At 46.7% G+C, this 69,346-nt stretch overlaps 1 protein-coding gene across 1 annotated transcript; it reads right to left on the bottom strand.

The window, feature by feature from the left end:
• Positions 1-33,484: 33,484 nt before the first annotated feature.
• LOC120042127 (forkhead box protein K1-like) lies at positions 33,485-64,048 on the bottom strand. The gene is made up of 9 exons (XM_038986984.1): positions 63,518-64,048; positions 60,529-60,741; positions 50,541-50,718; positions 50,216-50,362; positions 41,933-42,126; positions 39,758-39,936; positions 35,959-36,243; positions 34,218-34,400; positions 33,485-34,069 (listed from the first exon to the last, which is right to left on the bottom strand). Exons 1-9 carry the CDS (start codon positions 63,946-63,948, stop codon positions 33,852-33,854), a joined length of 2,028 nt encoding a protein of 675 aa, XP_038842912.1. The 5' UTR covers positions 63,949-64,048; the 3' UTR covers positions 33,485-33,851.
• Between the last annotated feature and the right edge of the window lie 5,298 nt (positions 64,049-69,346).

Raw genomic sequence — 69,346 nt, 5'->3', positions numbered from 1 at the left:
CATATATATATATATAACATCAACAACGGACTAGAGGGTAAAGACTCCTCTACTGACATATATATATATATATATGGGTAATATAACATCAACAACGGACTAGAGGGTAAAGACTCCTCTACTGACATATATATATATATATATATATATGGATAATATAACATCAACAACGGACTAGAGGGTAAAGACTCCTCTACTGACATATATATATATATATGGATAATATAACATCAACAACGGACTAGAGGGTAAAGACTCCTCTACTGACATATATATATATAGATAATATAACATCAACAACAGACTAGAGGGTAAAGACTCCTCTACTGACACATATATATATATATTTATATATCGGTAATATACACAATACAATATAGAAGTATAATATGGAATCATCAAAGGCGGGTAAAGACATACATTCAGGTACAGAATTATTGGCACCCTTGATAAAGTTGAGCAGAAAATACTTTTGTTTACTGTATAAACTGAGTATAGCAAACAATAGCAACACTCCCCCCATAGCTTTCACCTGGTCAGTCTATGTCATGGAAATAGAAGGTGTCCTTAATGTTTTGTAATCTCAGTGTATATTTTGTTTTAATATCTGCACAAAAATATAAACGCAACAGGCAACAATTTCAACGATTTTACTGAGTCACAGTTCATAGAAGGAAAGCAGTCAATTTAAATAAATTCATTAGGCGCTAATCTATGGATTTCACCTGCCTGGCCAGGTGTGCAGCCATAGGTGGGCTTGGGAGGGCATAGGCCCACCCACTTGGGAGCCAGGCCCTACCCACTGAGGAGATAGGCCCTACCCACTGAGGAGACAGGCCCTACCCACTGAGGAGACAGGCCCTACCCACTGAGGAGCCAGGCCCACCCACTGAGGAGACAGGCCCTACCCACTGAGGAGACAGGCCCACCCACTGAGGAGACAGGCCCTACCCACTGAGGAGACAGGCCCTACCCACTGAGGAGACAGGCCCTACCCACTGAGGAGACAGGCCCTACCCACTGAGGAGACAGGCCCACCCACTGAGGAGACAGGCCCTACCCACTGAGGAGACAGGCCCTACCCACTGAGGAGACAGGCCCACCCACTGAGGAGACAGGCCCTACCCACTGAGGAGACAGGCCCTACCCACTGAGGAGACAGGCCCTACCCACTGAGGAGACAGGCCCTACCCACTGAGGAGACAGGCCCACCCACTGAGGAGACAGGCCCTACCCACTGAGGAGCCAGGCCCTACCCACTGAGGAGACAGGCCCACCCAATTGGGAGCTAGGCCCTACCCACTTGGGAGACAGGCCCACCCACTTGGGAGACAGGCCCACCCACTTGGGAGCTAGGCCCTACCCACTGAGGAGACAGGCCCTACCCACTGAGGAGACAGGCCCACCCACTTGGGAGACAGGCCCACCCACTTGGGAGCCAGGCCCTACCCACTTGGGAGACAGGCCCACCCACTTGGGAGCCAGGCCCTACCCACTGAGGAGACAGGCCCACCCACTTGGGAGACAGGCCCACCCACTGAGGAGACAGGCCCACCCACTTGGGAGCTAGGCCCTACCCACTGAGGAGACAGGCCCACCCACTGAGGAGACAGGCCCACCCACTTGGGAGCTAGGCCCTACCCACTGAGGAGACAGGCCCACCCACTTGGGAGACAGGCCCACCCACTTGGGAGACAGGCCCACCCACTTGGGAGCTAGGCCCTACCCACTGAGGAGACAGGCCCTACCCACTTGGGAGACAGGCCCTACCCACTTGGGAGACAGGCCCACCCACTTGGGAGACAGGCCTACCCACTGAGGAGCCAGGCCCAGCCAAACAGAATGAGTTTTTCCCCACAAAAGGGCTTTATTACAGACAAAAATATTCCTCAGTTTCATCAGCTGTCTGGCTGGCTGGTTTAAGATGATACTGCAGGTTTCGAAGCCTGATGTGGAGGTCCTGGGCTGGCCTGGTTACACGTGGTCTGCGGTTGTGAGGCCGGTTGGACTTACTGCCAAAATCTCTGAAACTACGCTGAAGGCGGCTTATGGTAGAGAAATGAACATTAAATTATCTGGCAACAGATCTGGTGAACATTCCTTCAGTCAGCATGCCAATTGCACGCTCCCTCAAAACTTGAGACATCTGTGGCATTGTGTGACAAAACGGCACATTTTAGAGGGGCCATTTATTGTCCCCAGCGCAAGGTGCACCTGTGTAATGATCATGCTGTTTAACCAGCTTCTTGATATGCCACACCTGTCAGGTGGAAGGATTATCTTGGCAAATGAGAAATGCTCATTAACAGGGATGTAAACAAATTTGTGGACAAAATGTGAGAGAAATAAGCTTTTTTTGTGCGTATGGAACATGAATGGGATCTTTTATTTCAGCTTGTGAAAAAGAGTCTAAGTCTCCTGACTTGAACCCCATTGAGAAACTGAGGTTTGAATTGAAGACTGAAAGATATCAAACATCTGGTAGGAGTCTGTATGGAGGAATGGTCTAAGATCCCTCCCAGTGTGTTCTAGAACTCATCAAACATCTGGTAGGATTCTGTATGGAGGAATGGTCTAAGATCCCTCCCAGTGTGTTCTAGAACTCATCAAACATCTGGTAGGAGTCTGTGTGGAGGAATGGTCTAAGATCCCTCCCAGTGTGTTCTAGAACTCATCAAACATCTGGTAGGATTCTGTATGGAGGAATGGTCTAAGATCCCTCCCAGTGTGTTCTAGAACTCATCAAACATCTGGTAGGAGTCTGTATGGAGGAATGGTCTAAGATCCCTCCCAGTGTGTTCTAGAACTCATAAAACATCTGGTAGGATTCTGTATGGAGGCATGGTCTAAGATCCCTATGTGTTCTAGAACTCATCAAACATCTGGTAGGATTCTGTATGGAGGAATGGTCTAAGATCCCTATGTGTTCTAGAACTCATCAAACATCTGGTAGGACTCTGTATGGAGGAATGGTCTAAGATCCCTCCCAGTGTGTTCTAGAACTCATTAAACATCTGGAAGGATTCTGTATGGAGGAATGGTCTAAGATCCCTCCCAGTGTGTTCTAGAACTCATCAAACATCTGGTAGGATTCTGTATGGAGGAATGGTCTAAGATCCCAGTGTGTTCTAGAACTCATCAAACATCTGGTAGGAGTCTGTATGGAGGAATGGTCTAAGATCCCTCCCAGTGTGTTCTAGAACTCATAAAACATCTGGTAGGATTCTGTATGGAGGAATGGTCTAAGATCCCTCCCAGTGTGTTCTAGAACTCATCAAACACTTCAGAAAAAGGCTGTGTCATTATCCTGGCAAGCAGAGGGTGCTAGAGTATTGAAAACAGGGGTGCCAATATTTTTTTATAGATTTTAATTTTTTATTACTTGTTAAACAAAATCTCTTTCTGTAATTCTAAAATAATCTAATGGTCCCATTATTTGGAGCATGCAATATAGCTCAGTGTTTGTATTATATTAATCCTCATCAGGGGTGCCGATAATATTTCCCCTATCTTTGTATTATACTCATCTTTATCAAGGGTGCCAATAATTATGGACCTGACTGACATATATATTCAGCGATATAGTTTTTTACAGTACGTAATATATACATATATAAATAAAGCAATAACATTGAGGATATAAACATATAAGTAAATATAATACTTTTTGACATAAGCTATATGAAATACACCATAACATGAGAACTGACTGGCGACATAACTGAGAGGACTGATGTTGTTCCCTGATAAACTCTGCATGTCTCCCCCTGGTGACAGTCTTCAGTACTGCATATCTCCCCCCTGGTGACAGTGTTCAGTACTGCATGTCTCCCCCTGGTGACAGTGTTCAGTACTGCATGTCTCCCCCTGGTGACAGTGTTCAGTACTGCATGTCTCCCCCTGGTGACAGTGTTCAGTACTGCATGTCTCCCCCTGGTGACAGTGTTCAGTACTGCATGTCTCCCCCCTGGTGTTAGTGTTCAGTACTGCATGTCTCCCCCTGGTGTTAGTGTTCAGTACTGCATGTCTCCCCCTGGTGACAGTGTTCAGTACTGCATGTCTCCCCCTGGTGACAGTGTTCAGTACTGCATGTCTCCCCCCAGTGTTCAGTACTGCATGTCTCCCCCTGGTGACAGTGTTCAGTACTGCATGTCTCCCCCCAGTGTTCAGTACTGCATGTCTCCCCCCAGTGTTCAGTACTGCATGTCTCCCCTGGTGACAGTGTTCAGTACTGCATGTCTCCCCCCAGTGTTCAGTACTGCATGTCTCCCCCCCAGTGTTCAGTACTGCATGTCTCCCCCCAGTGTTCAGTACTGCATATCTCCCCCCAGTGTTCAGTACTGCATGTCTCCCCCCAGTGTTCAGTACTGCATGTCTCCCCCTGGTGACAGTGTTCAGTACTGCATATCTCCCCCCAGTGTTCAGTACTGCATGTCTCCCCCTGGTGACAGTGTTCAGTACTGCATGTCTCCCCCTGGTGACAGTGTTCAGTACTGCATATCTCCCCCCAGTGTTCAGTACTGCATGTCTCCCCCTGGTGACAGTGTTCAGTACTGCATATCTCCCCCCAGTGTTCAGTACTGCATGTCTCCCCCTGGTGACAGTGTTCAGTACTGCATATCTCCCCCCAGTGTTCAGTACTGTATGTCTCCTCCTGATGACAGTGTTCAGTACTGCATATCTCCCCCCAGTGTTCAGTACTGTATGTCTCCCCCTGGTGACAGTCTTCAGTACTGCATATCTCCCCCCAGTGTTCAGTACTGCATGTCTCCCCCTGGTGACAGTGTTCAGTACTGCATGTCTCCCCCTGGTGACAGTGTTCAGTACTGCATGTCTCCCCCCCCAGTGTTCAGTACTGCATGTCTCCCCCCAGTGTTCAGTACTGTATGTCTCCCCCTGGTGTTAGTGTTCAGTACTGCATGTCTCCCCCCAGTGTTCAGTACTGCATGTCTCCCCCCAGTGTTCAGTACTGTATGTCTCCCCCTGGTGTTAGTGTTCAGTACTGCATGTCTCCCCCCAGTGTTCAGTACTGCATGTCTCCCCCCTGGTGACAGTCTTCAGTACTGCATATCTCCCCCCAGTGTTCAGTACTGCATGTCTCCCCCTGGTGACAGTGTTCAGTACTACATGTCTTCCCCCCAGTGTTCAGTACTGCATGTCTCCCCCCTGGTGACAGTCTTCAGTACTGCATGTCTCCCCCCAGTGTTCAGTACTGTATGTCTCCCCCTGGTGACAGTGTTCAGTACTGCATGTCTCCCCCTGGTGACAGTCTTCAGTACTGCATATCTCCCCCCAGTGTTCAGTACTGCATGTCTCCCCCTGGTGACAGTGTTCAGTACTGCATATCTCCCCCCAGTGTTCAGTACTGCATGTCTCCCCCTGGTGACAGTGTTCAGTACTGCATGTCTCCCCCTGGTGACAGTGTTCAGTACTGCATGTCTCCCCCCCAGTGTTCAGTACTGCATGTCTCCCCCCAGTGTTCAGTACTCTATGTCTCCCCCTGGTGTTAGTGTTCAGTACTGCATGTCTCCCCCCAGTGTTCAGTACTGCATGTCTCCCCCCAGTGTTCAGTACTGTATGTCTCCCCCTGGTGTTAGTGTTCAGTACTGCATGTCTCCCCCCAGTGTTCAGTACTGCATGTCTCCCCCCTGGTGACAGTCTTCAGTACTGCATGTCTCCCCCCTGGTGACAGTGTTCAGTACTGCATATCTCCCCCCAGTGTTCAGTACTGCATGTCTCCCCCTGGTGACAGTGTTCAGTACTGCATTCTTCCCCCCAGTGTTCAGTACTGCATGTCTCCCCCCTGGTGACAGTGTTCAGTACTGTATGTCTCCTCCTGGTGACAGTGTTCAGTACTGCATATCTCCCCCCAGTGTTCAGTACTGTATGTCTCCCCCTGGTGACAGTGTTCAGTACTGCATGTCTCCCCCTGGTGACAGTGTTCAGTACTGCATGTCTCCCCCCAGTGTTCAGTACTGTATGTCTCCCCCTGGTGACAGTGTTCAGTACTGCATGTCTCCCCCTGGTGACAGTCTTCAGTACTGCATATCTCCCCCCAGTGTTCAGTACTGTATGTCTCCCCCTGGTGACAGTGTTCAGTACTGCATGTCTCCCCCTGGTGACAGTGTTCAGTACTGCATGTCTCCCCCCCAGTGTTCAGTACTGCATGTCTCCCCCCAGTGTTCAGTACTGCATGTCTCCCCCTGGTGTTAGTGTTCAGTACTGCATGTCTCCCCCCAGTGTTCAGTACTGCATGTCTCCCCCTGGTGACAGTGTTCAGTACTGCATGTCTCCCCCTGGTGACAGTGTTCAGTACTGCATGTCTCCCCCCAGTGTTCAGTACTGCATGTCTCCCCCTGGTGTTAGTGTTCAGTACTGCATGTCTCCCCCTGGTGACAGTGTTCAGTACTGCATGTCTCCCCCCTGGTGACAGTGTTCAGTACTGCATGTCTCCCCCCTGGTGACAGTCTTTAGTACTGCATATCTCCCCCCAGTGTTCAGTACTGCATGTCTCCCCCTGGTGACAGTGTTCAGTACTGCATGTCTTCCCCCCAGTGTTCAGTACTGCATGTCTCCCCCCTGGTGACAGTCTTCAGTACTGCATGTCTCCCCCCCCAGTGTTCAGTACTGCATGTCTCCCCCCAGTGTTCAGTACTGTATGTCTCCCCCTGGTATTAGTGTTCAGTACTGCATGTCTCCCCCCAGTGTTCAGTACTGCATGTCTCCCCCCAGTGTTCAGTACTGTATGTCTCCCCCTGGTGTTAGTGTTCAGTACTGCATGTCTCCCCCCAGTGTTCAGTACTGCATGTCTCCCCCCTGGTGACAGTCTTCAGTACTGCATGTCTCCCCCCTGGTGACAGTCTTCAGTACTGCATATCTCCCCCCAGTGTTCAGTACTGCATGTCTCCCCCTGGTGACAGTGTTCAGTACTGCATGTCTCCCCCCTGGTGACAGTCTTCAGTACTGCATGTCTCCCCCCAGTGTTCAGTACTGTATGTCTCCCCCTGGTGACAGTGTTCAGTACTGCATGTCTCCCCCTGGTGACAGTCTTCAGTACTGCATATCTCCCCCCAGTGTTCAGTACTGCATGTCTCCCCCTGGTGACAGTGTTCAGTACTGCATGTCTCCCCCTGGTGACAGTGTTCAGTACTGCATGTCTCCCCCTGGTGACAGTGTTCAGTACTGCATGTCTCCCCCCAGTGTTCAGTACTGCATGTCTCCCCCCAGTGTTCAGTACTCTGTCTCCCCCTGGTGTTAGTGTTCAGTACTGCATGTCTCCCCCCAGTGTTCAGTACTGCATGTCTCCCCCCAGTGTTCAGTACTGTATGTCTCCCCCTGGTGTTAGTGTTCAGTACTGCATGTCTCCCCCCAGTGTTCAGTACTGCATGTCTCCCCCCTGGTGACAGTCTTCAGTACTGCATGTCCCCCCCCTGGTGACAGTGTTCAGTACTGCATATCTCCCCCCAGTGTTCAGTACTGCATGTCTCCCCCTGGTGACAGTGTTCAGTACTGCATTCTTTCCCCCAGTGTTCAGTACTGCATGTCTCCCCCCTGGTGACAGTCTTCAGTACTGCATGTCTCCCCCCAGTGTTCAGTACTGTATGTCTCCCCCTGGTGACAGTGTTCAGTACTGCATGTCTCCCCCTGGTGACAGTCTTCAGTACTGCATATCTCCCCCCAGTGTTCAGTACTGTATGTCTCCCCCTGGTGACAGTGTTCAGTACTGCATGTCTCCCCCTGGTGACAGTGTTCAGTACTGCATGTCTCCCCCCAGTGTTCAGTACTGCATGTCTCCCCCCAGTGTTCAGTACTGCATGTCTCCCCCTGGTGACAGTGTTCAGTACTGCATGTCTCCCCCTGGTGACAGTGTTCAGTACTGCATATCTCCCCCCCAGTGTTCAGTACTGCATGTCTCCCCCTGGTGACAGTGTTCAGTACTGCATGTCTCCCCCTGGTGACAGTGTTCAGTACTGCATGTCTCCCCCCCCAGTGTTCAGTACTGCATGTCTCCCCCTGGTGTTAGTGTTCAGTACTGCATGTCTCCCCCTGGTGACAGTGTTCAGTACTGCATGTCTCCCCCTGGTGACAGTGTTCAGTACTGCATGTCTCCCCCTGGTGACAGTGTTCAGTACTGCATATCTCCCCCCAGTGTTCAGTACTGCATGTCTCCCCCCAGTGTTCAGTACTGCATGTCTCCCCCTGGTGACAGTGTTCAGTACTGCATGTCTCCCCCTGGTGACAGTGTTCAGTACTGCATGTCTCCCCCCAGTGTTCAGTACTGCATGTCTCCCCCTGGTGACAGTGTTCAGTATTTCATGTCTTTACGACAGTTTTGTAATTTAGCAGACACTAATCCAGAGGAAATTTACAGGAGCAATTAGGGTTAAGTGCCTTGCTCAAGATTTTGCACCAGGTCGGTTCGGGGATTAGAACCAGCGACCTTTCAGTTACCGGGCCAACGCTCTAACCGCTAGGCTACCTGCCGCCCCGTAGTCTAAGCTGTCTGTTTAGTTGTTTAGTCGTTCACTGTGTGTGTTAGTTGTTCTGTGTTTGTGGGACTGCCTTGTAACTGTGTGTCTAGCTGTAGTGTGTGTGTCTAGCTGTAGTGTGTGTGTCTAGCTGTAGTGTGTGTCTAGCTGTAGTGTGTGTGTCTAGCTGTAGTGTGTGTGTCTAGCTGTAGTGTGTGTGTCTAGCTGTAGTGTGTGTGTCTAGCTGTAGTGTGTGTCTAGCTGTAGTGTGTGTGTCTAGCTGTAGTGTGTGTGTCTAGCTGTAGTGTGTGTCTAGCTGTGATGTGTGTGTCTAGCTGTAGTGTGTGTGTCTAGCTGTAGTGTGTGTGTCTAGCTGTAGTGTGTGTGTCTAGCTGTAGTGTGTGTCTAGCTGTAGTGTGTGTCTAGCTGTAGTGTGTGTTGTCTAGCTGTAGTGTGTGTGTCTAGCTGTAGTGTGTGTCTAGCTGTAGTGTGTGTGTCTAGCTGTAGTGTGTGTGTCTAGCTGTAGTGTGTGTGTCTAGCTGTAGTGTGTGTGTCTAGCTGTAGTGTGTGTCTAGCTGTAGTGTGTGTGTCTAGCTGTAGTGTGTGTGTCTAGCTGTAGTGTGTGTCTAGCTGTGATGTGTGTGTCTAGCTGTAGTGTGTGTCCTCTCTACAGGTAGTTTATGTGAGTTCCCCTTCCCCGTGCCTCCCGGGGCCCTGCTACCTGATGATGAGTGTTGTCTGGTGTTTGTAGTGGAGCTGAACAAGGGACCCTACGGACTGGGCATGGGACTCATAGATGGACTGGTGAGTAAATCAATTCAAATGGGATTTTGACCACATGCTTTGGAAACAACAGGTGTAGACTAACAGTGAAATGTTTACTGATGGATTATTTTCCAACAATGCAGAGTTAAATATAAAATATATAAAATAAAAATATAAATAGTGACAAGGAATAAATACACAGTGAAGAATGAATAACAATAATGAGTAAAAAATAACATTGCTATATACAGGGAGTGCCAGGTAATAACATGGCTATATACAGGGAGTACCAGGTAATACCATGGCTATATACAGGAAGTACCAGGTAATAACATGGCTATATACAGGGAGTGCCAGGTAATAACATGGCTATATACAGGGAGTACCAGGTAATACCATGGCTATATACAGGGAGTACCAGGTAATAACATTATGTCGTGTCTTTGGCTATGCCGGATTAAGTGATATGACATGCTATTCTATAAAATCCTTTCTCTGTAATTAATATTACCTGATTGAGCTAATCATGTAAATGTAATTAACGAGAAAGTCGGGGCACCACGAAAGAGTGTTTATAGAGCTGTTATCTTCTGAATAAACTCTTAAAGACCTAGTAATATTTTACATCAATAGCAGTCAATATTAATCGTCACCTTATTTCAGTCTCATCTGAACATCGTGGAATTCTTGGTTATCTTCACGAACCCTGGCTAACAAGTTGAATCAGCAATACAAAATTGGGTTTAATTATTTATTTACTAAATACCTAACTAATCACACAGAATTACATCTACACAGAATGAATCATACCTTGATTACAAATTATGTCATAAAGGAAAACGTCCCTAGCGGACGGAATAGATATGACAGCTGGTTACCCAAAGAAAGGGGGTTGGGTTTGAGTGAAAGAGCGGGAAGACTGAAGAACAAAGGGATAAGCTCTGCTATCATAAATACAGTATCTTATGCATTCTAAATTACCACCCATTTGGAAAAGGAAATGCAATAAATATTTACTCTAAGCTGCGCTTCGGTAGGTTGATCGTGTTGCCCAACAGAGATCTTCCTAGTCCTTTGAAGGGTCTCTGGTGGTAAACTGGATACTTTGTAGTAACATCGTTGTGTGGTAGACGGGATAGGTCGTCCGTCCTTTCCTAGCCCACGTTTACAGCTGCTGTTGCTAACTCAACGGCTAGGATGTCTCACTTCTTAGTGAGTAAGAGTTCAAAGTTTATACCATTCACATCCAAAGCTCACGCTGAGGTTGGCTTAGTTCTGTAGTTGACATGTTAGTCCTTTTCAACGTATGGACCGTCGTCCTATCATCCTCGGAACAGATTGTTATATTTTCGTAAAGGGCTTATATAGTGGAGGGAGAGAAGGGTGTGTTTCATAGTTTATAACCCATGTCTCTTCACAGGGGCGGGCCACTGATTGAGCAGAGCTCTAACTTTATGAAAACCCAAATCTCTCATTTGGAAGCTAAAATTACATTTAATCTTTTTACAAATAGTGTCATATTTAAACATTTAAATTGCACAACAATTCCATGTGAATCTGATAACTAGAATGTGTAGACTTTCCCAGATACAGTTTATGTCGTCCTGTCATCAGTCATAATGTCTCAGATGACAACCGAACTGACATCATATTCATTAAGTACCAACGCATATTTTCAACTGGTTGGATTACCGAAATAAGGTTCCTTTCCACCCACTGTTTGATGTTCCCCGACTCACTATGTTTAACAAAGGCTATTCAAGAGTCCCTCTGTAGAGTCAGAGAGAGAGGGAAGGGAGAAAGGTATTTATGGGGGGGGGTCATAAACCTTCCCCACAGGCCAACGTCATGACAGTGGCTATATTCAGGGATTACCACTGCCGAGTTGATGTGCAGGGATACCGGGTAATTGAGGTAGCTATGTACATATAGGTAGGGGTAAAGTGATTAGGCAACAGGATAGATGATCGACAGTAGCAGCACCATATGTGGTGTGTGTGTGGGCGTATGTGGTGACTGTGTGTGTGTCGTGTGTGTGTGTGTGTGTATGATGGGGTGTCAGTAGGAGTCAGTGCAACAAAGGGTCAATGCAGGTAGTCCAGGTAGCCATTCTGGTTAGCTATTTAGCAGTCTTATGGCTTGGGGGCAGAAGCTGTTCAGGGTCCTGTTGGTCCCAGACTTGGTGCAGTGGTACCGCTTCCCGTGTGGTAGCAGAGAGAACAGTCTATGGCTTGGGGGCAGAAGCAGTTCAGAGTCCTGTTGGTTCCAGACTTGGTGCAGTGGTACTGCTTGCCGTGCGGTAGCAGTCTTATGGCTTGGGGGCAGAAGCTGTTCAGGGTCCTGTTGGTGTCAGACTTGGTGCAGTGGTACTGCTTGCCGTGCGGTAGCAGAGATAACAGTCTTATGGCTTGGGGGCAGAAGCTGTTCAGTGTAGAGAAGCCGCCTGGTGTAGAGGTCCTGGATGGCATGGAGCTCAGCCCCAGTGATGTACTGGGCCGCCTGGTGTAGAGGTCCTGGATGGCATGGAGCTCAGCCCCAGTGATGTACTGGGCCGCCTGGTGTAGAGGTCCTGGATGGCATGGAGCTCAGCCCCAGTGATGTACTGGGCCGCCTGGTGTAGAGGTCCTGGATGGCATGGAGCTCAGCCCCAGTGATGTACTGGGCCGTACTCACCACCCTCTGTAGCGCTTTGCGCTCAGGCGCCTTGCCAGTTGCTGTATGAAGTGGTGATGCAGCCAGTCAAGATCAAATCAAATCAAGTTTAATCAAATCAAGTTTATTTTATATAGCCCTTCGTACATCAGCTAATATCTCGAAGTGCTGTACAGAAACCCAGCCTAAAACCCCAAACAGCAAGCAATGCAGGTGTAGAAGCACGGTGGCTAGGAAAAACTCCCTAGAAAGGCCAAAACCTAGGAAGAAACCTAGAGAGGAACCAGACTATGAGGGGTGGCCAGTCCTCTTCTGGCTGTGCTGGGTGGAGATTATAACAGAACATGGCCAAGATGTTCAAATGTTCATAAATGACCAGCATGGTCAAATAATAATCAGGAGTAAATGTCAGTTGGCTTTTCATAGCCGATCATTAAGAGAATCTCTACCGCTCCAGCGGTCTCTAGAGAGTTGAAAACAGCAGGTCTGGGACAGGTAGCACTTCCGGTGGACAGGTCAGGGTCCATAGCCGCAGGCAGAACAGTTGAAACTGGACCAGCAGCAAGGCCAGGTGGACTGGGGACAGCAAGGAGTCATCATGCCCGGTAGACCTGACGCATGGTCCTAGGGCTCAGGTCCACCGAGAGAGAGAGAGAAAGAAAGAGAGAAGGAGAGAATTAGAGAGAGCATACTTAAATTCACACAGGACACCGGATAAGACAGGAGAAGTACTCCAGATATAACCAACTGACCCCAGCCCCCCGACACATAAACTACTGCAGCATAAATACTGGAGGCTGAGACAGGAGGGGTCAGGAGACACTGTGGTCCTATCCGATGATACCTCCGGACAGGGCCAAACAGGAAGGATATAACCCCACCCAAGATGTTCTCAATGGTGCAGCTGTAGAACTTTTTGAGGATCTGAGGGCCCATGCTGAATCTTTTCAGCCTCCTGAGGTTGAAGAGGCGCTGCTGTGCAACTCTTTACAACTGTGTGGGTGTGTGTTGACCATTTGAAGACACAGAGGAACTTGAAGCTCTCGACCCACTCCACTACAGCCCCATCGATTTGGATGGGGACGTGCTCGCCCCAACGTTTCCTGTAGTCCACGATCAGTTCCTGTTTCTTGCTGACATTGAGGGAGAGTTTGTTGTCCTGACACCCCACTGCCAAGTCACTGACCTCCTCCCTAAAGGCTGCCTCATCGTCATCGGTGATCAGTCCTACCACCATTTTGTTATCAACAAACTTGATGATGGTGTTGTAGTCGTGCGGTGGCCATGCAGTCATGGGTAAACAAGGAATACAGGAGGGGACTAAGCACACATCTCTGAGGGGTCCCCATATTGATGGTCAGTGTGGTGGATACCCTCACCGCCTGGTGGGGGGGCGACCCATCAGGAAGTCCAGGATCCAGTTGCAGAGGGAGGTGTTCAGTCCCAGGGTCCTGAACTTGGTGATGAGTTTGGAGGGGACTATGGTGTTGAATGCTGAGCTGTAGTCAATGAACAGCATTCTTATATAGGTATGCCTTTTGTGTGGGCAGTGTGGACTGCAACCGAGATTGCGTCATCTGTGGATCTTTCGGGGCAGAATGGGATGATGGTATTAATATGAGCCATGACCAGCCTTTCGAAGTCTTTCATGGCTACAGATGTGAGTGCTACGGGGCGACAGTAATTTAGTTGCCTTGGCGTCCTTGGGCACGGGGACTGTGGTCTGCTTGAAACAAGTTGGTATTACAGACTGGGTCAGGGATAGGTTGAAAATGTCAATGAAAAAACTTTCCAGGTTGTCAACGCATGCTCTGAGCACGTGCCCTGGTATTCTGTCTGGCGGCCTTGAGAATGTTAACCTGTTTAAAGGTCTTGCTCACATCGGCTACGGAGAGCGAGATCACACAGTCATCCGGAACAACTGGTGCTCTCATGCATGGTTCAGTGTTGCTTGTCCTGAAGCGAGCATAAAAGGCATTTAGCTCGTTTGGTAGGCTCGCGTTGCTGGGCAGCTCGCGTCTGGGTTTCCCTTTGCTATCTGTGATAGTTTGCAAGCCCTGCCACATCCGTCGAGCGTCAGAGCCTGCATAGTAGGATTCAACCCTGTATTGATGCTTTGTCTGTCACCTTGGGGATGACATCATCAATGCACTTATTAATGAAACCGGTGACTGATGTGGTAAAACTCTTCAATGTTATCGGATGAATCCCTGAACATATTCCGATCCGTGGTAGAGAAACAGTCCTGTAGCTTAGCATCCGCTTCATCGGAACACTTCCGTACATCCTGTTTTGTGTTTTTGCTTGGAAGCAGGGGGATATAGTTATGGTCTGATTGGCCAACGGCAGGACAAGGGTGGGCCTTGCATGCGTTTCTGTGTGTGGAATATGTCACCTCTAGTTGCACAGGTGACATGCTGGTAAAAAATGAGGTAAAACAGTTTTAAAGTTTCGCTGCATTAAAATCACCAGCCACGAGAAACGCTGCCTCTGTCTGTGCATTTTCTTGTTTGTTTATGGCCATAAATAGCTCATTGAGTGTGGTCTTAGTGATAGTGATCGGTTTGTGGTGGTAAATAGACAGCTCAGAAAAAATATAGATAAACTCTCTTGGTAAATAGTGTGGTCTGCAGCTTATCATGAGGTATTCTATCTCAGGCGATCAAAAACTCGAGACTTCCTTAACATTAGAGATCGTGCATAACGTTTCTTAACATTAGAGATCGTGCATAACGTTCCTTAACATTAGAGATCGCGCACAACGTTTCTTAACATTAGAGATCGCGCACAAGGTTTCTTAACATTAGAGATCGCGCACAACGTTCCTTAACATTAGAGATCGCGCACAACGTTCCTTAACATTAGAGATCGCGCACAACGTTCCTTAACATTAGAGATCGCGCACAAGGTTTCTTAACATTAGAGATCGTGCACAACGTTTCTTAACATTAGAGATCGCGCACAACGTTCCTTAACATTAGAGATCGCGCACAACGTTCCTTAACATTAGAGATCGCGCACAACGTTCCTTAACATTAGAGATCTCGCACAAGGTTTCTTAACATTAGAGATCGCGCACAACGTTCCTTAACATTAGAGATCGCGCACAACGTTCCTTAACATTAGAGATCGCGCACAACGTTTCTTAACATTAGAGATCGCGCACAACGTTCCTTAACATTAGAGATCGTGCATAAGGTTTCTTAACATTACAGATCGTGCATAAGGTTTCTTAACATTAGAGATCGCGCACAACGTTCCTTAACATTAGAGATCGTGCATAACGTTCCTTAACATTAGAGATCGCGCACAACGTTCCTTAACATTAGAGATCGCGCACAACGTTCCTTAACATTAGAGATCGCGCACAACGTTCCTTAACATTAGAGACCGCGCACAACGTTCCTTAACATTAGAGATCGCGCATAACGTTCCTTAACATTAGAGATCGTGCATAACGTTCCTTAACATTAGAGATCGCGCACAACGTTCCTTAACATTAGAGATCGTGCATAACGTTTCTTAACATTAGAGATCGTGCACAACGTTTCTTAACATTAGAGATCGCGCACAACGTTTCTTAACATTAGAGATCGCGCACAACGTTCCTTAACATTAGAGATCGCGCACAACGTTCCTTAACATTAGAGATCGCGCACAACGTTCCTTAACATTAGAGATCGCGAACAAGGTTCCTTAACATTAGAGATCGTGCACAGGGTTTCTTAACATTAGAGACCGCGCACAACGTTCCTTAACATTAGAGATCGTGCATAACGTTCCTTAACATTAGAGATCGCGCACAACGTTTCTTAACATTAGAGATCGTGCACAACGTTCCTTAACATTAGAGATCGTGCACAAGGTTTCTTAACATTAGAGATCGCGCACAACGTTCCTTAACATTAGAGATCGTGCACAACGTTCCTTAACATTAGAGATTGTGCACAACGTTCCTTAACATTAGAGATCGCGCACAAGGTTCCTTAACATTAGAGATCGCGCACAACGTTCCTTAACATTAGAGATTGTGCACAACGTTCCTTAACATTAGAGATCGCGCACAAGGTTCCTTAACATTAGAGATCGCGCACAACGTTCCTTAACATTAGAGATCGCGCACAAGGTTTCTTAACATTAGAGATCGCGCACAACGTTCCTTAACATTAGAGATCGCGCATAACGTTTCTTAACATTAGAGATCGCGCACAAGGTTTCTTAACATTAGAGATCGCGCATAACGTTCCTTAAGATTAGAGATCGCGCACAAGGTTTCTTAACATTAGAGATCGCGCACAAGGTTCCTTAACATTAGAGATTGCGCACAAGGTTTCTTAACATTAGAGATCGCGCATAACGTTCCTTAACATTAGAGATCGCGCATAACGTTTCTTAACATTAGAGATCGCGCACAAGGTTCCTTAACATTAGAGATCGCGCATAACGTTTCTTAACATTAGAGATCGCGCACAAGGTTCCTTAACATTAGAGATCGCGCACAACGTTCCTTAACATTAGAGATCGTGCACAACGTTCCTTAACATTAGAGATCGCGCACAACGTTCCTTAACATTAGAGATCGCGCACAAGGTTCCTTAACATTAGAGATCGCGAACAAGGTTCCTTAACATTAGAGATCGCGAACAAGGTTTCTTAACATTAGAGATCGCGCACAACGTTCCTTAACATTAGAGATCGTGCATAACGTTCCTTAACATTAGAGATCGCGCATAACGTTTCTTAACATTAGAGATCGCGCACAACGTTCCTTAACATTAGAGATCGCGCATAACGTTCCTTAACATTAGAGATCGCGCACAACGTTCCTTAACATTAGAGATCGCGCACAACGTTTCTTAACATTAGAGATCGCGCACAAGGTTCCTTAACATTAGAGATCGCGCACAACGTTCCTTAACATTAGAGATCGCGCACAACGTTCCTTAACATTAGAGATCGTGCATAACGTTTCTTAACATTAGAGATCGCGCACAACGTTTCTTAACATTAGAGATCGCGCACAAGGTTCCTTAACATTAGAGATCGCGCACAACGTTCCTTAACATTAGAGATCGCGCACAACGTTCCTTAACATTAGAGATCGCGCACAACGTTTCTTAACATTAGAGATCGCGCACAACGTTCCTTAACATTAGAGATCGCGCACAAGGTTCCTTAACATTAGAGATCGCGCACAAGGTTCCTTAACATTAGAGATCGCGCACAAGGTTTCTTAAAGAGATACACATGGAGGTATACACACATTGAGGTCAGGATTCAAACCGATCTCACATTGTCTGTAAATAAAGGGTAAATAAAATGTAAAAGTCTGCAACGCACTTTTTAAAGGTAATGTTCGGAGTTTGCGGCGACCATGTTCAAGGTCAATTCTGTGTATGTCGACACAATGGGAAATTACCTTTAAATGCTGCATATGTCGACACAATGGGAAATTACCTTTAAATGCTGCGTATGTCGACACAATGGGAAATTACCTTTAAATGCTGCGTATGTCGACACAATGGGAAATTACCTTTAAAAATGCTGCATTGTCTCAATCCACCATCCCATTGAATCCCGGCCTTTCACACTCATTTACACACACACACACACACTTATTCAAAGACCAAATGTACACCCAGCGATAGTGTTTGGCTGAACGTAGCTGGCGGTGACATTTAAACAGCTGAACTTCTCTCCGCCCTCCTCCTCCAGCACACGCCTCTGAATGCTCCAGGGATCTATATCAGAACTCTGATTCCAGACGGTCCGGCGGCGTCTGACGGGAGGCTGAGGATTGGAGACCGGATACTAGCGGTTAACGGGACCAGTCTGATAGGAGCAGACTACCAAAGGTGAGAATACTAGAGGTTACCAGCCTGATAGGAGCAGACTACCAGAGGTGAGGATACTAGAGGGACCAGCCTGATAGGAGCAGACTACCAGAGGTGAGGATACTAGAGGAACCAGCCTGATAGACGTAGACTACCAGAGGTGAGGATACTAGAGGTTACCAGCCTGATAGGAGGAGACTACCAGAGGTGAGGATACTAGAGGGACCAGCCTGATAGACGTAGACTACCAGAGGTGAGGATACTAGAGGGACCAGCCTGATGGGAGCAGACTACCTCTCTCCTATCTATCATTAATATTGAATCTCTGGTGATCACTATGTAATACAACTCTCCTTCTCTCTTTCCTCCTCCTCTCTTCTCCCCTTCTCTCATTCCTCCTCCACTCTTTCCTCCTTCTCTCTTTCCTCCTCCTCTCTTCTCCCCTTCTCTCTTTCCTCCTTCTCTCTTTTTTCCTCCTCTCTTTCCTCCTCTCTTTCCTCCTTCTCTCTTTCCTCCTCCTCTCTTTCCTCCTCTCTTTCCTCCTCCTCTCTTTCCTCCTCCTCTCTTTCCTCCTTCTCTCCATCCTCCTTCTCTCTTTCCTCCTCCTCTCTTTCCTCCTCCTCTCTTTCCTCCTTCTCTCTTTCCTCCTTCTCTCTTTCCTCCTCCTCTCTTTCCTCCTTCTCTCCATCCTCCTTCTCTCTTTCCTCCTCCTCTCTTTCCTCCGCTCCTCTCCAGTGCTGTGGATCTGATCCGGCTAGGCGGAGGGCGTCTGCGTTTCCTGGTGGCCAAGTCAGACCTGGAGGTCTCCGAGAAGATCAGCGCTTCGTCCTGCTGACTGGTGGGAACGGCGGGAATCTCCACGGTAACGCTGCGCTCCACCAGGGACAGAGGAGGAAGAGAGGAGATGGATTCTAGGAAGATGGACAGATCCTGGAATGAGGAGATACTCCTGGGAGAGAGAAAGAGCTTTCCTTCGATCCCTAGTATAACATGCACAGACACATCAGCCTCGTCCTCAGAACTCAGACGATGACGGTTGGAAAAAAAACTGAAATCCCAAATGAATCGATCAAAAGCACCAAACACTGGGAAGACTCAGGAATCGATCAGGAGTTTGTGACACGAGGAGTCAACAGACACTTATAAAACCAGACAGACATTCTAATGTTCTTTACTGCACTGTTACTACGGTAACACACGCCCTGCCTGGATTGGCGGAGGTACCGAGTCACCTACCCCGACTCCCATTGTCTCTGAGTAAGACTGCCAAGGCAGTCCCGACCAATCACCTGCGAATAGTCAGTGATTTGAAGCTAAGTCTAACCAATCAGTCTGGAGCGTTAACCCCTTTCAGCTGGGGTTCTTTTAAAGCACAGTGGAGTCAGTTAGGGGCTGCGGTCCGATTCTCCACCCTTCTCCCCTGAAGTCAACAATACAATGCTTTCAATCAAACACGTTGTGGGGAATAGACTCAGAAGCAGGTTCATGTGTGTGTGAACACGTCTTTATTAATATTATAACCAAGAGATGGAGCTTTCTGATCTGTTCTTAAACTGGGGCCACTGTTAATCTGTATTATTATTATAACCAAGAGATGGAGCTTTCTGATCTGTTCTTAAACTGGGGCCACTGTTAATCAATCTGCTGACCAAACCATTGAGATTCAATGGAAAATGTCCAAAATGATGATGTTGGCCTCTCATTGACTATATTTACATGGTATGTACTAACTGCATGGTTATATGTACATACCAAACTACACTCTGTATGGAGGACTGTTGGAGTGACACGCTCTATTGAAGAATGTTCTGATGAAGAATGTTGTGTTGTTTTATTGAAGAATGTTGTGATGTTCTATTGAAGAATGTTGTGACGTTCTATTGAAGAATGTGATGTTCTATTGAAGAATGTTGTGACGTTCTATTGAAGAATGTTGTGACGTTCTATTGAAGAATGTTGTGACGTTCTATTGAAGAATGTTGTGACGTTCTATTGAAGAATGTGATGTTCTATTGAAGAATGTTGTGACGTTCTATTGAAGAATGTTGTGACGTTCTATTGAAGAATGTTGTGACGTTCTATTGAAGAATGTGATGTTCTATTGAAGAATGTTGTGACGTTCTATTGAAGAATGTGATGTTCTATTGAAGAATGTTGTGACGTTCTATTGAAGAATATTGTGACGTTCTATTGTTCTGGAAGAATGTCACGATGAACCCTGTTTATAGCTGATGCTAACCTGTGTCCTGTTCTCCTCCTCATTTCTAGACCATTAGAAGAACTTATAGTGATCACAACTTCCTGACCGCCTCCGCAGGTTGTTCTGAGGGCAGCTCCGCCTCCAGGGAACTGGCAGAACAAAGCCATTGGTCGGATGAAAACTCAGTGACATGTCAGTGGGCGGGGTTTACAGGCGAGAGTCAAATAAGAAAAGGCCCTGGGTGGTAGGTTGCCAGTTCGAATCCCAGTTGAGACTTTTGTTTTCCCAACATCTTTAACTATACTGAACAAAAATATAAATGCAACGTGTGAGGTGTTGGTCCCATGTTTCATGAGCTGAAATAAAAGATCCCAGAAATGTTCCATACGCACAAAAAACTTCTCAAATTTGGTGCACAAATTTGTTTACATCCCTGTTGGTGAGCATTTTTCCTTTGCCAAGATAATCCATCCACCTGACAGGTGTATTATTATATTAGGAATACTAATATTAGGCATATTAGGAAGCTGATTAAACAGCATGATCTTTACACAGGTGCACCTTGTGCTGGGAACAATAAAAGGCCACTCTAAAATGTGCCATTTTGTTACACAACACAATGCCATAGAAGTCTCAAGTTGAGGGAGAGTGCAATTGGCATGCTGACTGCAGGAATGTCCGCCAGAGAATTGAATGTTAATTTCTCTACCATAAGCCGCCTCCAACGTCATTTTAGAGAGTTTGGCAGTACATCCAACCGGCCTCATACCAAATGTAACCAGACCAGCCCAACACTATTGCCCCACATAGAGATACACTACATGACCAAAAGTATGTGAACACCTGCTCGTTCGAACATCTCATTCCAAAATCATGGGCATTAATATGGAGTTGGTCCCCCCTTTGCTGCTATAACAGCCTCCACTCTTCTGGGAAGGATTTCCACTAGATGTTGGGGACTTGCTTCCATTCAGCCACAAGAGCATTAGTGAGGCCGGTCACTGATGTTGGGCGATTAGGCCTGGCTCGCAGTCGGCGTTCCAATTCATCACACACTACAAGGCCCTCCCCCCTTTTTTTCACCTTTATTTAACCAGGTAGGCTAGTTGAGAACAAGTTCTCATTTACAATTGCGACCTGGCCAAGATAAAGCAAAGCAGTGCGACACAAACAACAGAGTTACACATGGAATAAACAAACATGCAGTCAATAATGAGGGATGAGGTAGTTGGATTGGCGATTACAGATGGGCTATGTACAGGTGCAGTGATCTGTGAGCTGCTCTGACAGCTGGTGCTTAAAGTTAGTGAGGGAGATGTGATTTTTGCAGTTCGTTCCAGTCATTGGCAGCAGAGAACTGGAAGGAAAGGCGATCAAAGTAGGAATTTGCTTTGGGGATGACCAGTGAAATATGCCTGCTGGAGCGCGTGCTACGGGTGGGTGCTGCTATGGTGACCAGTGAGCTGAGATAAGGCGGGACTTTACCTAGCAAAGACTTAGATGACCTGGAGCCAGTGGGTTTGGCAACGAATATGAACCAAGTGCCAGCCAACGAGAGCATACAGGTCGCAGTGGTGGGTAGTATATGGGGCTTTGGTGACAAAACAGATGGCACTGTGATAGACTGCATCCAATTTGCTGAGTAGAGTGTTGGAGGCTTTTTTGTAAATGACATCGCCAAAGTCAAGGATCGGTAGGATAGTCAGTTTTACGAGGGTATGTTTAGCAGCATGATTGAAGGAGGCTTTGTTGCGAAATAGGAAGCCGATTCTAGATTTAATTTTGGATTGGAGATGCTTAGTGTGAGTCTGGAAGGAGAGTTTACCAAACACCTAAGTATTTGTAGTTGTCCACATATTCTAAGTCAGAACCATCCAGAGTAGTGATGCTGGACGGGCGGGCAGGTATGGGCAGTGCTGGCCCAGTGGACAAGGCCCCCCCCTCTGCTGGCCCAATGTACAAGGCCCTCCCCTCTGCTGGCCCAGTGGACAAGGCCCTCCCCTCTGCTGGCCCAGTGGACAAGGCCCTCCCCTCTGCTGGCCCAGTGGACAAGGCCCTCCCCTCTGCTGGCCCAGTGGACAAGGCCCTCCCCTCTGCTGGCCCAGTGGACAAGGCCTTCCCCTCTGCTGGCCCAGTGGACAAGGCCTTCCCCTCTGCTGGCCCAGTGGACAAGGCCCCCACCTCTGCTGGCCCAGTGGACAAGGCCCTCCCCTCTGCTGGCCCAGTGGACAAGGCCCTCCCCTCTGCTGGCCCAGTGGACAAGGCCATCCCCTCTGCTGGCCCAGTGGACAAGGCCCTCCCCTCTGCTGGCCCAGTGGACAAGACCCTCCCCTCTGCTGGCCCAGTGGACAAGACCCTCCCCTCTGCTGGCCCAGTGGACAAGACCCTCCCCTCTGCTGGCCCAGTGGACAAGGGACCAGAAGGTCACAGGTTCTAATCTTACCGATGGCCTTTGTTTATTTCAGCGTAAAGCGATACCTAGAGTCAATGGTGCCACCTGCCAATGATTTTAAAGTTTGATAATCCAGATCTGTTTACACTCTTAACGTAAAGATACGTCTCCCTGACTACCTCGGCAGCTGGTCAGAGATCGGATCACAATCACGTGTCCACACGTGTCCACACCTGGGAGAAAAGAAAGAAAGAATGTAGGCACAATCAGAATGTGAAAAAGATCAGGACACATGTTAGCACCAGGTATAAGACGGGTCCTGAAGGAGATTCAGTGTTCATCAGGACACATGTTAGCACCAGGTATAAGACGGGTCCTGAAGGAGATTCAGTGTTCATCAGGACACATGTTAGCACCAGGTATAAAACGGGTCCTGGAGGAGATTCAGTGTTCATCAGGACACATGTTAGCACCAGGTATAAAACAGGTCCTGAAGGAGATTCAGTGTTCATCAGGACACATGTTAGCACCAGGTATAAAACAGGTCCTGAAGGAGATTCAGTGTTCATCAGGACACATGTTAGCACCAGGTATAAGACGGGTCCTGAAGGAGATTCAGTGTTCATCAGGACACATGTTAGCACCAGGTATAAAACGGGTCTTGAAGGAGATTCAGTGTTCATCAGGACACATGTTAGCACCAGGTATAAAACGGGTCTTGAAGGAGATTCAGTGTTCTGGAAGCCAATATCCTCATGTACATCTGTCTCCACATCAATGACATGATTTAACCTTGTATGTGTACTTCATAGTGTAAACAGTTTGTACCAGTCTGTGTTTCATACCTGCAGCATGTCCCCGATCTAGTGTCTGATAAACTTTTCAATATTTATACTTCGGCAACCACAGGATTATTGAATATTAATAAACTGTTGACAGGAAGTGACAACGTCTCTTTGTCCGCATTCTTTTCGAAAACAAACGTCAACGAGAGGGTTTCGTGATTCAATGCAAGCTACGTTCTAGTCCCACGGCTCACGGCACTTTGAAGGGTCACATGTACAGCGTTTAACAGGAACGCCATCTCCGCAGACATCTAGGAAAATGCCTTTAAAAGTCATGTGTTCGGCTGTATAGTGATTTGAGCTATAGTTAATTTAAATAAAAAATAAATAAAAAAAAGACTGCTGGACACAGCAGATCAATGAGAGAATTTTATTTGTGCTACAAATTTAAACAAACAGATCAAACATTTTAAAATACATACTTTTTCTTCTTCTCAAAAAAAAAAAAGTAGGATTTAATAGAATAGCAAAATACTTTCAGCAAAACACATAACATGGTCTCAACCCACCTTTAAAACACCATAGTCTCAACCCACCTTGAAATAGCTTTCGTTTAGCAGTGTTTTTTATTTTTTTTATGTTGGTTTTAATGCAACAATCATAGATTTTATATAAAGACTTGTGATCAGCAGATGAGAAAACACCAAACAAAGAAAAAGAAAACATTGTGAAGTGTTACAAAAATGGTGTCCTGATTAGTTATAACAGTCAGGCTGAGGAATAGAACCCCACAGAACCTAGTACATTCTAATTCCATCAGTAGAACCACCTCTCTATTGCTGAGACTAGAGCACTAGGGAGGGACAAGGGGACAACTACTAGGCTACAGCAGACACTATAGACTGAAGAGTCAGAGAGAAGGTCAGAGTCAGAGAGAAGGTCAGAGGGTGAGGAGTAATACAGGACAGAGTCAGAGAGAAGGTTAGAGACAGAAGGGTGAGGAGTAATACAGGACAGAGTCAGAGAGAAGGTTAGAGACAGAGGGTGAGGAGTAACACAGGACAGAGTCAGAGAGAAGGTCAGAGGGTGAGGAGTAACACAGGACAGAGTCAGAGAGAAGGTTAGAGACAGAGAGAAGGTTAGAGTCAGAGGGGTGAGGAGTAATACAGGACAGAGTCAGAGAGAAGGTTAGAGACAGAGAGAAGGTTAGAGTCAGAGGGGTGAGGAGTAATACAGGACAGAGTCAGAGAGAAGGTTAGAGACAGAGGGGTGAGGAGTAACACAGGACAGAGTCAGAGAGAAGGTTAGAGACAGAGAGAAGGTTAGAGTCAGAGGGGTGAGGAGTAATACAGGACAGAGTCAGAGAGAAGGTTAGAGACAGAGGGGTGAGGAGTAACACAGGACAGAGTCAGAGAGAAGGTTAGAGACAGAGGGGTGAGGAGTAATACAGGACAGAGTCAGAGAGAAGGTTAGAGACAGAGGGGTGAGGAGTAATACAGGACAGAGTCAGAGAGAAGGTTAGAGACAGAGGGGTGAGGAGTAATACAGGACAGAGTCAGAGAGAAGGTTAGAGACAGAGGGGTGAGGAGTAATACAGGACAGAGTCAGAGAGAAGGTTAGAGACAGAGGGGTGAGGAGTAACACAGGACAGAGTCAGAGAGAAGGTTAGAGACAGAGGGTGAGGAGTAACACAGGACAGAGTCAGAGAGAAGGTCAGAGGGTGAGGAGTAACACAGGACAGAGTCAGAGAGAAGGTTAGAGACAGAGGGGTGAGGAGTAATACAGGACAGAGTCAGAGAGAAGGACAAGGGGACAACTACTAGGCTACAGCAGACACTATAGACTGAAGAGTCAGAGAGAAGGTCAGAGTCAGAGAGAAGGTTAGAGGCAGAGAGAAGGTTAGAGGCAGAGGGGTGAGGAGTAATACAGGACAGAGTCAGAGAGAAGGTTAGAGACAGAGAGAAGGTTAGAGACAGAGGGGTGAGGAGTAACACAGGACAGAGTCAGAGAGAAGGTTAGAGACAGAGGGGTGAGGAGTAACACAGGACAGAGTCAGAGAGAAGGTTAGAGACAGAGGGTGAGGAGTAACACAGGACAGAGTCAGAGAGAAGGTCAGAGGGTGAGGAGTAACACAGGACAGAGTCAGAGAGAAGGTTAGAGACAGAGGGGTGAGGAGTAATACAGGACAGAGTCAGAGAGAAGGTTAGAGACAGAGGGGTGAGGAGTAATACAGGACAGAGTCAGAGAGAAGGTCAGAGACAGAGGGGTGAGGAGTAATACAGGACAGAGTCAGAGAGAAGGTCAGAGTCAGAGAGAAGGTTAGAGACAGAGGGTGAGGAGTAACACAGGACAGAGTCAGAGAGAAGGTCAGAGGGTGAGGAGTAATACAGGACAGAGTCAGAGAGAAGGTCAGAGACAGAGGGGTGAGGAGTAACACAGGACAGAGTCAGAGAGAAGGTTAGAGACAGAGGGTGAGGAGTAACACAGGACAGAGTCAGAGAGAAGGTCAGAGGGTGAGGAGTAACACAGGACAGAGTCAGAGAGAAGGTTAGAGACAGAGGGGTGAGGAGTAATACAGGACAGAGTCAGAGAGAAGGACAAGGGGACAACTACTAGGCTACAGCAGACACTATAGACTGAAGAGTCAGAGAGAAGGTCAGAGTCAGAGAGAAGGTTAGAGGCAGAGAGAAGGTTAGAGACAGAGGGGTGAGGAGTAATACAGGACAGAGTCAGAGAGAAGGTTAGAGACAGAGAGAAGGTTAGAGACAGAGGGGTGAGGAGTAACACAGGACAGAGTCAGAGAGAAGGTTAGAGACAGAGGGGTGAGGAGTAACACAGGACAGAGTCAGAGAGAAGGTTAGAGACAGAGGGGTGAGGAGTAACACAGGACAGAGTCAGAGAGAAGGTTAGAGACAGAGGGTGAGGAGTAACACAGGACAGAGTCAGAGAGAAGGTCAGAGGGTGAGGAGTAACACAGGACAGAGTCAGAGAGAAGGTTAGAGACAGAGGGGTGAGGAGTAATACAGGACAGAGTCAGAGAGAAGGTTAGAGACAGAGGGGTGAGGAGTAATACAGGACAGAGTCAGAGAGAAGGTTAGAGACAGAGGGGTGAGGAGTAACACAGGACAGAGTCAGAGAGAAGGTCAGAGACAGAGGGGTGAGGAGTAATACAGGACAGAGTCAGAGAGAAGCTAGAGACAGAGGGTGAGGAGTAATACAGGACAGAGTCAGAGAGAAGGTTAGAGACAGAGGGGTGAGGAGTAATACAGGACAGAGTCAGAGAGAAGGTCAGAGTCAGAGAGAAGGTTAGAGACAGAGGGTGAGGAGTAACACAGGACAGAGTCAGAGAGAAGGTCAGAGGGTGAGGAGTAATACAGGACAGAGTCAGAGAGAAGGTCAGAGACAGAGGGTGAGGAGTAAAACAGGACAGAGTCAGAGAGAAGGTCAGAGACAGAGAGAAGGTTAGAGACAGAGGGGTGAGGAGTAATACAGGACAGAGTCAGAGAGAAGGTTAGAGACAGAGGGGTGAGGAGTAACACAGGACAGAGTCAGAGAGAAGGTCAGAGACAGAGGGGTGAGGAGTAATACAGGACAGAGTCAGAGAGAAGGTTAGAGACAGAGGGTGAGGAGTAATACAGGACAGAGTCAGAGAGAAGGTTAGAGACAGAGGGGTGAGGAGTAACACAGGACAGAGTCAGAGAGAAGGTTAGAGACAGAGGGGTGAGGAGTAACACAGGACAGAGTCAGAGAGAAGGTTAGAGACAGAGGGGTGAGGAGTAACACAGGACAGAGTCAGAGAGAAGGTCAGAGGGTGAGGAGTAACACAGGACAGAGTCAGAGAGAAGGTTAGAGACAGAGGGGTGAGGAGTAATACAGGACAGAGTCAGAGAGAAGGTCAGAGTCAGAGAGAAGGTTAGAGACAGAGGGTGAGGAGTAACACAGGACAGAGTCAGAGAGAAGGTTAGAGACAGAGGGTGAGGAGTAACACAGGACAGAGTCAGAGAGAAGGTTAGAGACAGAGGGTGAGGAGTAACACAGGACAGAGTCAGAGAGAAGGTTAGAGACAGAGGGTGAGGAGTAACACAGGACAGAGTCAGAGAGAAGGTCAGAGACAGAGGGGTGAGGAGTAATACAGGACAGATTCAGAGAGAAGGTCAGAGTCAGAGAGAAGGTTAGAGACAGAGGGGTGAGGAGTAACACAGGACAGAGTCAGAGAGAAGGTTAGAGACAGAGGGGTGAGGAGTAACACAGGACAGAGTCAGAGAGAAGGTCAGAGACAGAGGGGTGAGGAGTAATACAGGACAGAGTCAGAGAGAAGGTTAGAGACAGAGGGGTGAGGAGTAATACAGGACAGAGTCAGAGAGAAGGTCAGAGACAGAGGGGTGAGGAGTAATACAGGACAGAGTCAGAGAGAAGGTCAGAGTCAGAGGGTGAGGAGTAATACAGGACAGAGTCAGAGAGAAGGTTAGAGACAGAGGGGTGAGGAGTAATACAGGACAGAGTCAGAGAGAAGGTCAGAGGGTGAGGAGTAATACAGGACAGAGTCAGAGAGAAGGTCAGAGGGTGAGGAGTAACACAGGACAGAGTCAGAGAGAAGGTTAGAGACAGAGGGGTGAGGAGTAATACAGGACAGAGTCAGAGAGAAGGTCAGAGACAGAGGGGTGAGGAGTAATACAGGACAGAGTCAGAGAGAAGGTTAGAGACAGAGGGGTGAGGAGTAATACAGGACAGAGTCAGAGAGAAGGTTAGAGACAGAGGGGTGAGGAGTAATACAGGACAGAGTCAGAGAGAAGGTTAGAGACAGAGAGAAGGTTAGAGTCAGAGGGGTGAGGAGTAATACAGGACAGAGTCAGAGAGAAGGTTAGAGACAGAGGGGTGAGGAGTAATACAGGACAGAGTCAGAGAGAAGGTTAGAGACAGAGGGGTGAGGAGTAATACAGGACAGAGTCAGAGAGAAGGTTAGAGACAGAGAGAAGGTTAGAGACAGAGGGGTGAGGAGTAATACAGGACAGAGTCAGAGAGAAGGTTAGAGACAGAGGGGTGAGGAGTAATACAGGACAGAGTCAGAGAGAAGGTTAGAGACAGAGGGGTGAGGAGTAATACAGGACAGAGTCAGAGAGAAGGTTAGAGACAGAGGGGTGAGGAGTAATACAGGACAGAGTCAGAGAGAAGGTTAGAGTCAGAGGGTGAGGAGTAACACAGGACAGAGTCAGAGAGAAGGTTAGAGACAGAGGGTGAGGAGTAACACAGGACAGAGTCAGAGAGAAGGTCAGAGGGTGAGGAGTAATACAGGACAGAGTCAGAGAGAAGGTTAGAGACAGAGGGGTGAGGAGTAATACAGGACAGAGTCAGAGAGAAGGTCAGAGTCAGAGAGAAGGTTAGAGACAGAGGGTGAGGAGTAATACAGGACAGAGTCAGAGAGAAGGTTAGAGTCAGAGGGGTGAGGAGTAACACAGGACAGAGTCAGAGAGAAGGTTAGAGACAGAGGGGTGAGGAGTAACACAGGACAGAGTCAGAGAGAAGGTCAGAGGGTGAGGAGTAACACAGGACAGAGTCAGAGAGAAGGTTAGAGACAGAGGGGTGAGGAGTAATACAGGACAGAGTCAGAGAGAAGGTCAGAGTCAGAGAGAAGGTTAGAGACAGAGGGTGAGGAGTAACACAGGACAGAGTCAGAGAGAAGGTTAGAGACAGAGGGTGAGGAGTAACACAGGACAGAGTCAGAGAGAAGGTTAGAGACAGAGGGTGAGGAGTAACACAGGACAGAGTCAGAGAGAAGGTTAGAGACAGAGGGTGAGGAGTAACACAGGACAGAGTCAGAGAGAAGGTCAGAGACAGAGGGGTGAGGAGTAATACAGGACAGATTCAGAGAGAAGGTCAGAGTCAGAGAGAAGGTTAGAGACAGAGGGGTGAGGAGTAACACAGGACAGAGTCAGAGAGAAGGTTAGAGACAGAGGGGTGAGGAGTAACACAGGACAGAGTCAGAGAGAAGGTCAGAGACAGAGGGGTGAGGAGTAATACAGGACAGAGTCAGAGAGAAGGTTAGAGACAGAGGGGTGAGGAGTAATACAGGACAGAGTCAGAGAGAAGGTCAGAGACAGAGGGGTGAGGAGTAATACAGGACAGAGTCAGAGAGAAGGTCAGAGTCAGAGGGTGAGGAGTAATACAGGACAGAGTCAGAGAGAAGGTTAGAGACAGAGGGGTGAGGAGTAATACAGGACAGAGTCAGAGAGAAGGTCAGAGGGTGAGGAGTAATACAGGACAGAGTCAGAGAGAAGGTCAGAGGGTGAGGAGTAACACAGGACAGAGTCAGAGAGAAGGTTAGAGACAGAGGGGTGAGGAGTAATACAGGACAGAGTCAGAGAGAAGGTCAGAGACAGAGGGGTGAGGAGTAATACAGGACAGAGTCAGAGAGAAGGTTAGAGACAGAGGGGTGAGGAGTAATACAGGACAGAGTCAGAGAGAAGGTTAGAGACAGAGGGGTGAGGAGTAATACAGGACAGAGTCAGAGAGAAGGTTAGAGACAGAGAGAAGGTTAGAGTCAGAGGGGTGAGGAGTAATACAGGACAGAGTCAGAGAGAAGGTTAGAGACAGAGGGGTGAGGAGTAATACAGGACAGAGTCAGAGAGAAGGTTAGAGACAGAGGGGTGAGGAGTAATACAGGACAGAGTCAGAGAGAAGGTTAGAGACAGAGAGAAGGTTAGAGACAGAGGGGTGAGGAGTAATACAGGACAGAGTCAGAGAGAAGGTTAGAGACAGAGGGGTGAGGAGTAATACAGGACAGAGTCAGAGAGAAGGTCAGAGTCAGAGAGAAGGTTAGAGACAGAGGGGTGAGGAGTAATACAGGACAGAGTCAGAGAGAAGGTTAGAGTCAGAGGGTGAGGAGTAACACAGGACAGAGTCAGAGAGAAGGTCAGAGTCAGAGAGAAGGTTAGAGACAGAGGGGTGAGGAGTAACACAGGACAGAGTCAGAGAGAAAGAAAGGGAGAGAGTTAGATTATTTTATTAAGTTATAAATTGTAGCTGTGTAGTTATGTTGAGTTGGTCCCACCCTTCAATTCCCCTGACAAAAAGGTTCTTCCTGCTTACAGAGTATCACAGTCTTTATTTTGTAACGTTGCAGAGAGAGAAGCGTGTTTCAGATCAGGACATGGTGTTTGTGACGTTGCAGGGAAGGGAAGTTATAACCTTCTGGAGGTCTGAAGTAGTGCACTATGAAGGGAAGTTATAACCTTCTGGAGGTCTGAAGTAGTGCACTATGAAGGGAAGTTATAACCTTCTGGAGGTCTGAAGTAGTGCACTATGAAGGGAAGTTATAACCTTCTGGAGGTCTGAAGTAGTGCACTATGAAGGGAAGTTATAACCTTCTGGAGGTCTGAAGTAGTGCACTATGAAGGGAAGTTATAACCTTCTGGAGGTCTGAAGTAGTGCACTATGAAGGGAAGTTATAACCTTCTGGAGGTCTGAAGTAGTGCACTATGAAGGGAAGTTATAACCTTCTGGAGGTCTGAAGTAGTGCACTATGAAGGGAACAGGATGCCAATTAGGGACGCAGACTTCCAGAAGGTTCTACCTCCTTCCCTGCAAGTCACTAACACCACGTCCTGAAACACGCTTCTCTCTCTGTAACGTTACAAACACCATGTCCTGAAACACGCTTCTCTCTCTGTAACGTTACAAACACCATGTCCTGATCTGAAACACGCTTCTCCCTCTGCAACGTTACAAACACCATGTCCTGATCTGAAACACGCTTCTCCCTCTGCAACGTTACAAACACCATGTCCTGATCTGAAACACGCTTCTCCCTCTGCAACGTTACAAACACCATGTCCTGAAACACGCTTCTCCCTCTGCAACGTTACAAACACCATGTCCTGAAACACGCTTCTCCCTCTGCAACGTTACAAACACCATGTCCTGATCTGAAACACGCTTCTCTCTCTGTAACGTTACAAAATAAAAGTCCTGTTCTGAAGCAGTCTGCAATGTTACAAAATAAAAGTCCTGTTCTGAATCAGTCTGCAATGTTACAAAATAAAAGTCCTGTTCTGAATCAGTCTGCAACGTTACAAAATAAAAGTCCTGTTCTGAAGCAGTCTGCAACATTACAAAATAAAAGTCCTGTTCTGAATCAGTCTGCAACGTTACAAAATAAAAGTCCTGTTCTGAAGCAGTCTGCAACGTTACAAAATAAAAGTCTTCCTCCTTAATGTTAAAAAATAAAAGCTCCCTAGATAAACAAAAACAACAAACAATAGAAACATTTAAGGCTTTTTAAGGGATAAAATGATCATGACAATGCTAAAATATGAAACTGTACACACACAGCTGAGATCCACACCTGGGTCACACACAGCTGAGATCCACACCTAGGACACACAGCTGAGATCCACACATGGGTCACACAGCTGAGATCCACACCTGGGTCACACAGCTGAGATCCACACCTGGGTCACACACAGCTGAGATCCACACCTGGGTCACACACACCTGCGACACACAGCTGGGATCCACACCTGGGTCACACACAGCTGAGATCCACACCTGGGTCACACACAGCTGAGATCCACACCTGGGTCACACACAGCTGAGATCCACACCTGGGACACACACAGCTGAGATCCACACCTGGGACACACACAGCTGAGATCCACACCTGGGACACACACAGCTGAGATTCACACCTGGGTCACACACAGCTGAGATCCACACCTAGGACACACACAGCTGAGATCCACACCTAGGACACACACAGCTGAGATCCACACCTGGGTCACACACAGCTGAGATCCACACCTGGGACACACACAGCTGAGATCCACACCTGGGACACACACAGCTGAGATCCACACCTGGGACACACACAGCTGAGATTCACACCTGGGTCACACACAGCTGAGATCCACACCTAGGACACACACAGCTGAGATCCACACCTAGGACACACACAGCTGAGATCCACACCTGGGTCACACACAGCTGAGATCCACACCTGGGTCACACAGCTGAGATCCACACCTGGGTCACACAGCTGGGATCCACACCTGGGTCACACACAGCTGAGATCCACACCTGGGTCACACACAGCTGAGATCCACACCTGGGTCACACACAGCTGAGATCCACACCTGGGTCACACACAGCTGAGATCCACACCTGGGTCACACACAGCTGAGATCCACACCTGGGTCACACACAGCTGAGATTCACACCTGGGTCACACACAGCTGGGATCCACACCTGGGTCACACACAGCTGAGATTCACACCTGGGTCACACACAGCTGGGATCCACATCTGGGTCACACACTATAGCAGTGGTTCTCCAACCTCTCCTCGTGGACCCCAGACATTCCACCATGTTGTTGTAGCTCTGAGCCAGCTCACCTGATTCACACAATCAGAGGCTTGATAATTAGTTGAATCAGGTGTGCTGTGTTCCGTGGGGCTCAGTTGGAAGAGCACGACAGAGTATTATAGTATAGTGTATTACAGCATTATAGTAAAGTACATAGTATACTACAGTGTATTATAGTATACCACAGAGTAGTACAGAGTATTATAGCATAGTACAGTGTATTACAGCATTATAGTATAGTACAGAGTATTATAGTATACTACAGCGTATTATAGTATACTACAGCGTATTATAGTATACCACAGCGTATTATAGTATACTACAGAGTATTATAGTATACTACAGAGTATTATAGTATACTACAGCGTATTATAGTATACTACAGCATATTATAGTATACCACAGAGTATTATAGTATACTACAGCGTATTATAGTATACCACAGAGTATTATAGTATACTACAGCGTTTTATAGTATACTACAGCATAGTATAGTATACTACAGCATATTATAGTATACTACAGCATAGTATAGTATACTACAGCACAGTATAGTATACTACAGAGTATTATAGTATACTACAGAGTATTATAGTATACTACAGCGTATTACAGCATTATAGTATAGTACAGAGTATTTGCAGTGTGTAGTTGACCCAGGTTAGAACTCAGCACCTTCTAATGATGAAATTAAAGAAACACAATCAGACCGTCTAAATTAGATTAGCCTCCTCTCCTCCCTCCTCCCTCCTCCTTCCTCCTCTCCTACTCCGCTACAGAGCAGGAGAACACACACCGGGTTCTGCAGGGCCCCTCTCCTGGGCCACAGTGTCTGCTGGTCCTTACCTCAAACCTTGGTCTGAAGTAGTACACTATGTTGGGAATAGGGCTCTGGTCTAAAGTAGTACACTATGTTGGGAATAGGGCTCTGGTCTAAAGTAGTACACTATGTTGGGAATAGGGCTCTGGTCTAAAGTAGTACACTATGTTGGGAATAGGGCTCTGGTCTAAAGTAGTACACTATGTTGGGAATAGGGCTCTGGTCTAAAGTAGTACACTATGTTGGGAATAGGGCTCTGGTCTAAAGTAGTACACTATGTTGGGAATAGGGTGCCATTTGGGACAAACCTTTATCTACCTGGTGACACCTGGGGGGGCGTTTCAAATGGCGCTACAGAGGGAGATCTGGCGTCAGGGGTTAAAGGTCAGGGACAGGCTTATTGATCACTGGTAGTTATTAATCAATACCAGTTATGGATGACTTTTCAGTAAGAGTTCCGGGACAGCTATCAGTAGGAGGTTTGAGGTCAGGGGTCAGAGGGCAGACTGGTGAGATGGTTCACCCAGAGAGGTTCCTCCTCCTCTAGACACCAGGTCAGGGGTTAGACTTCAGCAGTTCTACTTCCTGTTGTCGTGTGGCTGAGAACTCATAGCCACGATGACCGGCTGCTGAATGGGAGGAGCCCCCTCGTCCTCCTCCATCTTAGGCCTCTTAGCCTGGGGGTCGCCTGGCACCTCCGGCCCAACATCAGGCCCCGCGCTGGGCTGTCTGCTCACCAGGACTGGGGGGGAGCTGGAGGCCTGGGCTGCCAGGATCTGGAGAGGACTGGTCAGAGCTGGGGGTGGGGATGGGAGGGGAGGAAGAGGAGAGAGGAAGGACAGAGTCAACACAACACCATAACGAGACATAACTCACCATATACATCAACGGCATTAACATAACAACCACGTCAACAAAAACACTGGTTGCTAAGGTAGCCGTACCGTAAGCGTTGGCGACGCCGGTAGCCGTGGCGACGGCAGTGTGTTTGCCGTTCTGAGTGACAGGGCGGACAGGAAGTTGGTGTAGCCCCAGAGATAGGCTACGCCCCTCTGACCCCTGACCTCCCTGCTGAGCTCCCTCCAATGACTGGATCACTCGCTCCCTATTCTGCTGCTGCTGTGTGTCTGGAGGAGAAATATAACAGATATTAATATACACTGAACACCAATATAAAGATACATGTGAAGTGTTTTGTCCCACGTTTCATGAAGCTGAAATAAAAGATTCCAGAAATATTTCATACGTTCAAATAAAGCTGATTTCTATAAAATGTTGTGCACAAATTTATTTTCATCGCTGTTAGTGAGCATTTCTCCTTTGTCAAGATAATCCATCCACCTGACGGGTGTGGCATGCTGGAGAAGCCATCACCTCATGTTTCAGCATGATAATGTACCCCATGTTGCAAGGATCTGAACACAATTAATGGAAGCTGAAAATGTCCCAGTTCTTCCATGGCCTGCACTCTCACCAGACATGTCACCTTTTATTAAGGTATCTGTGACCAACAGATGCATATCTGTATTCCCAGTCATGTGAAATCCATACATTAGGGCCTAATGATTTGATTTCAAATGACTCATTTCCTTGTATGAAATGTAACTCAGGAAAATCTACAGATTAGTGTGTTTTATTTTTTAAGTTTATTTTGGTGGCAAGGAAAAAGTCTGATTTTGAATAAATAATTTTACTCAAAATCCGACTTTTTCCTTGCCACCAAAAATAAAGGGGACATTAATATGTATGTATTAATGTATAAAATAATCCAGGACCAGATTGACCTCATAAAAACAAACAGCAGCTGGAAAACAACATGTGAAAAAAGAAAGTACCAGACAATATAAATATATATATATATATATATCTCATGTCTCGGGGAGAAATATATTGGACATTAATTACATTTTTTTTTACTTTTCACTTATTTTTCTTAAAACGGCACTGTTAGTCACTGTAAGGTGACAGGTGACTACACCTGTTGTATTCGGCGAATGTGACAAATACAATTTGATTTGACATGTCTGGGTGAGAAATATGTAGGACATTCAGTATTCAGACCATTTATATTCACATTTGCACAAATGCTAAAAAACGGTTTTCGCTTTCTCATTACGGGGTATAGTCTGTTCATACACAGTCCGTTCATACACAGTCCGTTCACACACAGTCCGTTCACACACAGTCCGTTCACACACAGTCCGTTCACACACAGTCCGTTCACACACAGTCCGTTCACACACAGTCCGTTCACACACAGTCCGTTCACACACAGTCCGTTCACACACAGTCCGTTCACACACAGTCCGTTCATACAGTCCGTTCATACACAGTCCGTTCATACACAGTCCGTTCATACACAGTCCGTTCATACACAGTCCGTTCATACACAGTCCGTTCATACACAGTCCGTTCATACACAGTCTGTTCATACACAGTCCGTTCATACACAGTCCGTTCATACACAGTCTGCATCAGATCCATAAGGAACCCCAGACCTTCAGCACAATACACTAGTGGAGATTTCAAATGATTTGATTGGTGTAAGCAATATGGTAAAATTTCTACCTAGCCTATCAGAGTGCAAAGGTAGAACTATTGCCATATTACTATCACTGGTCAAATCCTCTCAGATCGTAGGGTCTATAGGGGTCCATTTGGGATTGGGTCACAATCTAGCCGTACCTCTCTGCTCGCTGGCGCCCTCTGCTCCCTGCTGGCCAGCGCCGGTACTACCATGACTCTGCCCCCCGCCGGGGGTGAGGATGTACCCGTTTGGAGGGTGGGAGGCCGTAGCCGTGGTGACCAGACGGAGCATGGTGAGGGTGTTGGGGGGGCTCTGTAGCATGTGGAGAGTCTGTCCTCCAGCGACTCCTGGGCCTGAGAACAAGGTTAGGGGTTTACCCATCCCCGAGGGCAGGGGGTGGGGCGGGGCGGCCATGATGACAGGCTGGCCGTGTACTGGAGAACCTGGGGGGGGGGGACGCAAACAATGTCTTTAGTTGTCTGAGCATCTGTGTTCCTACCTGGGGGGCTCTGTATCTAGTGAGGACAGTTTATGGTGTAGATGTGTTCCTACCTGGGGGGCTCTGTGTCTAGTGAGGAGGACAGTTTATGGTGTAGATGTGTTCCTACCTGGGGGGCTCTGTATCTAGTGAGGAGGACAGTTTATGGTGTAGATGTGTTCCTACCTGGGGGGCTCTGTATCTAGTGAGGACAGTTTATGGTGTAGATGTGTTCCTACCTGGGGGGCTCTGTATCTAGTGAGGACAGTTTATGGTGTAGATGTGTTCCTACCTGGGGGGCTCTGTATCTAGTGAGGAGGACAGTTTATGGTGTAGATGTGTTCCTACCTGGGGGGGCTCTGTATCTAGTGAGGACAGTTTATGGTGTAGATGTGTTCCTACCTGGGGGGCTCTGTATCTAGTGAGGACAGTTTATGGTGTAGATGTGTTCCTACCTGGGGGGCTCTGTGTCTAGTGAGGACAGTTTATGGTGTAGATGTGTTCCTACCTGGGGGGCTCTGTGTCTAATGAGGACAGTTTATGGTGTAGATGTGTTCCTACCTGGGGGGCTCTGTATCTAGTGAGGAGGACAGTTTATGGTGTAGATGTGTTCCTACCTGGGGGGCTCTGTATCTAGTGAGGACAGTTTATGGTGTAGATGTGTTCCTACCTGGGGGGCTCTGTATCTAGTGAGGACAGTTTATGGTGTAGATGTGTTCCTACCTGGGGGGCTCTGTATCTAGTGAGGAGGACAGTTTATGGTGTAGATGTGTTCCTACCTGGGGGGCTCTGTATCTAGTGAGGAGGACAGTTTATGGTGTAGATGTGTTCCTACCTGGGGGGCTCTGTATCTAGTGAGGACAGTTTATGGTGTAGATGTGTTCCTACCTGGGGGGCTCTGTATCTAGTGAGGACAGTTTATGGTGTAGATGTGTTCCTACCTGGGGGGCTCTGTGTCTAGTGAGGACAGTTTATGGTGTAGATGTGTTCCTACCTGGGGGGCTCTGTATCTAGTGAGGACAGTTTATGGTGTAGATGTGTTCCTACCTGGGGGGGCTCTGTATCTAGTGAGGAGGACAGTTTATGGTGTAGATGTGTTCCTACCTGGGGGGCTCTGTATCTAGTGAGGAGGACAGTTTATGGTGTAGATGTGTTCCTACCTGGGGGGCTCTGTATCTAGTGAGGAGGACAGTTTATGGTGTAGATGTGTTCCTACCTGGGGGGCTCTGTATCTAGTGAGGAGGACAGTTTATGGTGTAGATGTGTTCCTACCTGGGGGGCTCTGTATCTAGTGAGGAGGACAGTTTATGGTGTAGATGTGTTCCTACCTGGGGGGCTCTGTATCTAGTGAGGAGGACAGTTTATGGTGTAGATGTGTTCCTACCTGGGGGGCTCTGTATCTAGTGAGGAGGACAGTTTATGGTGTAGATGTGTTCCTACCTGGGGGGCTCTGTATCTAGTGAGGAGGACAGTTTATGGTGTAGATGTGTTCCTACCTGGGGGGCTCTGTATCTAGTGAGGAGGACAGTTTATGGTGTAGATGTGTTCCTACCTGGGGGGCTCTGTATCTAGTGAGGAGGACAGTTTATGGTGTAGATGTGTTCCTACCTGGGGGGCTCTGTATCTAGTGAGGAGGACAGTTTATGGTGTAGATGTGTTCCTACCTGGGGGGGCTCTGTATCTAGTGAGGAGGACAGTTTATGGTGTAGATGTGTTCCTACCTGGGGGGGCTCTGTATCTAGTGAGGAGGACAGTTTATGGTGTAGATGTGTTCCTACCTGGGGGGGCTCTGTATCTAGTGAGGAGGACAGTTTATGGTGTAGATGTGTTCCTACCTGGGGGGCTCTGTATCTAGTGAGGAGGACAGTTTATGGTGTAGATGTGTTCCTACCTGGGGGCCTCTATCTAGTGAGGACAGTTTATGGTGTAGATGTGTTCCTACCTGGGGGGCTCTGTATCTAGTGAGGACAGTTTATGGTGTAGATGTGTTCCTACCTGGGGGGCTCTGTATCTAGTGAGGAGGACAGTTTATGGTGTAGATGTGTTCCTACCTGGGGGGCTCTGTATCTAGTGAGGAGGACAGTTTATGGTATAGATGTATTCCTACCTGGGGGGGCTCTGTATCTAGTGAGGAGGACAGTTTATGGTGTAGATGTGTTCCTACCTGGGGGGCTCTGTATCTAGTGAGGAGGACAGTTTATGGTGTAGATGTGTTCCTACCTGGGGGGCTCTGTATCTAGTGAGGACAGTTTATGGTGTAGATGTGTTCCTACCTGGGGGGCTCTGTATCTAGTGAGGAGGACAGTTTATGGTGTAGATGTGTTCCTACCTGGGGGGCTCTGTATCTAGTGAGGAGGACAGTTTATGGTGTAGATGTGTTCCTACCTGGGGGGCTCTGTATCTAGTGAGGAGGACAGTTTATGGTGTAGATGTGTTCCTACCTGGGGGGCTCTGTATCTAGTGAGGACAGTTTATGGTGTAGATGTGTTCCTACCTGGGGGCCTCTGTATCTAGTGAGGACAGTTTATGGTGTAGATGTGTTCCTACCTGGGGGGGCTCTGTATCTAGTGAGGAGGACAGTTTATGGTGTAGATGTGTTCCTACCTGGGGGGCTCTGTATCTAGTGAGGAGGACAGTTTATGGTGTAGATGTGTTCCTACCTGGGGGCCTCTGTATCTAGTGAGGACAGTTTATGGTGTAGATGTGTTCCTACCTGGGGGGCTCTGTATCTAGTGAGGACAGTTTATGGTGTAGATGTGTTCCTACCTGGGGGGCTCTGTATCTAGTGAGGAGGACAGTTTATGGTGTAGATGTGTTCCTACCTGGGGGGCTCTGTATCTAGTGAGGAGGACAGTTTATGGTGTAGATGTGTTCCTACCTGGGGGGCTCTGTATCTAGTGAGGAGGACAGTTTATGGTGTAGATGTGTTCCTACCTGGGGGGCTCTGTATCTAGTGAGGAGGACAGTTTATGGTGTAGATGTGTTCCTACCTGGGGGGCTCTGTATCTAGTGAGGAGGACAGTTTATGGTGTAGATGTGTTCCTACCTGGGGGGCTCTGTATCTAGTGAGGACAGATTATGGTGTAGATGTGTTCCTACCTGGGGGCCTCTGTATCTAGTGAGGAGGACAGTTTATGGTGTAGATGTGTTCCTACCTGGGGGGCTCTGTATCTAGTGAGGACAGTTTATGGTGTAGATGTGTTCCTACCTGGGGGGCTCTGTATCTAGTGAGGACAGTTTATGGTGTAGATGTGTTCCTACCTGGGGGGCTCTGTATCTAGTGAGGACAGTTTATGGTGTAGATGTGTTCCTACCTGGGGGGCTCTGTATCTAGTGAGGAGGACAGTTTATGGTGTAGATGTGTTCCTACCTGGGGGGCTCTGTATCTAGTGAGGAGGACAGTTTATAGTGTAGATGTGATCCTACCTGGGGGGCTCTGTATCTAGTGAGGACAGTTTATGGTGTAGATGTGTTCCTACCTGGGGCGCTCTGTGTATATCTGTACTCTGGTACGGAGGCCAGTTTATGAGCCAGGTCGTGGTGGTGATGGTGTTCGTGAGACAGAGGAGACCCCTCTCTGGAGAGACACTCTGGGGTCTGAAGACCACTGGAGGGAGGGGAGAGGAGACCCTGGTGGGTGGGGGAGGCTGGGGCACTCCTAGAGGGGGGGAGATGGTTAGGGCATTAACACACTGCAAACGCACCGCCCTCCAGTGAAACGCACCGCCCTCCAGTGAAACGCACCGCCCTCCAGTGAAACGCACCGCCCTCCAGTGAAACGCACCGCCCTCCAGTGAAACGCACCGCCCTCCAGTGAAACACACCGCCCTCCAGTGAAACACACTCCTCACTCAGACTGAGAATGGGACTTAATAAAAGGTGAGAGCGAAGAGCAAACACTCCAGGATTGTCTCACACACACTCAGACACACACCTTACTGCGAGCTAGATAGACTTACTTTGTTCTATCCAATCAAACGAGAGCAGAAGCAGAGAGAGAGAGGAGAGAGTTAGAGAGAGAAAAACAGATTATAACTGTTTAACTGAGAGGAGAAGAGAGGAGAAGAGAGGAGAAGAGAGCGCGAGCGAGAGAGAGCGAGAGAGAGGAGAGAGAGCGAGAGGAGAGCGAGCGAGGGGAGAGAGAGCGAGAGAGAGGAGAGAGAGCGAGAGGAGAGCGAGCGGAGAGAGAGAGCGAGGGGAGAGAGAGCGAGGGGAGAGAGAGCGAGGGGAGAGAGAGCGAGGGGAGAGAGAGCGAGGGGAGAGAGAGCGAGGGGAGAGAGAGCGAGGGGAGAGAGAGCGAGGGGAGAGAGAGCGAGGGGAGAGAGAGCGAGGGGAGAGAGAGCGAGGGGAGAGAGAGCGAGGGGAGAGAGAGCGAGGGGAGATTGTTAAACAGAGGCAGAAAAACAGATTATCTGTTTAACTGACAGTGAGGAGAGAGGAGAGAGCAGAGAGAGGGGAGAGCAGAGAGAGGGGAGAGCAGAGAGAGGGGAGAGCAGAGAGAGGGGAGAGCAGAGAGAGGGGAGAGCAGAGAGAGGGGAGAGAGGAAAGAGAGGAGAGTTAAACAGAGGCAGAAACAGACAGACACAGTTTAACTGAGGGTTTACAGGTCACTACATCAAGGAGAGAGCAGAGAGAGAGGAGAGAGAGGAGAGTTAAACAGAGGCAGAAACAGACAGATGAACTGTTTAACTGAGGGTTTACAGGTCACTACATCAAGGAGGGTTAAACAGAGGCAGAAACAGACAGATGAACTGTTTAACTGAGGGTTTACAGGTCACTACATCAAGGAGGGTTAAACAGAGGCAGAAACAGACAGATTAACTGTTTAACTGAGGGTTTACAGGTCACTACATCAAGGAGAGAGCAGAGAGAGAGGAGAGAGAGGAGAGAGTTAAACAGAGGCAGAAACAGACAGATTAACTGTTTAACTGAGGGTTTACAGGTCACTACATCAAGGAGAGTTAAACAGAGGCAGAAACAGACAGATGAACTGTTTAACTGAGGGTTTACAGGTCACTACATCAAGGAGAGTTAAACAGAGGCAGAAACAGACAGATGAACTGTTTAACTGAGGGTTTACAGGTCACTACATCAAGGAGAGTTAAACAGAGGCAGAAACAGACAGATGAACTGTTTAACTGAGGGTTTACAGGTCACTACATCAAGGAGAGTTAAACAGAGGCAGAAACAGACAGATGAACTGTTTAACTGAGGGTTTACAGGTCACTACATCAAGGAGAGTCTGAAGAGAGGCAGAAACAGACAGATGAACTGTTTAACTGAGGGTTTACAGGTCACTACATCAAGGAGGGTCTGAAGAGAGGCAGAAACAGACAGATGAACTGTTTAACTGAGGGTTTACAGGTCACTACATCAAGGAGGGTTAAACAGAGGCAGAAACAGACAGATGAACTGTTTAACTGAGGGTTTACAGGTCACTACATCAAGGAGGGTCTGAAGAGAGGCAGAAACAGACAGATGAACTGTTTAACTGAGGGTTTACAGGTCACTACATCAAGGAGGGTCTGAAGAGAGGCTACTGTGTGTGCAGGCTTTTACTACAACCCTGCACTAACACACCTGGTTCTACTAACCAGTTGCTCTTCACAAACTTGATTAGCTAGAGGTCAGGGTTCAGATATCAGGGGTCGTACCTGGATGAGAGCGGTCCGAACGGCGTGCGGAAGCAGGCCACGCCCCTCTGCCGTCTCTTCCTGAAGGCTTGTTCCACCAGCTTGCCCTCTGAGGCCGAGTCCACACGCCAGAAACTACCTTTCCCAGGCTCCTCCTGGCTACGAGCCACCTTCAGGAAGTAACGGTTCAGAGAAAGGTTGTGGCGGATCGAGTTCTGAGAACAGAGGAAGGGGACGATAGTTGGTGATACTTCAGAAATTACAACAACAAAAAAGATTTACTTTGGAGAGAGAGAATACAACATTCCATCAAAAACCTAGTTAACTACAGATGACCTGGTGGTAGGTGATGTGTCTAGTTACCTGGTAGTAGGGGTAGGTGATGTGTCTAGTTACCTGGTAGTAGGTGATGTGTCTAGTTACCTAGTAGTAGTGGTAGGTGATGTGTCTAGTTACCTGGTAGTAGGGGTAGGTGATGTGTCTAGTTACCTGGTAGTAGGGGTAGGTGATGTGTCTAGTTACCTGCTAGTAGGTGATGTGTCTAGTTACCTGGTAGTAGTGGTAGGTGATGTGTCTAGTTATCTGGTAGTAGTGGTAGGTGATGTGTCTAGTTACCTGGTAGTAGTGGTAGGTGATGTGTCTAGTTATCTGGTAGTAGTGGTAGGTGATGTGTCTAGTTACCTGGTAGTAGTGGTAGGTGATGTGTCTAGTTATCTGGTAGTAGTGGTAGGTGATGTGTCTAGTTACCTGGTAGTAGTGGTAGGTGATGTGTCTAGTTATCTGGTAGTAGTGGTAGGTGATGTGTCTAGTTACCTGGTAGTAGTGGTAGGTGATGTGTCTAGTTATCTGGTAGTAGTGGTAGGTGATGTGTCTAGTTACCTGGTAGTAGGGGTAGGTGATGTGTCTAGTTACCTGGTAGTAGGTGATGTGTCTAGTTACCTGGTAGTAGTAGTAGGTGATGTGTCTAGTTATCTGGTAGTAGTGGTAGGTGATGTGTCTAGTTATCTGGTAGTAGTGGTAGGTGATGTGTCTAGTTACCTGGTAGTAGTGGTAGGTGATGTGTCTAGTTACCTGGTAGTAGGTGATGTGTCTAGTTACCTGGTAGTAGTAGTAGGTGATGTGTCTAGTTACCTGGTAGTAGGTGATGTGTCTAGTTACCTGGTAGTAGTAGTAGGTGATGTGTCTAGTTACCTGGTAGTAGTGGTAGGTGATGTGTCTAGTTACCTGGTAGTAGGTGATGTGTCTAGTTACCTGGTAGTAGTAGTAGGTGATGTGTCTAGTTATCTGGTAGTAGTGGTAGGTGATGTGTCTAGTTACCTGGTAGTAGTGGTAGGTGATGTGTCTAGTTACCTGGTAGTAGTGGTAGGTGATGTGTCTAGTTACCTGGTAGTAGTGGTAGGTGATGTGTCTAGTTACCTGGTAGTAGTGGTAGGTTATGTGTCTAGTTACCTGGTAGTAGTGGTAGGTGATGTGTCTAGTTATCTGGTAGTAGTGGTAGGTGATGTGTCTAGTTACCTGGTAGTAGTGGTAGGTGATGTGTCTAGTTATCTGGTAGTAGTGGTAGGTGATGTGTCTAGTTACCTGCCAGCCCTTGTCAGCAGTGCGATAGTAGGGATAGTGGTAGGTGATGTGTCTAGTTACCTGGTAGTAGTGGTAGGTGATGTGTCTAGTTACCTGGTAGTAGTGGTAGGTGATGTGTCTAGTTACCTGGTAGTAGTAGTAGGTGATGTGTCTAGTTACCTGGTAGTAGTGGTAGGTGATGTGTCTAGTTACCTGGTAGTAGTGGTAGGTGATGTGTCTAGTTACCTGGTAGTAGTGGTAGGTGATGTGTCTAGTTACCTGGTAGTAGTGGTAGGTGATGTGTCTAGTTACCTGGTAGTAGTAGTAGGTGATGTGTCTAGTTACCTGGTAGTAGTAGTAGGTGATGTGTCTAGTTACCTGGTAGTAGTAGTAGGTGATGTGTCTAGTTACCTGGTAGTAGGGGTAGGTGATGTGTCTAGTTACCTGGTAGTAGTGGTAGGTGATGTGTCTAGTTACCTGGTAGTAGTGGTAGGTGATGTGTCTAGTTACCTGGTAGTAGTGGTAGGTGATGTGTCTAGTTACCTGGTAGTAGTGGTAGGTGATGTGTCTAGTTACCTGGTAGTAGTGGTAGGTGATATGTCTAGTTACCTGCCAGCCCTTGTCAGCAGTGCAGTAGTAGGGATAGTGGTAGGTGATGTGTCTAGTTACCTGGTAGTAGTGGTAGGTGATGTGTCTTGTTACCTGGTAGTAGTGGTAGGTGATGTGTCTAGTTACCTGCCAGCCCTTGTCAGCAGTGCGGTAGTAGGGGTAGTGGTAGGTGATGTGTCTAGTTACCTGGTAGAGTGGTAGGTGATGTGTCTAGTTACCTGGTAGTAGTGGTAGGTGATGTGTCTAGTTACCTGGTAGTAGTGTTTGGTGATGTGTCTAGTTACCTGCCAGCCCTTGTCAGCAGTGCGGTAGTAGGGGTAGTGGTAGGTGATGTGTCTAGTTACCTGGTAGAGTGGTAGGTGATGTGTCTAGTTACCTGGTAGTAGTGGTAGGTGATGTGTCTAGTTACCTGGTAGTAGTGGTAGGTGATGTGTCTAGTTACCTGGTAGTAGTAGTAGGTGATGTGTCTAGTTACCTGGTAGTAGTGGTAGGTGATGTGTCTAGTTACCTGGTAGTAGTGGTAGGTGATGTGTCTAGTTACCTGCCAGCCCTTGTCAGCAGTGCGATAGTAGGGATAGTGGTAGGTGATGTGTTTAGTTACCTGCCAGCCCTTGTCAGCAGTGCGATAGTAGGGGTAGTGGTAGGTGATGTGTCTAGTTACCTGGTAGTAGGTGATGTGTCTAGTTACCTGCCAGCCCTTGTCAGCAGTGCGATAGTAGGGATAGTGGTAGGTGATGTGTCTAGTTACCTGCCAGCCCTTGTCAGCAGTGCGATAGTAGGGGTAGTGGTTGGTGATGTGTCTAGTTACCTGGTAGTAGTGGTAGGTAATGTGTCTAGTTACCTGGTAGTAGGGGTAGGTGATGTGTCTAGTTACCTGGTAGTAGTGGTAGGTGATGTGTCTAGTTACCTGCCAGCCCTTGTCAGCAGTGCGATAGTAGGGGTAGTGGTAGGTGATGTGTCTAGTTACCTGGTAGTAGTGGTAGGTGATGTGTCTAGTTACCTGGTAGTAGTGGTAGGTGATGTGTCTAGTTACCTGGTAGTAGTGGTAGGTGATGTGTCTAGTTACCTGGTAGTAGGGGTAGGTGATGTGTCTAGTTACCTGGTAGTAGGGGTAGGTGATGTGTCTAGTTACCTGGTAGTAGGGGTAGGTGATGTGTCTAGTTACCTGCTAGTAGGTGATGTGTCTAGTTACCTGGTAGTAGTGGTAGGTGATGTGTCTAGTTACCTGGTAGTAGTGGTAGGTGATGTGTCTAGTTACCTGGTAGTAGTGGTAGGTGATGTGTCTAGTTACCTGCTAGTAGGTGATGTGTCTAGTTACCTGGTAGTAGTGGTAGGTGATGTGTCTAGTTACCTGGTAGTAGTGGTAGGTGATGTGTCTAGTTACCTGGTAGTAGTGGTAGGTGATGTGTCTAGTTACCTGGTAGTAGGTGATGTGTCTAGTTACCTGGTAGTAGTGTTAGGTGATGTGTCTAGTTACCTGGTAGTAGTGGTAGGTGATGTGTCTAGTTACCTGGTAGTAGGTGATGTGTCTAGTTACCTGGTAGTAGTGTTAGGTGATGTGTCTAGTTACCTGCCAGCCCTTGTCAGCAGTGCGGTAGTAGGGATAGTGGTAGGTGATGTGTCTAGTTACCTGGTAGTAGTGGTAGGTGATGTGTCTAGTTACCTGCCAGCCCTTGTCAGCAGTGCGATAGTAGGGGTAGTGGTAGGTGATGTGTCTAGTTACCTGGTAGTAGTGGTAGGTGATGTGTCTAGTTACCTGGTAGTAGTGGTAGGTGATGTGTCTAGTTACCTGCCAGCCCTTGTCAGCAGAGCGATAGTAGGGATAGTGGTAGGTGATGTGTCTAGTTACCTGCCAGCCCTTGTCAGCAGTGCGGTAGTAGGGGTAGTGGTAGGTGATGTGTCTAGTTACCTGCCAGCCCTTGTCAGCAGTGCGATAGTAGGGATAGTGGTAGGTGATGTGTCTAGTTACCTGGTAGTAGTGGTAGGTGATGTGTCTAGTTACCTGGTAGTAGTAGTAGGTGATGTGTCTAGTTACCTGGTAGTAGTGGTAGGTGATGTGTCTAGTTACCTGGTAGTAGTGGTAGGTGATGTGTCTTGTTACCTGGTAGTAGTGGTAGGTGATGTGTCTAGTTACCTGGTAGTAGGGGTAGGTGATGTGTCTTGTTACCTGGTAGTAGTGGTAGGTGATGTGTCTAGTTACCTGGTAGTAGTGGTAGGTGATGTGTCTAGTTACCTGGTAGTAGGGGTAGGTGATGTGTCTAGTTACCTTGTAGTAGTAGTAGGTGATGTGTCTAGTTACCTGGTAGTAGGGGTAGGTGATGTGTCTAGTTACCTGGTAGTAGTGGTAGGTGATGTGTCTAGTTACCTGGTAGTAGGGGTAGGTGATGTGTCTAGTTACCTGGTAGTAGTGGTAGGTGATGTGTCTAGTTACCTGGTAGTAGTGGTAGGTGATGTGTCTAGTTACCTGGTAGTAGGGGTAGGTGATGTGTCTAGTTACCTGGTAGTAGGGGTAGGTGATGTGTCTAGTTACCTGGTAGTAGTGGTAGGTGATGTGTCTAGTTACCTGGTAGTAGGGGTAGGTGATGTGTCTAGTTACCTGGTAGTAGTGGTAGGTGATGTGTCTAGTTACCTGGTAGTAGTGGTAGGTGATGTGTCTTGTTACCTGGTAGTAGTGGTAGGTGATGTGTCTAGTTACCTGGTAGTAGTGGTAGGTGATGTGTCTAGTTACCTGGTAGTAGTAGTAGGTGATGTGTCTAGTTACCTGGTAGTAGTGGTAGGTGATGTGTCTAGTTACCTGGTAGTAGTGGTAGGTGATGTGTCTTGTTACCTGGTAGTAGTGGTAGGTGATGTGTCTAGTTACCTGGTAGTAGTGGTAGGTGATGTGTCTTGTTACCTGGTAGTAGTGGTAGGTGATGTGTCTTGTTACCTGGTAGTAGTGGTAGGTGATGTGTCTAGTTACCTGGTAGTAGTGGTAGGTGATGTGTCTTGTTACCTGGTAGTAGTGGTAGGTGATGTGTCTTGTTACCTGGTAGTAGTGGTAGGTGATGTGTCTAGTTACCTGCCAGCCCTTGTCAGCAGTGCGGTAGTAGGGGTAGTGGTAGGTGATGTGTCTAGTTACCTGGTAGTAGTGGTAGGTGATGTGTCTAGTTACCTGGTAGTAGTGGTAGGTGATGTGTCTAGTTACCTGGTAGTAGTGGTAGGTGATATGTCTAGTTACCTGCCAGCCCTTGTCAGCAGTGCGGTAGTAGGGATAGTGGTAGGTGATGTGTCTAGTTACCTGCCAGCCCTTGTCAGCAGTGCGGTAGTAGGGGTAGTGGTAGGTGATGTGTCTAGTTACCTGGTAGAGTGGTAGGTGATGTGTCTAGTTACCTGGTAGTAGTGGTAGGTGATGTGTCTAGTTACCTGGTAGTAGTGGTAGGTGATGTGTCTAGTTACCTGCCAGCCCTTGTCAGCAGTGCGATAGTAGGGATAGTGGTAGGTGATGTGTTTAGTTACCTGCCAGCCCTTGTCAGCAGTGCGATAGTAGGGGTAGTGGTAGGTGATGTGTCTAGTTACCTGCCAGCCCTTGTCAGCAGTGCGATAGTAGGGATAGTGGTAGGTGATGTGTTTAGTTACCTGCCAGCCCTTGTCAGCAGTGCGATAGTAGGGGTAGTGGTAGGTGATGTGTCTAGTTACCTGCCAGCCCTTGTCAGCAGTGCGATAGTAGGGGTAGTGGTAGGTGATGTGTCTAGTTACCTGGTAGTAGTGGTAGGTAATGTGTCTAGTTACCTGGTAGTAGGGGTAGGTGATGTGTCTAGTTACCTGGTAGTAGTGGTAGGTGATGTGTCTAGTTACCTGGTAGTAGGGGTAGGTGATGTGTCTAGTTACCTGGTAGTAGTGGTAGGTGATGTGTCTAGTTACCTGCCAGCCCTTGTCAGCAGTGCGATAGTAGGGATAGTGGTAGGTGATGTGTCTAGTTACCTGGTAGTAGGGGTAGGTGATGTGTCTAGTTACCTGGTAGTAGTGGTAGGTGATGTGTCTAGTTACCTGGTAGTAGGGGTAGGTGATGTGTCTAGTTACCTGGTAGTAGTGGTTGGTGATGTGTCTAGTTACCTGCTAGTAGGGGTAGGTGATGTGTCTAGTTACCTGGTAGTAGGGGTAGGTGATGTGTCTAGTTACCTGGTAGTAGGGGTAGGTGATGTGTCTAGTTACCTGGTAGTAGTGGTAGGTGATGTGTCTAGTTACCTGCCAGCCCTTGTCAGCAGTGCGATAGTAGGGATAGTGGTAGGTGATGTGTCTAGTTACCTGCCAGCCCTTGTCAGCAGTGCGATAGTAGGGATAGTGGTAGGTGATGTGTCTAGTTACCTGCCAGCCCTTGTCAGCAGTGCGATAGTAGGGATAGTGGTAGGTGATGTGTCTAGTTACCTGCCAGCCCTTGTCAGCAGTGCGATAGTAGGGATAGTGGTAGGTGATGTGTCTAGTTACCTGCCAGCCCTTGTCAGCAGTGCGATAGTAGGGATAGTGGTAGGCGATGTGTCTAGTTACCTGCCAGCCCTTGTCAGCAGTGCGGTAGTAGGGGTAGTGGTAGGTGATGTGTCTAGTTACCTGGTAGTAGGTGATGTGTCTAGTTACCTGCCAGCCCTTGTCAGCAGTGCGATAGTAGGGATAGTGGTAGGTGATGTGTCTAGTTACCTGCCAGCCCTTGTCAGCAGTGCGATAGTAGGGATAGTGGTAGGTGATGTGTCTAGTTACCTGGTAGTAGTAGTAGGTGATGTGTCTAGTTACCTTGTAGTAGTGGTAGGTGATGTGTCTAGTTACCTGCCAGCCCTTGTCAGCAGTGCGATAGTAGGGATAGTGGTAGGTGATGTGTCTAGTTACCTGGTAGTAGTGGTAGGTGATGTGTCTAGTTACCTGGTAGTAGTGGTAGGTGATGTGTCTAGTTACCTGGTAGTAGTGGTTGGTGATGTGTCTAGTTACCTGCCAGCCCTTGTCAGCAGTGCGATAGTAGGGATAGTGGTAGGCGATGTGTCTAGTTACCTGCCAGCCCTTGTCAGCAGTGCGGTAGTAGGGGTAGTGGTAGGTGATGTGTCTAGTTACCTGGTAGTAGGTGATGTGTCTAGTTACCTGCCAGCCCTTGTCAGCAGTGCGGTAGTAGGGGTAGTGGTAGGTGATGTGTCTAGTTACCTGGTAGTAGGCGATGTGTCTAGTTACCTGCCAGCCCTTGTCAGCAGTGCGGTAGTAGGGGTAGTGGTAGGTGATGTGTCTAGTTACCTGGTAGTAGGTGATGTGTCTAGTTACCTGCCAGCCCTTGTCAGCAGTGCGATAGTAGGGGTAGTGGTAGGTGATGTGTCTAGTTACCTGCCAGCCCTTGTCAGCAGTGCGATAGTAGGGATAGTGGTAGGTGATGTGTCTAGTTACCTGCCAGCCCTTGTCAGCAGTGCGATAGTAGGGATAGTGGTAGGCGATGTGTCTAGTTACCTGCCAGCCCTTGTCAGCAGTGCGGTAGTAGGGGTAGTGGTAGGTGATGTGTCTAGTTACCTGGTAGTAGGTGATGTGTCTAGTTACCTGCCAGCCCTTGTCAGCAGTGCGATAGTAGGGATAGTGGTAGGTGATGTGTCTAGTTACCTGCCAGCCCTTGTCAGCAGTGCGATAGTAGGGATAGTGGTAGGCGATGTGTCTAGTTACCTGGTAGTAGTGGTAGGTGATGTGTCTAGTTACCTGCCAGCCCTTGTCAGCAGTGCGATAGTAGGGATAGTAGTAGGTGATGTGTCTAGTTACCTGGTAGTAGTGGTAGGTGATGTGTCTAGTTACCTGGTAGTAGTGGTAGGTGATGTGTCTAGTTACCTGGTAGTAGTGGTAGGTGATGTGTCTAGTTACCTGCCAGCCCTTGTCAGCAGTGCGATAGTAGGGATAGTGGTAGGTGATGTGTCTAGTTACCTGGTAGTAGTGGTAGGTGATGTGTCTAGTTACCTGCCAGCCCTTGTCAGCAGTGCGATAGTAGGGATAGTGGTAGGTGATGTGTCTAGTTACCTGGTAGTAGTGGTAGGTGATGTGTCTAGTTACCTGGTAGTAGTGGTAGGTGATGTGTCTAGTTACCTGCCAGCCCTTGTCAGCAGTGCGGTAGTAGGGATAGTGTTTGGTGATGTGTCTAGTTACCTGCCAGCCCTTGTCAGCAGTGCGATAGTAGGGATAGTGTTTGGTGATGTGTGTGTAGATTCCAGACAGGGTCAGCTGTCTGTCTGGTGCTGAAGAGATGGCCTGGACGATCAGCTGGGCGTACGAGTAGGGAGGCTTAGATTCATCCTGGATAAGACAGGAGAGAGGGGTTAACACACACACACACACACACACACACACACACACACACACACACACACACACACACACACACACACACACACACACACACACACACACACACACACACACACACACACACACACACACACACACACACACACACACACAGAGTGAGGTATACCTTGGGGCTGTCTCCACCGCCGGACTCTCCATGTTGCTCGGCAACGCCCCTCTGTTGCTCGGAGACAGCCTTGGCAGCGAACTCCGCAGCCAGCTGTAGGTCAGAGGTCACGTTGCGTCCGTAGCGATAACCCGATGACCCCGCACCCCTCGGACTGGCCGGGCACGAGTTAGGGACACTGCAGAGGAGGAGAGAAAGATCTAGAATAGAACTCCACCTAACGGAATTGCGAATAGACTCATCATTTTTTTACTTAAAAATGTCAAACAGAAACCATTGAGTTCAAAGTTTAACTTCTTATGGCTGCAAGGCAAAGTGTTGAGTAGCCAGTGAAATCGTGCCCATTTCAAACGGCCTCCTACTCAAATCTTGCTCGTACAATATGAATATTATTATTCTTTTTGGATAGAAAACACTTTCTAGTTTCTAAAACAGTTGGAATTATTTCTCTGAGTGAAACAGAAGTCCTTCTGCAGCACTTTTCCTGACCAGGAAGTGAAATGTCAGAAATCTATGCTCTTTTCAACTTGATGCCTATACATGGTCTTGACACTTAGGAGTCTGCTGACACTCTATACGCCTTCCTATTGGTGTAAAGAGGATGTCAGAGAAGAAATTTTTGTGCTCATCTTGTCTGTGGTGGAAAAAAACCTATTTCTTTGACGTGAGCGTCCACTTCCGGTACTCTGAAGGAAGTGGGATTGACTTCTGTTTTGCCTTCGTAACGAACGGCTAACATCTCCGGCTCGAATTTTTTTTGATACATGTGACCATATCATCGTAATGTATGTTTTTTCAATATAGTTTAATCAGATTATTGAAACTTTATTCGGGAGTTTTGCCGTGTTCCGTCCTCTGACTTTGATTACGTTGGAGAAATTTATGCCACTCGGCTCGTGCCAATGCTAATTGAAGAGGGAAATTTGCCATTCTGAATCGAAACAACGACTCATCTGGACAGAGGACACCTGTTTCAACATTCTGATGAAAGATCAGCCAAAGTAAGACTCATTTTATGATGTTATTTCATATATCTGTCGTGCATGTGAACGGGTCGTGGGCGCCCAAATGTGTCTCTCTATTGTGGCTACGCTAATATAGCGATACATTTTGTTTTCGCTGTAAAACATTTAATAAATCGGAAATATTGTTTGGAATCACAAGTTGCCTATCTTTCAATTGCTGCAAACTATATATTTTTCGGAAATGTTTTATGATGAGTAATTAGCTATTTGACGTTGGTGTCTGTTGGTGTCTGTAAATATTATGGCTGCTTTCGGTGCACTTTCTGATTTGTAGCTGAAATGTAAAATATGATTTATACCTGAAATATGCAAATTTTTCGAACAAAACCTATCCTATACAATAAATATGTTATCAGACTGTCATCTGATGAATTTGTTTCTTGGTTAGTGGCTATTTATATCTTTATTTGGTCGAATTTGTGATAGCACCTGATGGAGTAAGAAACTGATGGAGTTAGAAAAGTGGTGTCATTTGCTAACGTGGTTAGCTAATAGATTTACATATTTTGTCTTCCCTGTAAAACATTTTAAAAATCGGACATGTTGGTTTGATTCACAAGAAGTTTATCTTTCATCTGGTGTCTTGGACTTGTTAATGTGTGAAAGTTAAATATTTTAAAAAAATAGCTTTTGAATTTCGCGCCCTGCACTTGAGCTGGATGTTGTCATAATTGTACCGGTGTCGGGCTTGCAGCCCAAACAGGTTAACAAACCATTACAATCCTAGGACTCCTTTTAACCATTTTACACTGAACATTTTACAAACACAAATGTACTGGAAGAACTGTGCAGATTTACTGTACGCTGCCGGGCCCTACGCTGTGTTACCCATTAATTTATTTGGACCTTGGTGGTATGTAATACTGAAAGAGGCCTGTGGGTGTCACCATAACCCCACAATATGACAACGCCACCATACTATCACCACTAAAATAACCCCACACTGAGTCAATAACACCACTAGACTAACACCCCCCACTAGACTAATCACATCTAGACTAACCCCCCCGCTAGACTACCCCCCCCCCCGCTAGACTAACCCCTCCCACTAGACTAACCCCCCCCCCACTAGACTAACCCCCCCCCACTAGACTAACCCCCCCCCCCCCCCACTAGACTAACCCCCCCCCCCCCCACTAGACTAACCCCCCCCCCACTAGACTAACCCCCCCCCCACTAGACTAACCCCCCCCCCACTAGACTAACCCCCCCCCCCACTAGACTACCCCCCCCCACTAGACTAACCCCTCCCACTAGACTAACCCCTCCCACTAGACTAACCCCCCCCACTAGACTAACCCCTCCCACTAGACTAACCCCCCCACTAGCCTAACCCCCCCACTAGACTAACCCCCCCACCATCTCCTACTGCTGTCTGATCCCATGTATTAGACACCATCTCCTACTGCTGTCTGATCCCGTGTATTAGACACCATCTCCTACTGCTGTCTGATCCCGTGTATTAGACACCATCTCCTACTGCTGTCTGATCCCATGTATTAGACACCATCTCCTACTGCTGTCTGATCCCATGTATTAGACACCATCTCCTACTGCTGCCTGATCCCATGTATTAGACACCATCTCCTACTGCTGCCTGATCCCATGTATTAGACACCATCTCCTACTGCTGTCTGATACCATGTATTAGACACCATCTCCTACTGCTGTCTGATACCATGTATTAGACACCATCTCCTACTGCTGTCTGATCCCGTGTATTAGACACCATCTCCTACTGCTGTCTGATCCCGTGTATTAGACACCATCTCCTACTGCTGTCTGATCCCGTGTATTAGACACCATCTCCTACTGCTGTCTGATCCCATGTATTAGACACCATCTCCTACTGCTGTCTGATCCCGTGTATTAGACACCATCTCCTACTGCTGTCTGATCCCGTGTATTAGACACCATCTCCTACTGCTGTCTGATCCCATGTATTAGACACCATCTCCTACTGCTGTCTGATCCCATGTATTAGACACCATCTCCTACTGCTGTCTGATCCCATGTATTAGACACCATCTCCTACTGCTGTCTGATCCCGTGTATTAGACACCATCTCCTACTGTTGTCTGATCCCGTGTATTAGACACCATCTCCTACTGCTGTCTGATCCCGTGTATTAGATACCATCTCCTACTGCTGTCTGATCCCGTGTATTAGACACCATCTCCTACTGCTGTCTGATCCCGTGTATTAGACACCATCTCCTACTGCTGTCTGATCCCATGTATTAGACACCATCTCCTACTGCTGTCTGATCCCATGTGTTAGACACCATCTCCTACTGCTGTCTGATCCCATGTGTTAGACACCATCTCCTACTGCTGTCTGATCCCATGTATTAGACACCATCTCCTACTGCTGTCTGATCCCATGTATTAGACACCATCTCCTACTGCTGTCTGATCCCATGTATTAGACACCATCTCCTACTGCTGTCTGATCCCATGTATTAGACACCATCTCCTACTGCTGTCTGATCCCATGTGTTAGACACCATCTCCTACTGCTGTCTGATCCCATGTATTAAACACCATCTCCTACTGCTGTCTGATCCCATGTATTAGACACCATCTCCTACTGCTGTCTGATCCCGTGTATTAGACACCATCTCCTACTGCTGTCTGATCCCATGTATTAGACACCATCTCCTACTGCTGTCTGATCCCATGTATTAGACACCATCTCCTCCTACTGCTGTCTGATCCCATGTATTAAACACCATCTCCTACTGCTGTCTGATCCCATGTATTAGACACCATCTCATACTGCTGTCTGATCCCATGTATTAGACACCATCTCCTACTGCTGTTGTCGTTGTGTTCCTGGTTCGAGCCAGGGAGGGGCGAGGAGAGGGATGGAAGCTATACTGTTACCCTGGCAATACTAAAGTGCCTATAAGAACATCCAATAGTCAAAGGTATATGAAATACAAATCGTATAGAGAGAAATAGTCCTATAATAACTACAACCTAAAACTTCTTACCTGGGAATATTGAAGACTCATGTTAGAAGGAACCACCAGCTTTCATATGTTCTCATGGTCTGAACAAGGAACTTAAACTTTAGCTTTCTTACATGGCACATATTGCACTTTCACTTTCTTCTCCAACACTTTGTTTTTGCATTATTTAAACCAAATTGAACCCGTTTCATTATTTATTTGAGGCTAAATTGATTTTATTGATGTATTATATTAAGTTAAAATAAGTGTTCATTCAGTATTGTTGTAATTGCCATTATTACAAATAAATATTTATATATATATATATATACACTGCTCCAAAAAATAAAGGGAACACTAAAATAACACATAGATCTAGATCTGAATGAACTATTCTTATTAAATACTTTTTTCTTTACATAGTTGAATGTGCTGACAACAAAATCACACAAAAATTATCAATGGAAATCAAATTTATCAACCCACGGAGGTCTGGATTTGGAGTCACACTCAAAATTAAAGTGGAAAACCACACTACAGGCTGATCCAACTTTGATGTAATGTCCTTAAAACAAGTCAAAATGAGGCTCAGTAGTGTGTGTGGCCTCCACGTCCCTGTATGACCTCCCTACAACGCCTGGGCATGCTCCTGATGAGGTGGCGGATGGTCTCCTGAGGGATCTCCTCCCAGACCTGGACTAAAGTATCCGCCAAATCCTGGACAGTCTGTGGTGCAACGTGGCGTTGGTGGATGGAGCGAGACATGATGTCCCAGATGTGCTCAATTGGATTCAGGTCTGGGGAACGGGCAGGCCAGTCCATAGCATCAATGCCTTCCTCTTGCAGGAACTGCTGACACACTCCAGCCACATGAGGTCTAGCATTGTCTTGCATTAGGAGGAACCCAGGGCCAACCGCACCAGCATATGGTCTCACAAGGGGTCTGAGGATCTCATCTCGGTACCTAATAGCAGTCAGGCTACCTCTGGCGAGCCCATGGAGGGCTGTGCGGCCCCCCAAAGAAATGCCACCCCACACCATGACTGACCCACCGCCAAACCGGTCATGCTGGAGGATGTTGCAGGCAGCAGAACGTTCTCCACGGCGTCTCCAGACTGTCACGTCTGTCACATGTGCTCAGTGTGAACCTGCTTTCATCTGTGAAGAGCACAGGGCGCCAGTGGCGAATTTGCCAATCTTGGTGTTCCCTGGCAAATGCCAAACGTCCTGCACGGTGTTGGGCTGTAAGCACAACCCCCACCTGTGGACGTCGGGCCCTCATACCACCCTCATGGAGTCTCTTTCTGACCGTTTGAGCAGACACATGCACATTTGTGGCCTGCTGGAGGTCATTTTGCAGGGCTCTGGCAGTGCTCCTCCTGCTCCTTCTTGCACACAGGCGGAGGTAGCGGTCCTGCTGCTGGGTTGTTGCCCTCCTACGGCCTCCTCCACGTCTCCTGATGTACTGGCCTGTCTCCTGGTAGCACCGCCATGCTCTGGACACTACGCTGACAGACACAGCAAACCTTCTTGCCACAGCTCGCATTGATGTGCCATCCTGGATGAGCTGCACTACCTGAGCCACTTGTGTGGGTTGTAGACTCCGTCTCATGCTACCACTAGAGTGAAAGCACCGCCAGCATTCAAAAGTGACCAAAACATCAGCCAGGAAGCATAGGAACTGAGAAGTGGTCTGTGGTCACCACCTGCAGAACCACTCCTTTATTGGGGGTGTCTTGCTAATTGCCTATAATTTCCACCTGTTGTCTATTCCATTTGCACAACAGCATGTGAAATTTATTGTCAATCAGTGTTGCTTCCTAAGTGGACAGTTTGATTTCACAGAAGTGTGATTGACTTGGAGTTACATTGTGTTGTTTAAGTGTTCCCTTTATTTTTTTGAGCAGTGTATATATATATATATCTTCTTTAATTGGCCGATTAATCGGTATCGGCTTTTTTTGGTCCTCCAATAATCGGTATCGGCGTTGAAAAATCATAATCGGTCGACCTCTAATCTGGAGAGATACTGGGTGTGCAGGCGTTTGGTCCAACCCTGCTCAAACACACCAGTCAGCTTATCAAGGTTCCTGTTGAGCTGATATCTTACAACATGATTGTGTTAGAGCAGGGCTGGAGTAAAAGCCTGCACCCCCAGCAGCTGGAATCTCCTGGAGGATGGTCACCCTGCAACATTACATTTATAACCAAATACTGTGAGCAGCCCTGCCAGAGACCGGACTTGAACCCGATCAAACATCTCTGGAGAGACCTGAAAATAGCTGCGCAACGACGCTCCCCATCTGACCTGACAGAGCTTGAGAGGATCTGCAGAGAAGAATGGGAGAAACTCCCCAAAAACAGGTGTGCCAAGCTTGTAGAGTCATACCGAATAAGACTTGAGGCTGTAATTGCTGCCAAAGCTGCTTCAACAAAATACTGAGGAAAGGGTCTGAATACTTACATAAATGTGATATATATTTATTTTTTTTGCAAACATTTCTAAAAACCTGTTTTCCCTTTGTCATTATGGGGTATTATGTGTAGATTCATGAGGGGGAAAAATGATTTAATCCAATTTAGAATAAGGCAATAACATTAAAAAAACGATTTAATCCAATTTAGAATAAGGCTGTAACATTAAAACAACGATTTAATTCAATTTAGAATAAGGCTGTAACATTAAAACATCGATTTAATCCAATTTAGAATAAGGCTGTAACATTAAAACATTGATTTAATCCAATTTAGAATAAGGCTGTAACATTAAAACAACGATTTAATCCAATTTAGAATAAGGCTGTAACATTAAAACGTGTAAAAAGTCAAGTGGTTTGAATACTTTCTGAAGACACTGTATATCCCTACTTTACAGTGGGAAGATCCCAAGACCACACACACACAGGCCCCTCCTCTGGGCAATAAAGTAAACACTGGCTTCCAGGGGAGAGTGTGTGTTTGTTTTGGCTCAGAAGCTGTAGTGTGTATGTGCGTCTGCAGATGGTTCAAACAATAGAAGAGGTAGGAGAGATGAAGAGGAAGAGTGAAAGACGTATGAAAGGAGGAAGAAAATAGACAGGAAAAGTTAGATAAAAAACGTTGAAACTCAAATCAAACTGTAAAGCTGTACAACTATAGAACTATAATCAAACAACAGTAGAACTAACTGAAACTATAAAACTATAATCAAACAACTGTAGAACTAACTGGAACTCTAGACCTATAATCAAACAACCGTAGAACTAACTGGAACTAAAGAACTATAATCAAACAACCGTAGAACTAACTGGAACTATAGAACTATAATCAAACAACCGTAGAACTAACTGGAACTATAATCAAACAACCGTAGAACTAACTGGAACTATAGAACTATAATCAAACAACCGTAGAACTGGAACTATAGAACTATAATCAAACAACCGTAGAACTAACTGGAACTATAGAACTATAATCAAACAACCGTAGAACTAACTGGAACTATAATCAAACAACCGTAGAACTGGAACTATAATCAAACAACCGTAGAACTAACTGGAACTATAATCAAACAACCGTAGAACTAACTGGAACTATAATCAAACAACCGTAGAACTAACTGGAACTATAATCAAACAACCGTAGAACTAACTGGAACTATAATCAAACAACCGTAGAACTAACTGGAACTATAGAACTATAATCAAACAACCGTAGAACTAACTGGAACTATTGAACTATAATCAAACAACCGTAGAACTAACTGGAACTATAGAACTATAATCAAACAACCGTAGAACTAACTGGAACTATAATCAAACAACCGTAGAACTAACTGGAACTATAGAACTATAATCAAACAACCGTAGAACTAACTGGAGCTATAGAACTATAATCAAACAACCGTAGAACTAACTGGAGCTATAGAACTATAATCAAACAACCGTAGAACTAACTGGAACTATAGAACTATAATCAAACAACCGTAGAACTAACTGGAACTATAGAACTATAATCAAACAACCATATAACTAACTGGAACTATAGAACTATAATCGAACAACCGTAGAACTAACTGGAACTATAGAACTATAATCAAACAACCATATAACTAACTGGAACTATAGAACTATAATCAAACAACCGTAGAACTAACTGGAACTATAATCGAACAACCGTAGAACTAACTGGAACAGTAAAACTATAATCAAACAACCGTAGAACTAACTGGAACTATAATCGAACAACCGTAGACCTAACTGGAACTATAGAACTATAATCAAACAACCGTTGAACTAACTGGAGCAGTAAAACTATAATCAAACAACCGGAGAACTAACTGGAACAGTAAAACTATAATCGAACAACCGTAGAACTAACTGGAGCAGTAAAACTATAATCAAACAACCGGAGAACTAACTGGAACAGTACAGCTCTACAACTAGAGCAGTGGGTCCTGATCTTTTAACTGTTCCACCAAAGGATTTTTGCTCCCCCCCCCCCCCGCAGATTTTAGGCCTATGGTCCCATGAGACTTCTCAAGTACCTCCTGTGGATAGGCCAAGTACCACCAGAGGTCCTAGTACCGCTGGATGGGAAACGCTGAACTAGAGAACAGTTAAAACTCCAATCAAACAACCTTAGAACTAACTGGAACAGTGCAACGATACAACTGTAAAACTATGTAAATAGGTTTAGAACTGTAGAACTATGTATATAGGTTTAGAACTGTAGAACTATGTATATAGGTTTAGAACTGTAGAACTATGTAAATAGGTTTAGAACTGTAGAACTATGTAAATAGGTTTAGAACTGTGGAACCTAAAAACTATACAACTAGAGAACTAGATAGCACACACACCCCGCCCCCTTCTCTCACTACACATCCCTCCTCTTCTCCGTCTCTCTCCCCCTCTTCTAGTCCTCCTCTTCCCCCCCCCCCCCTAACAGTAACAGCATGAGAACTGCCAAGGAGAGGGGGAGGTTAGGGGAGAATATAAAAACACACAGTATAAACTTGTCCAACTAGATCAGTGGCTCCTATTACCACGTGAAGGTCCAATGTTTTTGTTTTGGGAGTGTGTTAGTGTGTGTGTGTATGTGTATGTGTATGTGTTAGTGTGTTAATTGTTGTGGGGGGTGTTACAGTAGCTAAAGTAGCAAGCATGAAAAAGGCCACAGTGTGATAGGAGTGAGGGAAGGGGTGTGTGTGTATGGGGGAGTGAGTGTGTGTGTGGGGGGGGGAGTGAGTGTGTGTGTGTGGGGGGGGAGTGAGTGTGTGTGTGTGGGGGGGGAGTGAGTGTGTGTGTGTGTGTGTGTGTGTGTGTGTGTGTGTGTGTGTGTGGAGTGTGTGTGTATGGGGGAATGAGTGTGTGTGTATGGGGGAGTGAGTGTTTGTGTGGGGCCTAAGGGGGAGCTCTGAAAAGGAAACCAGTGAGTGGAGAGCAGGAGGAAAAACACAGGCCCAGGCGAAAAAAAACAAAAACCTGAGGTTGGACCAATCAGGAGCCTGCTAGCGGCTGCCGTGCCATATATGGCTTGTGTACACATACTATGACACCGGAGGGCCCACGTGGTGCAGGACGACACACACACCACCAGGGGGAGACAGACACACAGGGAACATGCTGGAATACTTCCTCTCTCTTTCCAGGGTTTTTTCTGACTCTAAAAGTATGGGGCGAGTGTTCAGGCGCTTATATCCAAACAGTAAAGAAAATAATAATAAAAAAATATATTAAAATAAATATATATATATATAATAATAATAATAATAATAATAATAATAATAGGAGAAATGTTTTCATTGTAAAATTAAACGACTGAAAGCAGATATAAAGTATGTAGAAAAGATAGAGCTCTATATTGAAATAAGATCAGGTTGTTTGAGAACGTATTTTACCTTTATTTAACTTGGCAAGTCAGTTAAGAACAAATTCGTATTTTCAATGACGGCCTAGGAACTAACAATCACCAAAATAAAACTAGACAATCAGGGAGAATCTGAACGTGTTGGTGTGTGCGTCCTCACCTGAGGGTCCCTGTCGGAGAGGGCAGCGGGCTGACCAGGTGTCGCAGGTCATCATGGTGCATTGTGGGAATGCTGATCTTGAGGGGGGAGATGTGGGGGAGGAGGGTGAGGCGGGGCGGGGGAGACCGCTGCTCCTCCTCTCTCAACTCCTCCCCAGACAGCAGAGAGGTGAACTGGATTTTTATCACTGTACTGGGGAACCTGAACACACATCTAGAGGAGGAGAGGAGATGGGGAAGAGGAGATGGGGAAGAGGAGATGGGGGATAGGGAAGAGGAGATGGGGGGATAGGAGATGGGGGGATAGGAGGTGGGGAAGAGGAGGTGGGGAAGAGGAGGTGGGGAAGAGGAGATGGGGGGATAGGAGATGGGGAAGAGGAGATGGGGGATAGGAGATGGGGGATAGGGAAGAGGAGGTGGGGAAGAGGAGGTGGGGAAGAGGAGAGGGGGAAGAGGAGGTGGGGAAGAGGAGAGGGGGAAGAGGAGAGGGGGAAGAGGAGAGGGGGAAGAGGAGAGGGGGAAGAGGAGATGGGGGATAGGGAAGAGGAGATGGGGGATAGGAGATGGGGGATAGGGAAGAGGAGAGAGGAGAGAGGGAAGAGGGAAGAGGAGATGGGGAAGAGGAGATGGGGAAGAGGAGATGGGGAAGAGGAGATGGGGAAGAGGAGATGGGGAAGAGGAGAGAAGTTAGTTCAGTATATGTTAGAGTTACTAGACATCTCTTCATTAGAACACTTCCTACTCCTGGTAGTGCAGGCTTTAGTTCCAACCCAGCAATAACTTACATTTGGGTATGTCATTTCAGGTGAAAATTGTAAAAAAAAAAAATAAAAAAAAAAAAAAAAAAAAAAAGGGGAAAAAAAGGGGCGGATCCTTTTAACACACCTGGTTACACCTGTGTGTGTACAGGACTCCAGACTAACATTTTCCCCTGGTGGTACTGGTGCCACTAAGTTCTTCAGTTGGTGGCACCAGGTTAGTATACAGACAGAGACAGAGAGACAGACAGAGACAAACAGAGACAGACAGTTCCGTTGGCAGCTGTACCTGCCCCACACTTCCTTCTGAAAACACACCTGGGTCAGAACAGCAGCTGTACCTGCCCCACACTTCCTTCTGAAAACACACCTGGGTCAGAACAGCAGCTGTACCTGCCCCACACTTCCTTCTGAAAACACACCTGGGTCAGAACAGCAGCTGTACCTGCCCCACACTTCCTTCTGAAAACACACCTGGGTCAGAACAGCAGCTGTACCTGCCCCACACTTCCTTCTGAAAACACACCTGGGTCAGAACAGCAGCTGTACCTGCCCCACACTTCCTTCTGAAAACACACCTGGGTCAGAACAGCAGCTGTACCTGCCCCACACTTCCTTCTGAAAACACACCTGGGTCAGAACAGCAGCTGTACCTGCCCCACACTTCCTTCTGAAAACACACCTGGGTCAGAACAGCAGCTGTTCCTGTTCTACTTTCAAAACGTGTGACTGGAAAGGAGGAGATGCATCTCTAATTGATGCCATTCATTTAAATGATTTTACATGACATCATAGAATTAAGAATCCTGTTCCTCATTACAACAAAAACAATTATTAGTATTGTCCTCTGTGTGATCAGCTGACGCTTGGCATTGCGGCACGGTGATCTTAGGCTTGTGTACGGCTGCTCAGCCATGGAAACCCATTTCATGAAGTTCCTGATGAACAGTTATTGTCCTGACGTTGCTTCCAGAGGCAGTTTGGAACTCTGTTGTGAGTGTTGAAACCGAGGACAGACAAAACAAATCAATAATTATGCGCTTTGCGCTCCTTTCCTGTGAGTTTGGATCTCCCGAGTGGCGCAGCGGTCTAAGGCACTGCATCTCACTGCTGGAGGCGTCACTACAGACCCTGGTTCGATTCCAGGCTGTATCACAACCGGCGGTGATTGGGAGTCCCATAGGGCGGTGCACAATTGGCCCAGAGTTGTCTAGGTTAGGGTTTGGCAGTCATTGTAAATAAGAATTTGTTCTTAATTGATTTGCCTAGTTAAATAAAGATTAAATGAATAACATTTTAAAAATTGTGTGTCCTACCACTTCGAGGCTGAGCCGTTGTTGCTCCTAGACGTTTCCACTTCACAATAACAGCACTTATAGTTGACTGGGGCAGCTCTAGCAGGGCAGAAATTTTACAAACTGACTTGTTGGAAAGGTGGCATCCTATGACGGTGCCACGTTGAAAGTCACTGAGCTCTTCACTAAGGCCATTCTACTGCCAATGTTTGTCTATGTAGATTGCATGGCTGTGTGTTCAATTATTACACACCTGTCAGCAACGGGTGTGGCTGAAATAAACGAATCCTCAAATTTGAGGGGGTGTCCACATACTTTACCATGTATTATTAATGTATATATTAACCCCTTCAGATATGTTTTTTGGGTGGATAATGTTTTATTTTTTATTTTTTACTTGCTATGTATTAGTGCCCTGTTGGAGCTAGAAACACACGTATTTTGCTGCACCTGCAAATCTGTGTACGCGACCAATAAACTTTGATTTGATAGGATAGTAAATAGCCGTCATGCTGATTTGAGTGACTGTTTACATTCTGTGTTTACGGGACGCAATGTCGCCACCACCGTCCGTCAAACCACTAAGATACAGTGAGTAGCTTGCTAACAAGTTAACTCTAAATGTGGCTAATGGTTCAGTTTAGCTACACTGTACAGTCTCCTAAAGACCTTCCATAAGACTGTTCACGTCTGCAATGGATTTACTTTAGCTAACAGGTAGTTAGCTCGTATCTTCCCAATGTAGGTAACAAGTTAGGAGACTGTGGCTATATTTTTCAATGTCGGTTCTCAATGCGAATGGCTAATGTATAGAGTAGACAACAAGTTAGTTTGCTAACTTACAGTAGCCAGCTAGATGTGAATGTGGCAGGTGTTTGTTTATGTAGCTTAGCTAGTCAAAGTTAGCTTAACTAGCATGCTAATGTTGCTAACTTACTCTCGGGGCAGTTGCAGGGGTGGCGCGCCTCTCCTTTGGAACACGCCGTCCACGAATACCCCGTTCTTGCCGAGGCAGCGCAGCGAAAACCCGCACGGCTCCTCGAAGGTGATCTGGAGGTGCCTCCGAGAGATGAAGCTGGAGTGACCCATGTTTATGTCCACGGAGCCGTGCGACGAGTTACGGCCTACAGTCACTGTCCGCTGCCGCATGACGAAATCAAAGTCCCGGCCTTCGAGCCTGGCCAGGGCCCGAGGAGGGGACGCGAGGCGAGGAGGCATTGCGCAGCCCCGGCTCAGGACCGAAGAGCCCGAGAAGGTGAAATTGGGAGGGTATGCGGGTGAGGTCACCCCGACTCGAACAGGGCTACACGGGGCAGATTGCAAGGCCAGTAGGGCTCGAGCTCCGGTGTCGTCCCGAAAGTCTGCCATCTTATTTTTGGGGGGTGGGGTGGGGGGTGAATACAAACACACTCGACACACAGGTCCCAGCAACGTGAAGGGTTATTGGACAGGCCGCTCACTAGCTCCGTCGCTGTGGGAGAGACACAGAAACAACATGGATTCTGGCCGCGGCGAAGACCCGGGGTGACTAAGGAGTGTGATCCGGAAATGGAGTTAGTTCGAAAAAGTTGTCTCGACCCTCGGTCCAATAACACCGATAAGAGAAGCTGTAAACATCACATTGTTGCTGCTCAATATCACCCCCCCCCCCCCATCCTATAACCCACTAGGCCTATTTATGTGTAGCATTGTTCAATACCAGAAGTACCAGACTAGGCCAATAGTATGGTATTATTGAAGATGTTAGGCATATTGGAATCTTATTTAACAATATTATCTTAAGATTCAATTTTTTTTGGTGTGTATTTGTTTCTAAACGGGAAAAGGAGGCTTTGGACGAGAGAGGGTTAATGCTCGTTTCCAGGAACCGGACGACACGTGCGTGACATATGGCATTGGTTCCGGGCCAGAATGAGAAATGTTTTTTAATTTGAGCCGGATTACTTGTTTGGTCACTGCTATCCCCGACGGTTTCTTCGTAATATGAAGGTGAACTTTTCACTCTGTGAAGGAGATAAACTTCGTGACCAGAGATTCTCTGCACTGTGTTTATAAACGCGGAAAGTACAAGAGAACTGGAAAGTGTGGAGAGTGGATCAGTAGTTTGGAATGGGACCAGGCGAGCTACCGCCCTAACGAAAAAATTGATTGCAGTCAGTGCAGTATAACTGTAGTTAAAGTGAAGTCTAACTGCTGTATGTTGCAAATACTGCGTACAAAATAACACTGTTTTTATTACTTTTTCAATAGAGTAATTTTACTGCATCCAAAAATACCACAGTTGACTGATGTTACTGCACTTTTACTGCAGTTTCAAAACTAATATTTTTTTTAGTAAGGGCAGCGCTGTGTATTTACATCCACACGAGGGCGGTATTGGGATCGGAAACGAAACGTACGTGGATGACCAAGTCTTGACACAACAATGAGGCTTAACTGAATAAATTAGAAATATGTATTGATCAATCAATATATATATATATATTGTGTGTGTGTATGTATGTGTGTGTGTGTGTGTTATTAAAAAACAAAAAAAACTCAGTTTTAAGTGAGAATGGACATTGGTCTGAAGCCCCCCAAAAAGATAGGAAATTAACATGAGCATCACAATGCCTCTTCCACCCATGCTCTACCAAGGGGTTTCCAGCAGCTTTGACCTACTACAGTAGCTCTGCTGGTCTATTGTACTTTAAAACAATGGGTTTCCAACAGCTTTGACCTACTACAGTAGCTCTGCTGGTCTATTGTACTTTAAAACAATGGGTTTCCAACAGCTTTGACCTACTACAGTAGCTCTGCTGGTCTATTGTACTTTAAAACAATGGGTTTCCAACAGCTTTGACCTACTACAGTAGCTCTGCTGGTCTATTGTGCTTTAAAACAAGGGGTTTCCAACAGCTTTGACCTACTACAGTAGCTCTGCTGGTCTATTGTGCTTTATAACAAGGGGTTTCCAGCAGCTTTGACCTAATACAGTAGCTCTGCTGGTCTATTGTGCTTTATAACAAGGGGTTTCCAGCAGCTTTGACCTAATACAGTAGCTCTGCTGGTCTATTGTACTTTAAAACAATGTGTTTCCAGCAGCTTTGACCTACTACAGTAGCTCTGCTGGTCTATTGTGCTTTATAACAAGGGGTTTCCAGCAGCTTTGACCTACTACAGTAGCTCTGCTGGTCTATTGTACTTTAAAACAAGGGGTTTCCAGCAGCTTTGACCTACTACAGTAGCTCTGCTGGTCTATTGTACTTTATAACAAGGGGTTTCCAACAGCTTTGACCTACTACAGTAGCTCTGCTGGTCTATTGTACTTTATAACAAGGGGTTTCCAACAGCTTTGACCTACTACAGTAGCTCTGCTGGTCTATTGTACTTTATAACAATGGGTTTCCAACAGCTTTGACCTACTACAGTAGCTCTGCTGGTCTATTGTACTTTATAACAAGGGGTTTCCAGCAGCTTTGACCTACTACAGTAGCTCTGCTGGTCTATTGTACTTTAAACCAAGGGGTTTCCAGCAGCTTTGACCTACTACAGTAGCTCTGCTGGTCTATTGTACTTTAAAACAAGGGGTTTCCAGCAGCTTTGACCTACTACAGTAGCTCTGCTGGTCTATTGTGCTTTATAACAAGGGGTTTCCAGCAGCTTTGACCTACTACAGTAGCTCTGCTGGTCTATTGTGCTTTAAAACAAGGGGTTTCCAGCAGCTTTGACCTACTACAGTAGCTCTGCTGGTCTATTGTACTTTATAACAAGGGGTTTCCAACAGCTTTGACCTACTACAGTAGCTCTGCTGGTCTATTGTACTTTATAACAAGGGGTTTCCAACAGCTTTGACCTACTACAGTAGCTCTGCTGGTCTATTGTACTTTATAACAAGGGGTTTCCAGCAGCTTTGACCTACTACAGTAGCTCTGCTGGTCTATTGTACTTTAAACCAATGGGTTTCCAGCAGCTTTGACCTACTACAGTAGCTCTGCTGGTCTATTGTACTTTATAACAAGGGGTTTCCAGCAGCTTTGACCTACTACAGTAGCTCTGCTGGTCTATTGTACTTTAAAACAAGGGGTTTCCAGCAGCTTTGACCTACTACAGTAGCTCTGCTGGTCTATTGTACTTTAAAACAAGGGGTTTCCAGCAGCTTTGACCTACTACAGTAGCTCTGCTGGTCTATTGTACTTTATAACAAGGGGTTTCCAACAGCTTTGACCTACTACAGTAGCTCTGCTGGTCTATTGTACTTTATAACAAGGGGTTTCCAGCAGCTTTGACCTACTACAGTAGCTCTGCTGGTCTATTGTACTTTAAACCAAGGGGTTTCCAGCAGCTTTGACCTACTACAGTAGCTCTGCTGGTCTATTGTACTTTAAAACAAGGGGTTTCCAGCAGCTTTGACCTACTACAGTAGCTCTGCTGGTCTATTGTACTTTAAAACAAGGGGTTTCCAGCAGCTTTGACCTACTACAGTAGCTCTGCTGGTCTATTGTACTTTAAACCAAGGGGTTTCCAGCAGCTTTGACCTACTACAGTAGCTCTGCTGGTCTATTGTGCTTTAAAACAAGGGGTTTCCAGCAGCTTTGACCTACTACAGTAGCTCTGCTGGTCTATTGTACTTTAAACCAAGGGGTTTCCAGCAGCATTGACCTACTACAGTAGCTCTGCTGGTCTATTGTGCTTTAAACCAATGGGTTTCCAGCAGCTTTGACCTACTACAGTAGCTCTGCTGGTCTATTGTACTTTATAACAATGGGTTTCCAGCAGCTTTGACCTACTACAGTAGCTCTGCTGGTCTATTGTACTTTATAACAATGGGTTTCCAGCAGCTTTGACCTACTACAGTAGCTCTGCTGGTCTATTGTACTTTAAAACAAGGGGTTTCCAGCAGCTTTGACCTACTACAGTAGCTCTGCTGGTCTATTGTACTTTATAACAAGGGGTTTCCAACAGCTTTGACCTACTACAGTAGCTCTGCTGGTCTATTGTACTTTAAAACAAGGGGTTTCCAACAGCTTTGACCTACTACAGTAGCTCTGCTGGTCTATTGTACTTTAAACCAAGGGGTTTCCAACAGCTTTGACCTACTACAGTAGCTCTGCTGGTCTATTGTACTTTAAAACAAGGGGTTTCCAACAGCTTTGACCTACTACAGTAGCTCTGCTGGTCTATTGTACTTTATAACAAGGGGTTTCCAGCAGCTTTGATCTACTACAGTAGCTCTGCTGGTCTATTGTACTTTAAACCAAGGGGTTTCCAGCAGCTTTGACCTACTACAGTAGCTCTGCTGGTCTATTGTACTTTAAAACAAGGGGTTTCCAGCAGCTTTGACCTACTACAGTAGCTCTGCTGGTCTATTGTACTTTAAACCAAGGGGTTTCCAGCAGCTTTGACCTACTACAGTAGCTCTGCTGGTCTATTGTTCTTTAAAACAAGGGGTTCCCAGCAGCTTTGATCTACTACAGTAGCTCTGCTGGTCTATTGTACTTTAAACCAATGTGTAGGCAGGTTGCTTAGGATTCAGAACCTTCTCAAACAGCCCGATTCACACTCTTAGAGGAGGTGCTTCCACAATAGTGTGATTTGTACCACAGACAAGGTCAAGTATTGGATTCTTCACACACCACAGTAAGATCCCATTACGTTACCTTTTCATGACTTTTTTTGGGGAAATTCAATGAAAGCATGTTTTGCTATATCGATAGATATATATCACACACAAATCCACCATTTTTTTGTGGATATAAAAAATATAGATATAAAAAATATCGATAGATACCACACTAATTTTTTAAACAAAAATATAAACACATTATGTAACAATTTCTAAGATTTTATTGAGTTCCAGGAAATCAGTCAATTGAAATAAATAAATTAGGCCCCTATCAATGGATTTCACATGACTGGGAATACAGTTTTTTTTAAAGGTAGGCGCGTGGATCAGAAAACCAGTCAGTGTCTGGTGTGACCACCATTTGCCTCATGCAGCGTGACACATCTCCGTCGCATAGAGTTGATCAGGCTGTTGATGGTGGCCTGTGGAATGTTGTCTCACTCTTCTTCAATGATTGTGGTTGAAGTTGCTGGATATTGGTGGGAACTGGAACACGCTGTCGTACACAATGATCCAGAGCATCCCAAACAAGTTCAGCAAGCATTTCATTTTCTCAGGGCTGCCAATTATTTAAGAAAGCTTGGAGTGAGATTTACTATGTGAATTTCATTGCCCCCTGGCACAATCCCTAGATCGGGGGACTGGGGGTCCTCCCCCAGAAATAATTTACTGTTTTAAAGCTCATTTCCTGCAGTTCCCTGAATTTTGACATGTCTATGACCAGGGTGGAGAATCAGGTATATTCAGGATGCTTTAAACATGGTCTATGACCAGGGTGGAGAATCAGGTGTATTCAGGATGCTTTAAACATGGTCTATGACCAGGGTGGAGAATCAGGTGTATTCAGGATGCTTTAAACATGGTCTATGACCAGGGTGGAGAATCAGGTGTATTCAGGATGCTTTAAACATGGTCTATGACCAGGGTGGAGAATCAGGTGTATTCAGGATGCTTTAAACATGGTCTATGACCAGGGTGGAAAATCAGGTGTATTCAGGATGCTTTAAACATGGTCTATGACCAGGGTGGAGAATCAGATGTATTCAGGATGCTTTAAACATGGTCTATGACCAGGGTGGAGAATCAGGTGTATTCAGGATGCTTTAAACATGGTCTATGACCAGGGTGGAGAATCAGGTGTATTCAGGATGCTTTAAACAT

The sequence above is a fragment of the Salvelinus namaycush genome, unplaced genomic scaffold (assembly GCF_016432855.1).
Source record: "Salvelinus namaycush isolate Seneca unplaced genomic scaffold, SaNama_1.0 Scaffold62, whole genome shotgun sequence".
Taxonomy (NCBI): Eukaryota; Metazoa; Chordata; class Actinopteri; order Salmoniformes; family Salmonidae; genus Salvelinus; species Salvelinus namaycush.
Note: the sequence above shows the minus strand (reverse complement) of the source record. Positions and strands in the feature narration are given on the sequence as shown.

Coding starts and splice junctions, on each gene's coding strand:
- LOC120042127 (XM_038986984.1), bottom strand. CDS start 63,948: ATGGCAGACTTTCGGGACGACACCGGAGCTCGAGCCCTACTGGCCTTG. Junction 36,244..39,757: donor ATATACACAGAGCGCCCCAG/GTAGGAACACAT, acceptor CCCCCCCCCCAG/GTTCTCCAGTACACGGCCAG. Junction 34,401..35,958: donor GGGCGCCAGCGAGCAGAGAG/GTACGGCTAGAT, acceptor TTTCTCCTCCAG/ACACACAGCAGCAGCAGAAT.